The 72,089-nt window shown below is 33.9% G+C and overlaps 1 protein-coding gene and 1 long non-coding RNA gene across 4 annotated transcripts; both read left to right on the top strand.

Annotated features, from left to right (window-relative positions):
• Positions 1 to 24,050: 24,050 nt before the first annotated feature.
• Positions 24,051 to 26,980, top strand: LOC139893491 (uncharacterized). 3 transcript variants are annotated; one of them, XR_011774561.1, is made up of 6 exons: positions 24,051 to 24,222; positions 24,353 to 24,418; positions 25,474 to 25,561; positions 25,696 to 25,749; positions 26,025 to 26,081; positions 26,338 to 26,980. It is a non-coding gene; the product is annotated as an uncharacterized lncRNA (long non-coding RNA). The 3 variants fall into 3 exon arrangements; XR_011774563.1 differs by having other exon boundaries at positions 24,342 to 24,418; XR_011774562.1 differs by having other exon boundaries at positions 24,342 to 25,749.
• Positions 26,981 to 31,127: 4,147 nt separating this feature from the next.
• Positions 31,128 to 60,875, top strand: LOC139890015 (uncharacterized). Its single transcript, XM_071872921.1, has 2 exons — positions 31,128 to 31,916; positions 60,561 to 60,875. The coding sequence occupies exons 1-2, from the start codon at positions 31,128 to 31,130 to the stop codon at positions 60,873 to 60,875; spliced, it is 1,104 nt and encodes a 367-aa protein (XP_071729022.1).
• Positions 60,876 to 72,089: the final 11,214 nt, after the last annotated feature.

The raw sequence follows: 72,089 nt of genomic DNA, 5'->3' as shown, positions 1-72,089 counted from the left end.
TCACCACTATACCCCACAAAAACACCCATCAAACCCTATCACGCCCGTCACCACTAAATAAGGTCTTAGTTTATAGGGTGCGTTGTGTGTGATGATTCATTGAAACAAGGAAAATAGTACGGTATGTGATCCCTCTATTCCACCATTGAAGTTTGTAAGCACAACTACTCCACCAAAGGTACAAGATTCCTCCCAACATGCTTTTTTTTTTTTTTTGAAAGGCAAAATAATTTTATTAATATATAAATATATGTACATTATACATCCCCGAAAAGTAACAAACATCCAACGATTATAACTACTAGACAAATGGAATAAAAAACCGACTATAAGTAAAACCCCCAGGAGAGGGGACTCAACGAATCGAGTAGGGACACGAAGTAGTACACAGTGCTGATCGAGCAGCGACAAAGCATAAACTCCAAGGCCCGTTTAACCCCTGAAGATCTTGCCTTATAGTAGGTTAGCCACGAGAAGCATAGGGGATGCTGTGGGGTATTAGCCAATGCCCACTCTTGATGTAACAACGCAATACGAGCTCGGGTTAATGAGCCATTGTGACCATTGAATTTGAGCTTTCTTTATTCGACCCGAAATCCATTTAAAGGATGAAAGTTGGATATCCGCTAGAATTGAATGTATGTCCCAGATTTGGTTTTGAAAGATTTTTAGGTTGCGATATCTCCAAATAGAATAACCGCAGACCCACTTGGTGGCTTCCCATATTTTTGAACCTATCGATGAGAGACTGGAGCTGCAGCTACTTGAAAATAAATCCGCGACGTTTAGTTCTGCCGGGGGAGAAAAATTCCACCATTTGTAAAAATCCAACCATATAGCTTTAACCTGGGGGCATGTGGCAAGAATATGTTCGGTTGTCTCGGACGAGTCTTGGCAGATATTGCAAAGAACCGAACCGAGGTCTAAACCACGTTTGTCAAGTTCGAGTTTAACTGGAAGTCGATGAAGTTTTGCTCGCCAAACGAAAAGTTCAACTTTTAATGGGACAGATCTGTTGCGTTTTGTAGGTGGTTTTACAGTTGAAGGTTGGAGACGAAGCATGTCTAAGTTTGCCGAAACTTGTTTGGTGAAAGAGTTATCCGAATCTGTTAGGGTGCAAAGCCACGAGTCTTCGGTAACGTTATTAGTATTCTGAAGTGGAGTAAAGTTCTCGATCAAACTTGATAGCTCCTCCATATCGCTAGCGCTTCTGCCCCTTGGAGAATGGAGCCAACTGCCATTGAATGAAAAGGATGACCCAGCTAAGTCCACCCGATCGAAGACGGTGCAACTTTTATCAGTATCAAGTGCAAATAATCGGGGGTATTTTTCTTTCAGAATGAAGCTCCCAAGCCAACGGTCGTGCCAAAAAGCTGTGCGTTTTCCATCTTTTAGAAACCTGCAAAAAATATGCGAAAAATCCCATCCAGCTTTCTCGAAATCCTTAGTGATATTGATGATGTTAAACCAAGTGGCACCGAGTTTCTTAAACCTGCAAAAGTCGTTAGTGACAAGCCCACCGTCCCTACCGTAAATACTAGAAATCACTTTAGTCCAAAGTGAGCAAGGTTCCGATTTGAACCGCCACCACCATTTTCCTAGCAAGGCTAGGTTTTTGGCGGAAAGCGATCCAATGTCTAAACCTCCCGAGTCGTAAGGTAGTAAAGTGTCATCCCATTTAACCCAACATATTTTCTTACCCGACCCGGACCCGCCCCAGAAAAAATTACAACGAAGCGATTCAAGTTGTTTTAAGATAGAGGACGGGGCTTTGAAGAGTGAAAAGTAATAAAGTGGAAGACTAGAGAGAACGGATTTTACCAATGTGAGCCGACCTCCGAAAGATAAAGTTTTTGATTTCCACTCCGCGAGTCGTTTTTTGAATTTGTCCACCACCGGAAGCCAATGAGTGGGTTTGTTCATCTTAACTCCTATGGGTAAACCTAAGTAGGTAAAAGGAAAATCACCCGCTTTACATCCGATTCTTAGAGCTATACTTTCCAAGTCCCCATTCGAAACACCAACACCGAATAGATTGCTTTTATGGAAGTTAACTTTTAGACCCGAGAGATCTTCAAAGCACTTGAGAATTTTCATGGTGTTCAATATGTTGTGACGGGACCACTCACCAAAAAAGATGGTATCGTCGGCGTATTGTAAGTGCGAAATTATGACTTTTTCTTTACCGACTTCTATCCCTTTGAAATGCCCCGACAACATGGCACGCTTTACAAGGAGGTTTAAACCTTCCGCCGCAATTATGAATAAAAAGGGGGAGAGTGGGTCACCTTGCCTAACACCTCGTTCCGGGGTGAATTCACGGGTTGGGGATCCGTTAACGAGAATGGATATTGAGGCGGAGCTAAGGCATGCGAAGATCCATTTTTTCCATCTATTACCGAACCCGATATTCTCCATGGTTTCCATCAAGAAGTCCCATTTTAGGCAATCAAAAGCCTTTTCGAAATCTACCTTGAAAATGAAACCTTTTCTTTTTTGTCGTTTGAGTTCATCGATAGTTTCGTTTGCGATGAGAACCCCATCGAGAATAAATCTTCCTTTCAAGAATCCACTTTGTTCGGAACCTACGAGTTTATGGATAACCTTTTCGAGTCTCTTTGAAAGAACTTTTGCCACAATTTTATAGTAAGACCCGATAAGGCTAATGGGGCGAAAGTCACTGGGGGTTAGCGGGTTATGTTTTTTGGGGATGAGTGTGGTAAAGGAAGCATTACACCCCTTGGAGAATTCCATATTTGACCAAAACCAGTTGAAAGCGTTAACTACATCATTCTTCACTAACCACCAATATTTTTTGTAGAATTTCAAATTGAAACCGTCCGGACCGGGTGCTTTAGAGCTACTACAGCAACGAATTGCCTCCCAAATCTCGGATTCACTAAAGGGGTTTTCGAGCATCTCATTATCATTGTCGTTTAAGATCTTTGATTGAAGGTTGAATGAGCATGAAGAATCATTATTAGCTTTGAAGATGTTCGAGTAATGGTTGAAGATTTCATCTTTAATTGCGTTTGGTTCCTCCGACCAACAACCATTAATTGAAATGCCGAAAATATTATTTTTCGTGTTTCTCCTTTTGACGTAATTGTGGAAGAACTTTGAGTTTTCGTCTCCCTCAAGGGACCATTTGATGCGGGCTTTTTGTTTAAGCATTTTACATTTGATTTTCTCTTTTTCAATCCATGCTTTACGTTCGTTCAACCACGTATCCCTCTCGGTTTGAGATAAAATTCTGATCTGAGCATTCTTTTCCCACTCGCTAACCGAATCTGCTAGTTCTTGGATCTCGATATCGAGTTTACCAAAGTTTGTTTTGCTCCAATCGTTGAGTGCTTTTTTCACGTTTTTTAGCTTATTTCGAAGTATGCAATCACCACGGTTACCACCGACATGTAAATTCCATGCATTTGAAATGACTTCCACCGAACCCTTATCATCGAGCCAAGCGTTGAATACTCTAATTGGCTTTGGGCCAAAGTCGATGATTCGGTCTCGGAGAATTATTGGGCAATGGTCGGAGGTGAATCTATCCAAGGTGTTTGCGAAAAGAGTTGGCCAGATATTATGAAACTTGCTGGAGACAAGGAAACGATCTAACTTACTGAATTTTAAACCGTCTCCGCTGATTCTCGTGAACTTTTGGCCGCCAAGAGGTATTTCAATTAAACAGCACTTATTGATGAAATCGTTGAACATATCCGACCAGGGTTTGTTGAAGTCGCAATTTAATCTTTCGTCTAAACCTCTAACCTCGTTAAAATCCCCGCAAAGTAACCAAGGCATGTCTTTAAAGTTGAGAAGATTTTCTAAACTTTCCCACATTAGTTTCTTCTTGGCGGTGTTATGTGGTCCGTAGACATTGACAAAAGCTATTTCTTCATCGATACCTTTCCAATGTCCTTTGATAGTTAAAAAGAATTCGCCTTCGATCGCTTGATTGACATTAAAAACATCAGTGTTCCAGACTAACAACATCCCACCCGAGAAACCTACTGCATGTTTTTGTATGTACTTGAAGTTTTCAGAACCCCAAAAATTCTCTATTACTTTGTCTTCGATCTCACCACACTTGGTTTCCTGGAGTGCTAGCACCTGTGGTTTTTCTTGTCTACAGAGTTTTTGAATCCAATCCTTTCGATCATCCTGTCCAATACCACGAATGTTAAGAGATAAGATATTCATTATGAAAACAATGACTTACCGAGGGTTGGAGGTAGATCAACAATGTTGATCCGCTTTCCAACGAATGCCGATCTCTTTTCCGAGCTCTTTATGGTTGAGGCTGCCGATGGATCCCGAAGAGTTACCTTTCCTGGAACGAGAGAGACCATTGGAAGAAGCTTCATTGATGTGTTTCGATGATGTGTTTTTATCTTTCAATTTCTTTCGATTGTTGGTAGGGAGTTTCTTGATAGAGTTGAAAGCATCTGAGAGCTTTTGGAGATCAAGGTCAATAATTGGTGATTGGTTTGATGCAGCGTTGGTTGCCAAAACAGTGTCAGTGTTTAAGTTATGCTCGGGGTTGGGATTAGGGATTGTTGGGTTAACTGAGTTTGGATCGGGGATAGGTTCGGCAGTTGAAATGGGATTGTGAATATCATTACTGGGATTAGCTGCGGGTTGATCCGGGATATTAATAATGGGTTGGGTAGACTTTGGTGTAATAATGGGCTCAGGAATTGGGCTAGAGGGTTGATGAGGTGAATTGGGTTTAGGGGGAGTAATGGGCCTGGAGGTATTGATTGGGCTCGTCACCGTGTTAAAAATAGTTGAAGGGTCAGGGGTATTTTGGTTACCGTTATTCTCGACATTAATGAAGGTATCGGGAACATGAGGGGATTTATTGCTCTGTGAAAAAATCTTGTTAGTTTCGAGGCGTTTTGATTCGGAAGACAAACCGTTTGTTCCACCTTTATTGTGCTTTGTTTCGACCGGTGCCGGAGTATGACTGTTGCAATCAGAAAAAGAACCATGACCTTCAATGTTGACGTTATCGGAATCTGGATTTAGGGGCGGAAAGGAATCATTCACCGATTTTATCCCATCATCGTTACTAGACGTGTAACCATCACTTTCACTAGAGTTGGAAGTATCATCCGACGTGTATGAATCCGAATCCGAGACAATTTCCACAATGTCGTTAGTATCTTCGATAACATGGACATAGACGAGTTGAGTGCCTACCAAAAGTCTGACATACCCACTAACAATCATTGGATCCCAAATTTTGATGAGGACTTTACCTTTAACAAGATTCTTAGCTTCTAAAAGGTTGCAGTTTTGTGTGTCGAGGGGTTCTCCCCACCATAAAGCAATTGATTTGAAAGTGTTTTCATTCCAGCATATCGTTGGGACGCCTGTGATCGTGACCCAGGTGAGTCGACCCGGGGGGCTATCCTGGATATTCCAAGGTTTAAGGGAATCCAACCAATCACGAATGGGATGATTTTCATTCTCCAAAATATTGGTAACCACTGCCTTGTTGTTTAAGATTAGTAACACAGAGACTCCACCTAAATACTTAATGTTACAGTCGTGTAAACCCGCTGCAATGCAGACTTCTTCAATGCATTCAAGTGTTTCAATCTTCTTGACCACACCACCGATGGCGTTTTCAAGATATTTGACGTTGGTTTCGCAATCCTTTGCTTGAGTTACTCTTTTTGTTTTTGATTTTATTTCCTGCCCTTGTTGATGGATAGTTGGGTTGTCGATAATTACTTCTTTGAAGAGCCTCTCATCCACGTAAGAGTTGTTCATGAAGATCTTTTTGAAGGGTCTAGGTTTAGTCGGCAGTGGGTTTTGAGTTTGCTGCTTTGAGTTTCTCTCTTTGGCAATAAAAACTTTGAAGTGATTTCCATCGATAATAATGGTGTTTAGTTTTCTTGCCATGAATTCTTTGTCATTGACATCTTCGAATCGAACAAACCCAAATCGTTGGCCACTTTTAAGCTTTTTGAAGGGAACAAAAACTTCCTTAACGATACCGAATGGTCTGAAGATATTCCAAAGTCCAGCGATGTTTAGGTGTTCTGGAAAATTGTGAAACATAAAAGAGGTGAGGTTCGATGGTAGGTTTGAGTTGTGTTGATGTGATTTTGGGGTATTAATCTTAATCGGCGATTGATAGGTTTGATGGCCAGATCCATATTTTTTGATCAGATCCTTCGCCTGGGAGATGGAGGTATTAGGTATGATGTTGGGATCGTGCAAGAAGGGATGGTTAGAGTTGCTCTTGTGTTTTGAGATGGATGTAGATCGTCTTTTTCGGGTGACCTCGACCCATACACCTTCTTCAGCTGCAGTAGTTATTGGAGGGTTATTGTGATTGTTGACGGCGGGTATTGGTGGCGGTGGTGGGAGATGGCTGTCGTTGTTGGAGGTGAAGGGTGGAGGTGGCGGTTTGTGGTGGTGACCGTCGGTGTTCTTTGGTGGCGGTGGGGGATTGGGGGTGAAAGCGGAGGTTGTTGGAGGGTTATTGTGATTGTTGACGGCGGGTATAGGTGGCGGTGGTGGGAGATGGCTGTCGTTGTTGGAGGTGAAGGGTGGAGGTGGCGGTTTGTGGTGGTGACCGTCGGTGTTCTTTGGTGGCGGTGGGGGATTGGGGGTGAAAGGGGAGGTAGGGATTGGGAGCATTGTTGACGGAGTTAAAAAATGGGTGCCTTGTTGATTTCGGAATTTAGGTTTAAAAGTGGGAATCCAGCGAGTCTGTGCCTGACCGGTTGGAGTGAGAGGAGAGCTTGGGAAGGGAAACATTTGAAAGATTTGATTGATTAAAGTAAATACTAGCAGCTTACCAGTGGTTCAGGCAATTCGTCGAACAAGTTACATGCAAAATAAGAGGTCATATTCATAATCATCTGAAGAAGGTCAAACTACGAAAATAATCACAAACCCATGTGAATCTATAAAAGATTCATCCGAAAAATATCATCTTGATCAGATTTATGTGTGCTTTAATATTATTATTTTTATTTTTTGGGGTTTTTTTTCTTTTTTTTTTTTAAGAAAAGGAAGTAGAGTTGAGAATGGGGATACCGAAATCTTAAAGTTAATTATCCGAATCTAAAAATGCAATTATCAAACCCTAATCTGCTAATCTAAACAGCAATTTGATGAAATAAAACCTAAAAACCTAATATTTTTCAAATAACTTAAGAGATTTTTTCGAATTGAAGATTAAAACAGATAGCTGGATCACTTAAAATAGAACAAGATCACCTGAGAAATTAAGAGATACGGAGTAAATGATAATTGATGGAAGGTTTTTCTGAATCGGATCTGACCATGCTTCAGTTTTGGAGAATGCTTCAGCAAACGCCGTTCACATGAATATTAACATGAGAATATGAGATTCCATCCTCCCAACATGCTACATGCTACATGCTACCAGCCTGCCATCTTCTTCCTAAACAAGGAAGATAATATATATTATATTACTCTTTTCAGTTTTTTATGTTACAATTTACGAGACTTAATTTAATAAAGGAACCATAAGAAAAAGAATAGGAAAAAAAAATCATATATCTTTTCAATTTAAAAAGAAAACTAGAAACGAAAATTACAATAAATTATTTAATCCTTATCAACTTACCTTCATTTCTTTTCAATCGTGTGTCTCTATTACATACAGTAGTTTTTTTGTCAACGAATTTCATATTCACATTCCTTCATTAAAATAAATTCCAATCGAGGTTGTCAAATTCGTTATTTGGGAATTAATCTGTCGAAACTTTAGAATGAGTAATTGACAACTCGGGGATTCACCATATTGTACTTTATATATATTTAAATATTAAATTTCAAAAACTATATGTGTAAATATAAAATAAATCATAAACATAAATTTTAACATAATTGTCTAAAGTTGTAAATTTTGTTTAAAAAATCTAAAGTTCTATTTAAATTCATGTTAAAATGTTTTCTAAATTTGACTTTAACCGAATTTGATTATCAAATTCGATATTGACTCATCAATCGATGTTGACCGATTAATTAATCAGAATTTGAAATCGGAACATAATACTTTTAAAAATGAGTAATAGGAATTAATCGGTGAGTAATCGAATTTTTTTTTTAAACATTGGCCTCAATAAAACTAGTTTAATAATGATTTTCAAATTTTTACCACTATCTAATTAATCTTACTACATTATCATCTCGTTTTTTTCTCTTGATCTAATAGAATGGTAAATCAATACTAATGATCTAGTAGCTTAATGGTACTCGTGTCTTTGACACTGGAGACACACCATGTACAAGCTATTTGGAGATTGGCGTAGGTTCGAGCCTTGCTCGAGCCTGTCACATAATTGGTTTCCCAGTGCAGGTAATACCATGGCATTAGCCTTTCGTGGGCGAGTTGGTGAATTTTATAAGGCAACACAAGTTCAGCGTGTCTTTATCGATCTTACACGTTTTGGAAAACGGTAAATCAAGCAACATCACTACATATTGATTTGTGTTGATTAAAATGATTATCTATTGACTTTCGGATTAAATTTAGACAAATTTTAAAGTATAATGGAAATGGGGGAAAATATCAGTCGAAAGAAAATGAACAAATCGAAAGAATAAAGTTCAGAGAAAATCTGCGTTTTTAGGATAATGATGGACAAACAATACATGTCATTAATTTTGCAACGTGCATTTTTAGGAGAATGATGGACAAACAATATTTGTCGTTAATTTTGCAACGTGCACTGATTGATCACAGTAATCAACCATTACGATCAAAATTTAAATCTTGATTCTTTAGATAATTAAAACCATTTTTATCTCAACTTTTAGAATTAAAATAAATTCGACCTTCAACTTATGAAGTTGACATGTCAGGTGTGATTTTTAGGTCGCAACTCGCAACCTAACATTTCGCTAGACTTTTTGAATTCAATTCTCTTAACTATAATCTATCTATCTATTCTATATATAATAACAAAAGCTAAAATAGATCATTTTAGATAGCAAAACTAATCTTAGCCATCCATTAAATTAATTATCAATGATCTAGACCCTTAATTTTCTCCTAATCTTTCTAATGACCTCATAATTCTAGCATTGAATTGTTTGATTACGAAACTACCCTTATACAAAATAAAAGAGGCTACCAAATTTCTAGGGTTTCAATATTAGGGATCCACTTTGTTCTACACAATACACCATCTCTGAAAACCCTAGCTCTATTACAGGCCTTATAACAAAAAATTAAAACCCCATCTACCTCATCTACCAACAAATGAACTACGGCAGCAATGATCAATACAAAATAAACACATGGACACTAACACACGTTGAAACGTTGTTAGTATTCTCCGTAAAACAATCTAGGGTTTCTACAGTCGGACAAATGGAGGTTGATCCTCTGTTAACGGTATGTAATCGGAATAGTGCACCTATTCGAAAGCCTATTGAAATCGTTAAATTATGTCGATCATACTACCGTTGATGCGAAGAACAGGTAAAATAACGACATTATTAGTTTTAATTCTGATTTTGTTTCACATACACTCAATCATTTTTGTGTAAACAATTTTATAAAGTGGTGCGATATTGATTTCCTGTTAAACAACTTTTAGTTATAGATATTTCAACAAACCTTGGATTCAATCAGGTAAAATTATACAAAAGGATCGTGATAACTTTTTTCATTTTCTGGTTTCACATGTTCTGATTCATTGTGTTGAAATTATATATTAGTGTATTTTTATAAATCATAATATTGTGGTGTTTTGAATGCACAGCAGGTGTTTGATGTAATGTGTGACGATCCGTCCAAATCCATTTGGACGAATATATCATTCATCGATTTCACGGTGAGGTACTGACCTCTACATGATACGTTTTGTAAACATTGCATTCTTGTGAAAAAGCACACCATAATTGAATATCAGATTCCAAGGTTTTTGACGTTTGATGATTTCTACATATAGACAATCACCGTAAGTAATAGTTTACAATACTACATCCGTTGATAATGCAGTCAAAATAAGATACATGGTGATGATTTTGTGAATGCAACATTTTCTCGAATAAAGCATGTATGACTCCATGCACATAGCTTGTATCACATATAAGCAAACAGCGGAAGACTTCTAGGAACCTGAGAATAAACATGCTTAAAAGTGTCAATACAAAGGTTGGTGAGTTCATAGTTTTAATGTTGCGCATAATCTGCATATAAAGGTGGATCACAAGATTTCAGTTGTTTCATCCAGAAACGTTTATCAAAATATTCTACAAGATTGAGCACCCTGGTAACTAAACTTTAACGTCTATAATAAGTACCCCTGTTTTAACATACATGCAACCTACATGTACAATACACGCAAACCAACGTGTACTAACCTCAAATAGCATACGTCTGTTTTATAGTTTAGGCTAGGGTTTCTATACCTGGAACAGACGGGGATGTCAAGCCCTATGGATCCATATATAAGTACTCGCGCCCACCAGTTCTTATGACTGGCAGTTACTAGTTACCAAAGCTAAGGGATTTTCGGTTCAAACTCAGTGTAGAATTTAGTATGTACTTGTATCCATTGCGTTTAAAATAAATTTCATGTATTCTCAGCCCAAAAATATAGATTTCAACAGTAATTAAAAAGGGAGCATATGAAACTCACCTTAGCAGGACATAAGGTCATTCACCGAAATGTGACCGAAACTCGGAATGCAAAATAACCGTAGATCTCAACCTAGAGAACATATGTTGGTCAATACATGTCTAACAAGCTAGGTCTGGTCATAGTGTATCACAATCCTAATGCTCGAGACCGTCATACAAAAGTTAACAAAAGTCATCTCAAAAGTCAACCTGATCCAATTTGATCTTTAAATCTATACATGTTTATTATATTAACATGGTATAAGTCTTGATAGTTGAACGAATTATAGTTTATCAAACTCAAAACATTATTTATTTCAGGAGTTATATTATATTTGAATGATCTTGAAGTCGACCAATGAGTTGGTCGCCCGCGTTGTTTTTTTGCTTTGTGGTCGACCATAGCCAATTGACGTGGTAGTCGACCATGTTTACATGGTAGTCGACCATGCTCTTATTGAAGTTTGGTCGACCACCTTGAAAAATAAGGTGGTCGACCAAGGAAAGGTGTGGTCGACCATATTGTTGGTCGACCTAATGGTGTAAAAAGACAATTTTTTTTAAAAAAGTGTATTTTGAATGAATTTTTTTTAAAAAGTATATTTTGACGAATATCCCGATTTTGCTTACGTTCAATCTAATTAATTTTAGTTTTATTGATCTTATATTATATGGTGTGGATCATGATCATGAACATGATTATATTATGTTTTAATCAGTAATAGGTCACAAAATTTTAAAATTTCCAATTTAAAATTTATGACACATAAAACATATGTGCTAATATGCTTATGATGCAATGAGTTTCATAAAACCTGCACCAACTATAATTTATAAAATATATACTGTTATAGATTGTTTATATACCGGCAATTTTGACATGTGGAAATTATTTGTGGCACATTTTTTTTATAATAATAGGATGTAATGTATATATAACCTGAACTCGGAGAATGAAGAGATAGAAGGGTAATGGGGTCAGAAATACAAAAATATTTATTGAAGTTATATTTTTAAGCCTATTTAAAGGCTAGAAAAATAACTCGGTTTATACACACATTCTTAATGTGAAGGTGTTGCATTTGGTGGGTCAGAAATATATCAAAATGGGTTTCGACATAAATGGGTAATATTTTTGCAATCGTCTTCCCTTGTGTAATATTTTTTTTTTTTTTTCGTTGAACAAGTTCGTATATGTATTTATTCCTAATGTTCAAATTCATACTAAAGATTGTTTATTTGTAAATATTAGATGCTTGGATCCAATGTTTTGTAGGGCATTTTTTTGATAAATTGCCAGTGGTGACTATCCTTGATAAGTTGATTTATATTTACATTGTATTTTTTTCTTTAGTTGTGGTGGCTATGATTAACTTCCCATAAAAGGTACATGTAATGTGACTAGAATGAATACGTTCAATTGTTTGACAAAAATTGGGCATATCGTGTTTTTTTGTTTTGAAGGTCGTTTGCGAATTTGTAAAGATGGGTTTAATGGGAAAGCAAACATGAAGCTACAATTTGCGAACATGTCAATGGTAAGTAATGACATTTTTTATACAAACTTATTGTTAGCTTTTATCTAGATTCTTATGTAGATATAAACCATTAATGGGTTGAAATTGCCACCTTAAACATCCATTTCTCTATACTTATTTCTAACTTATTACTCCTAACTTATTAGGCATTTTCAACTCTATATTTTAGGTTTGCTTACCGTTAATGCTAATTTGGGGACACTTTGATTTGTGATAGTTAACAGAACTCTTTTAGGAGTAAGTAGTTGTTTGCAATCAAGATCACTCATGAGTTTGCTACTAAAACAATAGAAATTTTGTGGTCAACCCTTTCAAATAAACGGGTCAAAAATGGCTCACTGCTGTATCATGGGTTTATTACTCTCCGATTTTTTTTTTTCCGGATGTTACTTCTAATTGAATGAATATGTTGTTTTCCCTTGTGTGTTTGATTATTGTTACTTCTAATTGATATTTCCAAACATAAATTTGATAGATTCACCCAGAATTACTAACTTGCCCTTAATGATATGTTATACAAATTTTTTGATACACTTTATTGAAGGACATTATTGGAAAAAAGCAACAAATGTGTTTGGATCTATCAATTTGAAGTTTGGAAATATCGCCTCCCTAATAATATGGTGTTTGATAGTAGTTGTTGTCATTGTTTGTATTGTTTTTTCTGCTGTTTCAGGAAGGTATTTCAAATCATCAAACGTCGCTATCTTTACATCAACACGTCAAGAGATTGGAAGCGTGAAATAATCTATGGGAAACAAGACCTAAGTTTAAGAATTAGACTTGCATTTATGGGTTTATTTGTTATCTTTTGCTCAACAACTATATAGCAATATTCTATGATTGTGTCGTTACTGAAAACTACGCAGATAATATAATGTTTCACATTAAGTATTTTCTAACTAATGCTTGCTTAGTCTCATAAAATAGCCCCGCGAATTCGCGGGCATTAAGCTAATTAAAATATATAACTAAAATATAATTTTCAAAAAGGCAAATATTCATATAGCACAACTTTAACATTAACATATTTTTTTTTTCTCTTCGTATTTGTTTATTTCAAAACTTAACCCTTCAATCTCCTCGTTGAAAGGACACTACAATTATACTAATTCAATCGCTTTTTTGTGGAATTGAGAAATGATTGTTTATATCTCACATTTTTGTACTCCACTTTTGTTAAATTGAGTTTTGTTGTTGTTGTAAAATTCAATCGCTCTTTGAAGAAATTATAGAATGTTACAAACGGTCATACAAGGCAACTACAAAATGATAAGTTCAAAAACCGAACACGCCATTATGAATAATTTTAAGGTTTTGGAGATTAAGACGTAATTAATTGAATATCTCAATCAATAATTGATTGGAAAATGATTGAGCCGCACAATTATTTTAAAAAAAACAAATTAAACTTCAGGGAGATTTAAAACTCATAAAAATTTGATTCTACCATTTTCATGGCGTTTCACACTTTTCTTTATGTTTTTTTAACCTACATATTTGCCGAAGGTTCATCCGGAAATTAACCATGACTTCTCTTTATTCTAGGACAAGAGAGTGATTGTCTATATTTTACATCTTCATACTCCATTTTTGTAGAATTGAGTTTTGTTATGTTTTAATTTTTACAAAACAATTATCCACAAAAGACAATGAAGTGATGATATAAAGAAAGAAAAAACGATAAATAAATTTCACTTGTGATTGGTAATTGGTTAGGTTTATTGACCACCTCATTTTTTAAAATTTATGTTGTGAGGTTTTAGTGACCTTAAAACATTCTTCTAAATAGTACTCGTAGCAATTTGTAAAAAAAAAAAAAAAAAAATCACATTTTATGTTGGTGTATTTTTCATTATTTGTCAACTTCCTTGGAGTTCTGCCTCAAGTCCTCAATACGGATCCATTCTGAATTTTCGACTAGAAACCCAATAGAACCTTCGAAAACAAAACTTTATACTACGGAGTACCAAACAAAAACTAGTCTACATCTAATCTAATTTCAAATATGAAAATACCTAATACTCCGTAAATATTATTAAATATAAATATCACTATATATATATATATATATATATATATATATATATATATTATATCACTATCACTATATACATTAAAAGAGAGTCTCGATTAGCTAATAAATGTTTTCAAAACCCCCTTAATTACCATTAGATTGGAAAATTACATTATAATACCCCTTGATCCAACGGTACTTGATATCCCTAAAAAAAAATTAGCTAATAAATCACATTAGCTAAGTTATTGTGCATAATACCCTTCAAATTAAAATAAACACGGAGCTTCTTTGAAAATTAGGGGTTTCAAACATTGTCAGTTTATTTGACACCCTTCAACCCTAGCTCTCCATACGTAATTCGTTGATACCGTCATCAGTACAGTCGTGGGATTTGGTGGTGAATTAAGGTATAGTTGCATCAGCGATAGATTCATACAGCAAAAAATAATTCCATGTTCATCTACTTCTCTTGCTCGCGCCGAAATTCAACCACAAGTGACAGGTAATTATCTGTTCCAATTCGTCTACTTCATCTCTTGGTTTTGCTGTTTTGCACCATAATTTAGTAACATATTAATCTTTCAATGGACAAAATCACAGGTACCATGTTTATGTTTATATAGGTATGATTATATCCGTTTTTTAGTTCCGGTTTATTTTTTATGAATTCGTTATACTCCGTAATAATTTGTAATCGTATGTTTGGATTTTCATTTTTCTGTTTGTAATTAGTGATTACTTTTATGTTTTGAACTAAGGGTGTTAGTGTTTATATTCTGTTCTATTTGTTCATCAATTGGTGTTTTTTGGTTTAATTTTGAATTTTTATAATAACCTGTTTTATTATCTGATTTTTATCTTCTTTTTTTTTTTAGTTTGGCAGTGGATCAGCAACTTCCGTCTATTTGCAAGTGTTGTTTCCGTCTATTAGCAACTTTGATGTATGGTAGATCATGGTTTTACACGAATCCAGGTTACAAGGTATAATTTCATTAGAATTTAGGGTTTTCCGTTTGTAACTATTAATAATAATCTGCTACTGCTAAAAATTGAATTGTTTATTCATTATGATTTTATAGCTCTCGAACAAGTAAAGAAGAAGGTTATGCGTGTGAAATGGCTAAACGTCAGTTAGCTACCAATGGTCAGAAAGTGCAGCTGTTGACCAATCACTTCAAAGTCAACATCTCAAATGTTGATGGCCACTTCTTTCATTACAGTGTATGTATCATTCTAATCCATTCAATGTTTGTTCAAAATTAATGTGACTCAGAATGCTTCTTTTTTAAACTTTACCTAATTGATATTGAGCTGCTATCCCTGATGATAACAGGTCGAATTTGAACATCTTTTAGGTATCAATCAATTCTTATACCAAGTCAAGTTAATGTATTGGGTGATTCAATTTTATATATCAAAATCGCTAAATTATTAACGGCTTGTGTGTATACAAATAGGTTGTATTACCTCCAGCTGATGATGTATACAAATAGGTTGTATTACCTCCAATTGATGGTGTGTCAAGTTTTTATTTCAGTTTCAGTTCAAATTACCTTTGCTGCTACTTCTTGTGATTACCAGGTTTGTTTTATGTTTAGAAGAAACCAACTTATTGGGTTTGTGTATAATTGTTTAGCACGCTCACATTTCACACCTGGTTAAATGCACATTTATAAATTATTGTATCTGAAATTTCTATGGTTTATCGATCAGTCGATGACAGGGTTTATCAATGACTATGATTTTATAAGAGTAGTTGGTTGTGCAACAAAATTATTTGTTCTTTTTTATTTTTGATAAGAGTAACTATTATAATGATTGCAGGTGATATGTTGGGATGTAATGAAAAATGGGTTCTATGTTATCACAGTTGCGAAGACATCGATGGATCATTATCAGACGGTAAAACCAACTTCTTTTCTAAATTAATTTTGACCCGTATACTCGATCAGGTGGGTTGATTTAGGATTTGTTTGATCTCTTAGCCTTTTATGGGTGGAAAATAAATTGAATTTTTGTTTACCTTTTATGCATGCTATCTACGAATTCATGTTTTATAATCATGCTCAACACATTCGTTGTGTATGAAACTGGTATTGAAAATGTAACATGGGTTAGATTTGTTGTTCATATTTCATGTAATGAAATATGAAATACAACATATAGATAAACCATGTACAAAGGGAGACTATCAACCACATATCACTAAAACCTGATTTGTCAGGTTAGTTTGAACTCAAAGAAACTCTTTCTAGGTTGTGGTTATAAGGAATTGTAACTCAGTGGTGTTTTTTCCTTTTTGTAGCTCAGATTTCAGATGTTTGTAACCCCAATAAATATCCAGGTATTCTGCTCATATTCTTTTCTCTATTCATCTCCATTTTTTCCCTGTAATCTACGATTTTATTGTTATTTTTTTTTTATTAAATTAACTTAACATTGTAAATAATATTTTGGTTCCGTTAATTTAAGATATGTTGTTTGGAGTAGGTCGTTCTTTGTTAACAACAAAGATGGCGAAAACAGAGCTATTAAATAGTTTGATGGATTGAAAAAGTCGTAATGGTTCTCTGAAAGATACAATTCTATTGTGTGTTTCTGCCTGTCCGATGAGTTTTTTAATGCAAAAGATGGGTCATACTTAGGTTAAAGCGATTTCTATTCGCATATCTTATATTTGACTCAAACTATCTGAACATTTGTTTTAACTTAGAATAATCTGAGAGTTTTCTACCTTATATAAAGTACTATTTGGTGAGGAAGACTCATAAAAGTGTGTGATTAGTGATGAAGATAGTTACCATATGACATGAAACTGGAGAACACACTTCTAGATGGCATAATGGACATTTGACCTATGCCTTCTTATCGGAAGTTTTATTATAATCAAATGAGCGTTAGGAATGACTCAAGTCTCATTCATAAGCAAAGATGTCAAGAATTTCACCTTTAGTCTTACACTCCTGGTGTCAAAATACATAGTGTGTAATGTCATGTATGCATACAATATAATATATGCATATGGGCCAATATTTCACCTTCTAAACTGTAATGTTTTTTTGGTATTGTCAAAACATATTAGGTTTTTACTAAACTATCTTAGGTTTTAATTAGGTAAATAGTGTCCCATATGATTATTAAAGTTATCGAGTTCTAATAATAGTCTAACATTCTTTATACTATGGTTTAGGAGGTTTGAAGCATTCAAAATGCGCTATGGAAACTTTAAACCCGTTTGGTCTGTTGAAACATTTGAACCCGTTACATTCTAAACTAAATATTTTTTACTTGCTAATAGATTTGTCGTGTGACATTACGTTATCCTGCAACTGATTCATATGTTCAATTGTCCAACTTTTATTCAAATAAATTTGAGCACGCTGATTAATTAGCATTCTCTCCTGCTTTAGTATAAATCGTAAGTTTGTAACTACGTAATACGGTTTCCTCTTTTGTCACAGCTATTTGATGTGAGAATGAATTGTTGCAATTTTTAGGAGGTATTACATGTGTTCATGGTTGAAACTTGTATAACGAGTAACTGTCTATGTTGTCATGCTACCATGATTACTTTGTAGATTATGTGTTATAACTGAATAGTTGTATAATTGAGCATGCTACCATAAAGTTTTCGTATTTTACAAAAAAAAAAAAAAAAAAAAAAAAAAAAACTGAATAGTTGTATAATTGAGCACGTGTTTTCTATTTAATGGGTAGTTACTTACCCGTGTGTTGAGGTGTGTAGCTACTTGTGTTGTCTGTATCTGTAGATTGTAACACGAACTCAGTAGCTGTTTTGTTTAAAGTAGGGCTGTAATGAAATTGAAAAATATGAATATTAGAGATGGCAAAAAGACCCGTACCCAGTGGGTAAACCCGAAACCCGACACTTTTGGGCCGGGTTCGAGTCCCGGTATTCGTGTGTAGGGCCGGGTATGAGGATGATTTTATATTTTTTTGCGGGTTCGGGTCTTGTTGCTACAATGTTTGTGTCACCGTGCCTTGAGTAGACCACCATAGAGCAGGTAGTTAATAAGGATCACTTTCAGGCTTAAGCACTCAACGTTTAAGAACAATGTGAATTAGTAATATGTTTAGTTTTGTGTGCAGATTTTCGAGATTGTGAATTTTTCAAATGAGCTTCTTCTGCTTTTACCTAATGGAACCATAACACTCCCTAGCAATAGTATTGTATTTGTCAAAGGGTCTCTTCTAAAGAAGGCACCCGGTGAAAGTTGTTGCAAGCAGGAAGAATCTAGCGATGGTGCACATGGGTCTCGGCTCGCGAGCACTAATTGAAAGATCACTCTGAGCTTCTGCATCATAACACCTAGTTTTTTCTCAGGTCATCATCTTCTCATTTGTATCATTTATCTTCTACCATTGTGGTGAAGATTATCGGGCCACATACACAAATATGAGATGCTTCAGTTAGCATATACAAGTATGAGAATCAACCCCATTCGTCGATTTAATTACTTGTGTAACCCGGTGGATATGGAGAGATATGTGAACGGGACCAGATGCTGATTTAGAAGTCGAGCAATGGAATTGTGTGCATACGTTCATATTTTTAATAACAATATACAGGTAACAATATACCTATATTTCTATTAATATTCGATCTACATGTGTTATTTACCTATTCATTTATTTGTATGCAATAGGACATATGCTGATCCATCCATTCGGGGCTCGGATTGCAATTTTAGTCCTTGTAGCGGCTTTAAGTGTTAAAGCTGTTGTTCATAGGCTTGGAGGATTTTGTGGAAAAGGTCCGTATCCAAACAAAAGAATCTTTATAAACAAAAATAATATAATTTTAAATATCTTCTATATGTCGTTTGCCTGATATCTTCACCAGATTCGTTTTTAATCGTTGACACATAAATACAAACACACTTCTCTAAAAACGGACACATCAAAAACTTCAATCCTTTTGTCCCACCACCTTCTAGAAGTTGTGCATGCTGGTTTCGAGATCTAGATAAGATGTTGGAATCGAGGATAGACGGTGAAATCGTTCATAAATGATATTATATCAGAATTTAAGTTGTGCATATGGGATTTTGAGCATGAACTTGTAGCAGGTGCAGGTGATCAGAAACTAATATTACTGGATTTGGACAGTGGGACGACTAACACGATATAAATTTGCATGCCCATCACACCTTCCACCGCCGTTCTCCTCCTGTCTATGCTCGAGCTGTTGTCGTTTGCTCAAATCAATATAGTGTTGGCGGTAACTGCTTAATCATCTCTATATTGATTACTACTATTGTATATATGTGCATTAAACTGTCACTTCTTCTAAGGCCAATATTTGTGTCACTGAAGTTGGTAAAATGGGCGGGTTACTCTTCAAAAGAAGTTTTAACCAATATATATATATATAAATATATGTTTTTAAGTTTTGTTATTCATCATCTATACTATATATATAAATATATGTTTTTATTTTTAAATTCAGGGTTTGATCATATTGGTATATGACCATAAAGATAAAAATTTTATGATTATGCTTTAAGCCTTGAATATAGAACCTACTCTGCTCTATAAAATTTAGGCAAATGGGTCAAACGAGTATTAGTTTGAAATTTAGGTAGTTGGGTTGGTGTTTATATAATAAATTAAGTTTTAATTTGTTTCGGGTTAACGGATTAATTGACACATTACGTCAAAGAAATACACATAACTTTCCTTCACTGACCACACGTATAAGTTGATAATTAGAAGGAAAAAAAACCTAGGTGGGGCAGCCACCCCTCCTGCATTAGAGATGTTTCGCCCCTATACACAAAACTTATTCTTTTTTAAGAATATTATAATCTTATACATCATATGCATTTTTATTTTTTATTTTTATTTTTTATACATCATATGCATTAGACATCAAAAGTTGTATATCTTTTGAAAAAAAGTTTTAATGATTTTTTTTTTCAGAATTCAAAATTCTCATTTCTCGCATCCTCCATACCCTATATTCGTGGGATCGGGTATTGTTGTTTTATTCTAATTTCTCGCATATCATTGTTGCAAGGCCAGTAAGGTGGCGGTTTACTTCATGAATGCCATATAATCATCTAGCAATAAAGCATTGTACGTAAGAAGGTGAAAAGTTGTTGGTGTTAATAACTGTTTTTGGGTCTGATGGATGGTTCGGTGTGTAGACTGGGGTTTGTAACTATATGTAGTGTATAAGCATGGTGTTATGTTGAACAACCTATAATGAGTGTTATTCATAATCCCTATATACTAACTACAATATTTCTAAATTTCTGCCTTATTATTAGCAACTGTTTAACTATTTATCTGACTAAATATTTAATGTAGCTATAATATTGCCATTCTCATGAATGATAAACTATGACTTTGTGTCAGTGGTTTTAAAGGATAGAGCTCGAGAATGGAGATGTACAAGGTTGGTTCTTGAATTAGTAATCTAGAATATTAATAGTACCGGATTGAAGGTAAGTCATCACACATAATATTTGCTTGCAGGTATATACAGATGGAAGACGGAACCAATGTTGGCACGGAAGGTAGACAACCATAAGCAATTGTTAGGGTTTGTGATTATATATCTTACACTCTTATAGCATTTTGACCCATTAAATTTTGTATTTTACTTTCATGAAGTTAATCATCTAAAGTTATATGGTTTTATTAAATCTTTTGTTGTGTATTAATCATTTAAAATGAATTGCCAATATAGTGGTTTGGAATATTATTGATGGAAAAAGACAATTTTGGTATTTTTTTTTTTCTTTGGTTTTGATCAAGAAGGATAAATGTAATGTATATGTGATTCTATAATCTTTGCGAAGTCTACACTATGACTTGGTGGGGCATCAAGTACCTCAATAGGGTTAAAAATTAGCTTAATTTTTGTTTTTTTACTAAAATAACAAATACTATTAAAAATAGAATACCTTCATCTTCTATAAATTGATACACCAATCCAACGATCGTTAATGTTCGAAAAGAGTAAACAACCTATAACTTAGCTAACTCAAAGCGAGCCAAAACGAGAACGGTCATACAATGAGCAACCACAACCAAACTAAGTAAATTAAACAAAATGACGAGTATACCCTAAAATACAACCCAATAAGTGAATCCCAACAAACTAATAACACCAACAAACTAATAACACAAGAGATCAAAAAACTGAAAACAACTACGAGGGGCCTTTACCATTCCTTTTGTCTGGACGTGACGTTATTGTAATACGTTGTACCATTAGTTATTTAAAAATTAAATAAAACATACATATAATTTATTAAAATGTAAAACTCTATTATAGATATTCATTTATTTACATAGTATATCTAATAGTATTAAAATGTATTTTAGTTGATTTCTTATTATTATTGTTAACAACATCATTTTAGGTTTGTATGTATGTTCTGGGTATTGATTGTCTGATGTGTTGGATTTGCAACACCAGTTTGATTATGGGGCAAACATAATCATGCAGTTTGAGACCTCTCCTTCATCAAATGATACATTGAGGTATTAGAGTTTTCTGTAACATGTTTTTTTTTAAAAATTTATATATCAACAAGTTATGTTTGACCTCCTATCCCTGATGTACGAAGGTAACATCAATGCACACTAAATAGGAGACTATTGCTAATTGTACAATACATACACTCAAACGGGTATATATATTCTTCTTATTCATTTTGGTAACAACATAACAACAGGTAAGTGATTTTGAAGGGTCAATATGGGCTTAGCTGATCCCTTGATCCTCCAAAGGAGGATCAGAGGAGGGAATACAAATGTTATACTAGCTGATAGCAGTCATATAGTCATCATGTGATTTTGTTTCTATCCATTCTCTGCATTTAGTATTAGAACTAATAAACATTTTAGGTAATAAATCAAGTTAAAATACACACCTTCTCTAAAATACCCTTCTTAAATAATAAATCCCCTTTCATATTCTTCTCGATTAATACTCCGTATTTGTTATTAGGGTTCTTCAGCTTAACAATTCTACCCTACTCACGAGAATCTTTTTTCTCCCTAAATCTCAATTCTCAACTCAAATCTGATCAACAATCGAAGATTTGGGTCTTAGAGTTTCAATGAAATTTGTGTATCTTCAAAGGATACCCTATGATCTAGCTGCTTCCTGCTATAATCAATTTAAAAAGAGCTGTTTGTCTGTGTAACCTTTACTTTGATAACATAAAATTGTAAAATATAAATAGACATGCTTTTACATGTAGGTATTAATTTGTTTAGGGTTTTGGTTTAGATTTAGGGTTTAGGTTAGGGTTTAGGGTTTAGATTATAGGGTGTAGGGTTTTGGGTTTAGGTTTAGGGTTTAAGTTTAGGTTTAGGGTTTAGATTCTAGGGTTTAGGGTTTATATTTTAGGGTTTAGGTTTAGGGTTTAGATTTAGCGTTTAGGGTTTAGGTTTAGGGTTTAGATTTAGTGTTTAAGGTTTAGGATAGGGTTTAGGGGTTAGATTTAGGGTTTAGGGTTTACATTTTAGGGTTTAGAATTTAGGTTTAGGGTTTGGGGTTTAGATTTAGGGTTTAGGTTAGGGTTTAGGGTTTAGATTATAGGGTGTAGGGTTTTGGGTTTAGGTTTAGGTTTAAGGTTTAGATTCTAGTGTTTAGGGTTTATATTTTAGGGTTTAGATTCTAGGGTCTAGGGTTTATATTTTAGGGCTTAGGGTTTAGGGTTAGGGTTTAGAGTTTTTAGGAGTTAGGTTAGGGTTTAGGGTTTAGATTTAGGGTGTAGGGTTTAGATTTAGCGTTTAAGTTAGGGTTTAGGGTTTGGATTTAGGGTTTAGGGTGTAGGGTTTAGAGTTTAGGTTTAGAGTTTTGGGTTTAGATTTAGGGTTTAGGTTAGGGTTTAGGTTAGGGTTTAGGTTAAGGTTTGGGGTTTAGATTTAGGGTTTAGGGTTTAGTTTAGGTTTAGGGTTTTAAGTTTAGATTTAGGGTTTAGGTTAGGGTTTAGGGTTTAGATTCCAGGGTTTAGATTTTAGAGTTTAGGATTTAGGGTTTAGGGTTTAGGGTTAGAGTTTAGATTTAGTTTTTAAATCAAAGGATTTAGAAGAGTTTAGGGTTTAAGGTGTAGAGTTTAGATTTTAGGGTGTAAGGTTTAGATTTTATGGTTTAGATTATAGTGTTTAGGGTTTAGGTTAGGATTACCTAATATTATCATATGTGATCTGTTTACTTTATGGCAACAATTTATTTTAACCAATCCCGCGAATTCGCGGGTCTTTTCTTAGAGAAATGGATGTTAGCTTTTTTTACAGTGTTAGACTTTCAATTTTATTTTATATGTATTATTTTTGGATTCAAAAAACCTACATTGATTATAAATCAGGTAACACTAATATTACAACTGAATCAATTTATTATTATAAACCTAACAAATATTATACAAGATATAGTGATTCATACAAATCAATGGCGATTCATCCCAAAAAAATCTCCGCAAATTCGTGAGTCTATATAATAGGTCAATTCTTGTGACGTTCATTCTAATGAAATAGTTATATATGTATCTATTTAGTATTTCCATCCATGATAAAGTAAATCCTTAAAAAATTTCAGCTTCGTATGTATTTTTACTCATATTCATTTCTTATTAGAATCATTTGATAGTTACATATGTGCAACGTATTATGGGTCTATTTATGTTATTGAATATATCATACTCCAACCTTTTGTGGTTTATCTAATATTGTTTGCTTTTTAATCAACCTAACAAATATTCTATCAAATTCGATCATTTCAAAAACCCCGCGAAATCGCGGGTCTTTAACTAGTATTCATTAAAAGAGTGGCTAATAAATGTTTTCAAAACTCACTTAATTACCATTAAATTAGAAAATTTGTTTTGATTCTGTAATTGTTAATTTGCATCAGATTAGGGGTGTTGAAATATGTTTCTTTTAATGATAATAACATTAGGGTTCTATAAAATCGCCTCAAAATCAAGAACAAAAGCCTTGTGTTGAATCCAAGCTTCATGATGGATAATACTTAGCTGATATTTCGATTGATTCCAGTATTTTTCAATCTATTTTGAGTTGTACTGATTGTTTATCAATTTTTTTTTCTCGATTTTACCTCAATTGTTGTTAGATGAATTTTTTATTACAGTAAATTCTATTGACTTTTTCTTAGATACTTTGCAGATAATTTTTGACGATTCTATTTCGATTTCAATAGGCAATTACGGTGACGTAGTTCTGCTTCGTATTGTAAGTGTACCTTTTGTACAACGATTTATTAGTTTAGGGTTTTGATGTTGGATGTAGTTTCTTTTGCAATTGTAATACGGAGTCTATTAGAAATAGACGGTGAACCCTAAATCAGCTATCCATTCCAGAAAACCTTTTATTCTATTCCATTAGTTAGCGAAGCTTTCAATTTCGTTTTGCAAAATCAGGGTACATAATCACGACTCTATGAATCTGATTTTCCCAAACGATCTTCAATTCATAATCGTTTTATGAACAATTGATTTAAATAATCGATGGTTCTATTTCAATACGGTACGTGAGATTACTTTGTATATTCTATTTAAATGTGACGATTTATTGATTTATACATAGCAAGTGTTTGTTTAACTTTATTGGGACTGTTTTTTTTATCATTAGTTTCTTTGATTTGTATGCTTCATTAACTTAATCTTGATGTTAACTGTTAAAGCACAGGTACAGAGCCCAGAGGTGGTTTACCTATTTTTACTTATGTCTGATATATAAAGTTTGTGTTTTTATTGTTGATCTAAGGATTATAAGATGTGGGTTTGTTGAAATTATATTTATCTTGTATCTTAATATGTTACATGAAACATTATGATGTTGGCCATTATTTGCATCACTTACCCAACTGTATGATTATATCACGATTCATGATATTTAGTGATGCATCAGTTAAAAATCTACCATGGATTTCAAAAGAAAAAATAGTGTTAAAAATCTTATCTGTTGGTGATTCAATTGGTTAGTTTTCATAATCCTTGTTCAATTTATGAAAGTAAACTCTGTGATTTATATTTGTTATTTAACAGTACTCAATTGTTTCTTAACCTCATAATATAATAGTTTGCTGTATTTGTTAAATTAGGTTACGAGAATGAGAATTTCTGTTACTAACAATGAACTGATTGTCCAGTTTCTTTATTTACTTAATTTTTCCTTGTATGTTTTTCATATTCGGCCTATATTTTGTTATAATCTGATTTGCAAGACACGTGTTGTTTACTCTGATCGAATTTGAATATTACTTAACAAATTTAAATATGATTCAGGTATATATCTTCTACAACGATAGTCATTGCAAGGATCGTTTGAGTCGTATTCGGCGTTCAAATCAATCGTTCATCTTACAGATTCGAGGTAAATTGTTTAGTTTAATCTCTGAAATTGCTTAACCATTAAGTCCCTACTTCAGCTTTACAAAGTAGCTATTCTCAATAAAGATAACATAACTTCATCCGATATCGAGGCTAAATTATGTCATCTTGAAACAGAGAAAAATCAATTATTGGAAAAGGTTGCATCGTTAACTGCCGATTCAAGTTTTGGTAAAGAAAGATATATTCGGTTACAAGCTATATAACAATACTTCATCAACAAATTCTACTTTACTATATCTACTTTACAAGCTATATGGCATTATTCGGTTACTTGTACACTTATATTTGCACACAACTAAGAAGCATGGTTGACATTTTTACCTTTTTAGTGTTTGTTTGAGCAATATGACATTGTAACATTATGAGAATTGATCCATTATGAGGATTGATCCATTCATATGTAAATGAATAATATGTAGCTGTTTGACTTGCATGCTTTGTAGTTATTCAGAGTCTGAAGATGATCCTGATCAATATGTGCATTCTTTGTAATTATCATGGTATATTTGAGTTTTTGTACAACTTCCAGATTTATTGTAGCATTTGAATTTAGCAATCAATTTGAATCCTCAAGATTCGCCATATGTTTATCTGATTGCTGAAAAGAACAACTTTATATTATTGTTTGTTAAAACTCCAATACTACTCTTAGATTTTTTTTTACATTTCAAGCTATATTGATTGTGGGTTTTTGTTTCTACCCTAATACGACTCTTTGATTTTTGTTGCAATCGATAATCAAAAACGCTACTTCAGATGGATAATCATAATCACGAGATCATTGAACCATCAATAATTGCTGAAAAGGAAGGCGAGTCTGCTGCTGATGTTTTTAATCACGTTTCGAGTAAGTATTTCGTTTATTGTCTCCAATTCATAAGTGTGTTTTGTTGTTTTTTGTGTGCTTGAAGTTTTGCATTTATGATGTATTATAGTGTTCAGAATACTCCCCCAAATTGGAAGATAATTGCATTTTTCTTCTAAAACTGGGAGTAGGCTAAAACGCATTAAAAAAGTATGTACTGCAATTAAAAAATGGAATGAGCTATAACCACTTGATGACACTTTACGTGTTTACATTTTTTGTTGCTGCCTGGCATGGTGCATATATTTGATTGTTTATTACTTGGATATTTGATTGAAATAAGCAACAATATGTAATAAAACTATTTGGAGTGTTGTTAGAAGATTGGTGTTTGCTGTTGTTGTTTATACATTATGGAAGGAAATGAATGCTAGAATATTTTAAGATAATTCCAGAAGTCATAATGTGGTAAGTCGGTCATTTTGTGAAGTGGTTCGAATGAGACTATGTGAAGTCATACAGTTTAACAATCATGATGTGTCTGGCTTTTCATTTTAAATGTTGAATTTACAAGTGTGTTTTTTATGCAGCTTGTCTGACGTAGAAGGTTATTAGTCAAATTACTTGAAATTGTTATTTCGGGCTACGGTTTATTTCAAACCTGTTGGAAAGTAAAAATAAAGAATTAAGGGTTGTTGGAAATGGTCAAATGGATGAGAACATATGTTTATGTACATGAGCAAAACCTTCTGAAAAACTGATTCGTTAATATGTGCATGCTTCGTTAATGCAGATTCACTACCACGAAGGATTAATTTTTATTTGGCTCAGTATTATGGTCTTTTTTATTACCAACATTAGACATATGCCAATGTATTCAAGCTTTATATGACACCAAATCTTAACACATGGTGTAGTAATTTTTTATTAGCAACATCATATCAGTTGTTGTTGGTTTGTGTGTGTGATTGCAGATGGCAAATACATCCCTTCATGTTGTTGCCGGTCATAAGTGTGCTGAGGTGGTCAAGTATCTCTTGAAATTGAATGTGCCTGAAAACTTTGAGTTAGAAGCCAAAAACATAGACGTAAAATCTTAATTTACTCTCAAATGTTAAATTTTTCATTGGATTAAGGTGTGGGTTGAAGATTGTTGTGTATTAAATACCGATATCCCAATGCATAGTGTACGTTAATGTTTGTGATATTCAGTCTCGTGTTTATATTCGTGTATAATCCTCTTTTGAGCAATATTCGTCAAGAAAATGTTGATGTATACCTATATAATATTTACTACCCGTTAGCTAAATCTTGGATATATAAGTTGAAGGCCAGGTACAGTGAGAATGATCTTCACTCTCAAAGACATGTAAGCTGTTGAGATATGTATGTTGTTGGCATATGTAAGCTATTGGCATATTGTTCAAAAAAGTTTTATTTATCATACCTACAGTGACGGAACTTGAATCCGGATACAGATGGGGCGAGTGTAAAAATTCAATAAATACTAGTGAAATGACCTGTGGAATCACGGGTTTGTTTAAACGAAACAATTTAATGTCATGTTTTAAGTATTAACTAATGTAAATGCTAAAGTCATTTATTTTAATGACCTGTTCGACTAAAAAATTTGTCGTTGTTTTTACAAATATATAAAAATATGTATTTTCACATACATATGTAACGTAATTAATTTCGTAAAGAGAATCCATATGTGAATATTAATAATATAATAATTATAATTATAATTATTATAATAAAAATAAATAATAATAAAGTTTGCTCAAAGTTGAGTATTTATTTTTTTATTAATAATTATAATTATTAGTAATAATATTAAGTGCCTTTGAAATTTTTTTAGAAAAATTAAATTACAAAAATTATATAAAGGTTGTACAATGTAAATGTGAGATTAGTAATTACTTTTATAAAAAATTTCTTTAATTATTTAATTTTAAATTAATTAAGAATTATGACATCATGTACCAATTGTCTCTAAATTTATCTTTTTTCTTTTTATTTTTTTAATAAAGAAAAAACATATTTATGATGTCATCATTTTAGGAATTTAATAGAACTTATAGATTTCAAAGTCAGCAGAGGTAAACACTAAAAAAACTTTATTTTTTGATAATTTTTTTTTAGTGTAAACCTTTTTTTCCCGTTAATCCAGGTGAGGCGGATACCCCTTTTGGGATACACTAAGTTCCGCCCCAGCAAACCTATTCAGTTGAAACACGACATGAAAATGAAGTTGCTAGAAGGTAGAATGATACCGAGCCATCATCTCAAGTATCCGTATGCATTATTAAGACCTTCAAAGGTATAAACTTCAAATTACATTTGATTTTTTTTTAACCAGTATTGCCTACCTAATTCTTTTTGTATTTTAACAATCTCGACAGATAATTTCCAGTTGTTGTGACATTCTAATAACTTACATTGATGGTGAACAATGTTAGAAATTAACCACTGTTTGGCGATGCTTACACTGGAATGATCAAGCATAGGCCGCAAAACCACGATTTTCGGCAAGCGTAAGCAAAATCTCATGAAAAATGGTGCAGAGTTTACATTTAGGGTTTAAGGTTTAGGTTAGGGTTTAGGGTTTAGATTCTAGGGTGTAGGGTTTTGGGTTTAGATTTAGGGTTTAAGTTTAGGGTTTAGATTCTAGGGTTTAGGGTTTATATTTTAGGGCTTAGGGTTTAGGTTTGGGTTTAGGGTTTAGATTTAGGGTGCAGGGTTTAGAGGGTAGGGTTAGGGTTTTGGGTTTAGATTTGGGGTTTAGGGTTAGGGTTAGGGTTTTGGGTTTAGATTTGGGTTTAGGTTAGGGTTTAGGATTTAGATTTTAGGGTTTAGGTTTTGGGTTTAGATTTAGGGTTTAAGGTTTAGGTTAGGGTTTAGATTCTAGGGTGTAGGGTTTTGGGTTTAGATTTAGGGTTTATGGTTTACATTCTAGGGTTTATATTTTAGGGCTTAGGGTTTAGGCTTAGGGTTTAGAGTTTTTAGGGTTTAGGTTAGGGTGTAAGATTCAGAGTTTGGGTTTAGATTTAGGGTTTAGGGTTTAGATTTAGGGTTTAGGGTTTAGTTTAGGGTTTAGAGTTTAGGTTTAGGGTTTAGATTCTCGCGGGTGTAGGATTTTGGGTTTACATTTAGGGTTATTGTAGGGTGTAGGGTTTAGGTTTAGGGTTTAGATTCTAGGGTATAAGGTTTATATCTTAGGGCTTAGGGTTTAGAGTTTGGGTTTAGGGTTAGAGTTTTGAGTTTTGAGGGTTTGGGGTTTAGATTTAGGGTGTAGGGTTTAGGTTTAGGGTTTTGAGTTTAGATTTAGAGTTTAGGTTAGGGTTTAAGGTTTTGATTTAGGGTTTAGGGTTTTGAGTTTAGGTTTAGGGTTTAGGTTAGAGTTTAGGGTTTAGATTTTAGGGTGTAGGGTTTTGGATTTAGATTTAGGGTTTAGGTTTTAGGTTTAGAGTTTAGATTCTACGGCTTAGAGTTTATATTTTAGGGCTTAGGGTTTAGTGTTTTTAGGGTTTATATTAGGGTTTAGGGTTTAGATTTAGGGTGCAGGGTTTAGAGTTTAGGTTTAGAGTTTTGGATTTAGATTTAGGGTTTAGGGTTTGAATTTTAGGGTTTAGAGTTTAGGTTTAGGTTTTTGGTTTTAGATTTAGGGTTTAAGATTAGATTCTAGGATTTAGATTTTAGGGCTTAGGGTTTATAGTTAGAGTTTAGATTTAGTTTTTAATTCAAAGAATTTATAAGAGGTTATGGTTGAAGGTGTAGGGTTTAAATTTTAGGGTGTAAGGTCTTGATTTTATGGTTTAAATTATAGAGATTAAGGTTTAGATTAGAGTTACCTAATATTATCATATGAGATTAAGGTTTAGATTAGGTTTACATTGGTTTTACTAATTAAATTTATAATATGTATAAAATGATGTATTTTTACTATCATTTTAAGGTATGATTTAACTAATCTTAAATCATGTTGAATATTTAATGGATTTTTTAAAAGTAATGTAACCAGTACATGTAAAATATAGTTTGTGTTTGGTTCTACCTTCTACTAGCTTTTGCACAATAACTTTATCATCTGAACATTACCGCGAACAATCAACTTAATAGTCACGATGGCGCGTTGAATGTGACTAATATATGATTCGCGTTAATTGTTTTCAATATGAGCTATTGGGTTTTGTCGACGCTTATCGTCGTGTAAAAAATTAAACAGTAATTCATAACATAGCTTTGTCTCTACACCTATATCATTTCAAACATCACAAATTATTTGATGCATATAATTGAATTTAGTTACTTGTATTGAAAGAAGCAATGGGTTGGTGAATTGATACATGACATGAGTTTTGAATGAAACGAATTCATTAACCAATTTTAGGATCCGCTTCCGATCCAAGAATTTGTTCAAGTTTGATGTTAAAGGAAGCATGTATAAACTCAACACCTTCCAAATACAATATAATATGATATTAATAAATGATTTCAACTTTCAAAAATCCCGCAAAATCGCGGGTCTTTAACTAGTAAATATATAATTGGTAATTGATTAGTAACTTAAATAAAAAAACAAAAGGTCTCAAAAAAAAAAGTTAAAACGTCATTAGTCGATCACCATCAACAATTAATTACTACTTAATTCATCACTTGTATTTAACCAAAAAACACAACACTATACACATACAACTTAACAACAATTTCAACAATCATTATCATTCAAATTCTCTTCATGACTTCATCAACTCAAAATCACCACGACCACCATGCCACGTCAGCTCCACCACCAACACCTTCTTCCACCACCATCGCTGCCACGTCACCGTCCACCGATCTCCTTTCCCGCCTTCTCCACCGTCTTCCACCAAACCTCTCCACCACTCCCACCCTTCTCCGCCGACGCTCTTCCCTCACAAACACCGCCACCACCATATCACCACCACTTGTTCCCTTCACCGACCTCAACTCCACCCTACCCGCCACCCTCTCTTCAATCTCAAAACTCGGTTACTTTCAAATCACTAACCATCCCATACCCAGCCAACTCGCTCACTCAGCCGAGTCAGACTCACTCTTCATATTCCAACTTAATCATCACAAAATACACCAACACTTTCCCAAAAACTGGCCACTTGGATTTGATGACGATGATGATGACGACAACGACACGTTGTTTCTTGATTCGTGCTGTTCGACTGAGTCTACAGAATTGTCATTGACCAATTTACGCGAGTTTACGCGGGAAATGGAGAAGATTGGTTTAACTGTTGTGGAAGCGCTATTGTGCGCCATGGGGTTACAGAACCCGTTTGTTGATGATGTGACTAGTGTTTGTTCGTTGATGTTGTTATCTGAAGGTTCTGGGGAGAAAATGGTTGGGTCGGGTAAGCTTTACCCGTATGTGGTCGGGTTGCATTATCAGATTCGGAAGGGAAGATGGTCTTTGTTGTCGGATTCGGGTCCCGTTTATGTGGAACCCCAAATTGATTCGATCTTGGTTACGCTTGGAGACATTGCTCAGGTAATTTTAAATTAATCATTTTGGGATATATTTTACTTCGTATATAAGTTGAACGTAATCTGTTGCGTGTACATTTTTAATCCTTTAACAGTAATTAATGTTTTAGAAGCCTCTGATTATATTCTTTTAATTTAATTATCCGCATCTTTTTGGTTTTTGTACGGTGAATTTGTATCATTTACCTTATTTGTTGCATATATATATATATTTTTATAAGGAAAATGATACGCTTTATTTTGTTGTAGATATTGATAACCGCTATTAAAAAAGTATTCAGTAACCACCTTGTACAACATTATATAACATCTTAACGATAACCCTTAAAGCCGTCGTTAGCATTTTCATAAAACATATAATAGAAGTATACAACCAATCAAAAGTTTTATTCAACATATATACCCTTTTTTTTTTTTTTTTTGAAAATTATATATTGTTTTGAGACAGAAAATCAGCGTTTTTGGGCTTTGTTAACTACAATGGCCGCCAAATGGACCCAACGTACCAACAGCTTGATTTGATATATTAAACAATGATATGATTATTTTAAACAAAGTATTTTGCTTGACATTAATAAGTCTCACAACTAAAAAACAAACCTAAAACCAACCTAACAAAAAAAAGAATTTTTTGCCAAAACCGTATCTATCCCAACTCTCTTTATTGTACCCGTATGGTCAATTTTTTTTTATATGAAAAACGTATACTCGCATGTGGGAGTTGCGGGATGGTAAAAAAAATGGGGGTACCACATTTGGGGGATGAGGGATGCTGTGAATTCTGCAACAACCTGCAGTCTGTCAGGAGAGAGAAATTTATTTGGGGGGTTCCGCATGTCCCAAGTGCGGGATGGTCCCACCAAACCCTAACTTTAATTACGTGTCACAATAATAAGGGGTACCGCATGTCCCAATTGCGGAACCCTTAACCTGAACCCTAGCTTCCAGTCCCTTTTTAATATGAGTTCATTAAAGCTGAAAAAAGCTGCTAGATTCGTTTTTTTTCAGTCTTTTCAGAATTATTTATCTAACCCAATTCTACCAAATTCGGAACCCATAATTTAGTGTCTTATTTAAACCGGTAATATTTAGAACATTTAACAAACACTTCAATTCACATAAATGTAAATATTTTCCTAATCTTATTCTAAAATAATGGTTCTATCTCGTCCAATTTTTATTCATCTTTTTTGGGGTGATGACGTTACTTTTCAAGATGGATGCCTTATTAGTGAAGATAATTCGGCAAAAAATGATTTTCTACTCTGTAACAAGGTTGATTTCTCTTGGTTTGTTGATATGGTCTACCGACATGTTCGAGTTGCAAAAGAGGTATGGGCATTGGAACTCATACTTTGGTATGAGTTTAATGGTTCAGTATACAACAATCAAATATTTGACAACAATGGTTTCGAGACAATATATTTTTTGGGTGAGCGAAATTCAGAATATCAAGCTCAATTCGAAGTTAGGTTGGCGAGCATCATTCCCACACAAGAATCTCGTATTGTGAGTCGGATGCATAGTGTTATGCAATCCTCACAAAACATTCATTATGAACACGGAGGTCCATCCACATCTCACAACCATGAAGATGAAGCCATGGAGGAAGAGGAAGGTGACGATGCCGATGATGCAATGTCACAAGAAAGTAATGACACTGTAGAGAGATTTAACATCCAAGAAGAAGTTTCAGATGACTCTGAAAATGAAGAGGATGAGGAAAATGAAGTGAATGAGGAGGAGACAATCATAGGAACTAAACAAACGAGAAGAATAATATCACGGTTTGGGTTCCTTAATTCGCAAGTTGATGATGAAGGTCGATTTCCATTCGATGAAGATGACGAACCAAATTTTACTTTTTGGTCTAATGAGACCTCTGAATTAGTCTTTGAAGGAATGACTTTTCAAAGTAAAGCCGAATTTATGTTCGCTATTCGGAAGTGGAACATAAAGAATAGTAGAGAGATTATTATTACTGATACAAGGCCAGACTATACCCAAATAAAATGTTTCACAAGAGGAAAAAAGTACAAGGGTCCCCAAGAAGCTTTTCCATGTATGTGGAGTGTTACTGGTTCAAGTAAGAACAAGTACCATATATGGCATATTTCAAAGTGGGTCGATAGCCAAAATTGTTACGGGTATGTTCGGGGTAACAATAATCGTTGTTTAACATCAAGCTTGATTGCTACTAATATTGCATGTCAAGTCAATGCAAACATGGCTTATCCCGTTAAGCACATCCAAGCACACATAAAAGATACTTGGAATGTGGACGTCAGTTATGCTAAGGCATGGAATGCAAGGCGGATTGCTATCGAACGAATTTTTGGAACATGGGAGAGTAACTTTGCTAAGTTGCCTAGGTATATAGATGAATTAGAGCATACTAACCCAGAGACCATTGTAAGGTTTGAGCATGGCCCACAAAGTACGAGCTAGGCGTTTACATTCAAGTTTGTATTTTGGGCATTTGGCCCGTCAATTAGAGCATTTAATATGTGCATCCCTATGATTTGTGTCGATGGCACACATTTGAAAGGCAGCTACAAGGGTAAGTTGCTTACGGCGGTTACAAAAAATGCTAACGGGCATATACTGCTTGTTGCATTTGCAATGGTTGATAAAGAAAGTAACGAAAGTTGGTCATGGTTTTTGCATCTATTCAGAATTCATGTTGCCTCACGTAATCTGATGTGCGAAATCGTGTCTATAATTTATCTTAAGGAAAATACCGGTTTTAAAGATTGCTACACACTAACGGGCAGTGTACCCGATCGTGTAGTAGTATAGATAATGGTAAAATCCGTGTATCGTTCCAAGGACAGTATATCAGTCAAACTAGAATTAGAAACTATATTATGATTAACTAAGTTAATTAAAGTAAAAGTACAAGTTTTATGTTTTGTGGCTGTTTTAACGATTTAGCCAAATCAAAGAAGGTTAAATGTAAAAACAATATTTTTAGTCTTTTGGTTTATAAAATGCAAATAAATGCAAATAAAGCAAGTAAGATAGGTTTTGAATTAAATCAAAGAGAGGAAATGTTCATCTAGATATTTTACCCTCGGTATTGGATGTAAATTAGATATTAAGCCCTGATTGAATGATTATGTGTGTAGTTATCTAATAGGTTTTACTAAGAGTTCTCTCGAATAAACACGCAAATACAATAACAAGCTCAAGGGTTCCCTTTTCACTATAGTTCTTGTATTTGTAATCAAATAACTATAAGCATGCTAATCACCTAAATCGACTCGCCAAGAGTTCTCTTTAGCAAATATTCAAACTAGAATTACTAAGCGAGGGTTCCCTATAACTTAGACCTTTTCGTTTGTGACTAGTTGATCAACAAGATTAAAGACTTGAATAACAATTGCCTTTGCGTTCGCTCTACACAATTCATTCCTATTTTGTCTAACCGTTTTAATCTAGTTTACCCCCTTGGTCCGGTTTAGCAAACAATCAATCTAAGACAAGTTGATTGTAAATCAATATGATACATCAACAAGAGTTCTCTTTATCAACAACATATCAATTAACTAGATACAAATGGTTTTAACAACAATAAGCATGGTTCTCTATTCAAGCTTCAATCTAACACACATAATACATTCAATCAACAAGATTACATCCAATACCTTGGTTATTAATCTAGACAAACATTAATGAAACTAGCCAATAATCATTGTAACAGACAACAATTCACTCAAATTATAAACTGAAATCATTTCTGAGAACAAGTATATAACCTACAAGAACAAGAGTTCTTGGATGAAGAAGATGTTGATGGATGATGCTTTGATCTTTGGCCTCTTCAAAGAGGATGGAATTCTCCAAGATGCTCCTGAAAATCGTCTCTAAACTTCTCTGTACGTAACTCTATGAAAACAGTCCCCAAAACTGACATTTTAAGGTGGAGAAATTAGGTAAAAAGCAGAAAGTTCGGTCACACCTACTTTGGGACGTCGTCCTAAAAGGCAGGACGGCGTCCCGGTTAAATGAACAAGACGGCGTCCCGAAATTCAAAACGGCGTCCCAGTTAGCAAGCCAGGACGGCGTCCCTGGACCCTAGACGGCGTCCTGGTAGGCTTTTAGGCACTGTTTCGTTTCTTTTTAATATTAGCTCATTTGGACGAACTTTTATATAACGGAAGCCTTGTTTTATCATTTTAGAGTGCTATCTTGATACTAACTCGTATCGGGATCAACCGATGTCATAAATCATCGAAATTCTTTGCAAACTACTCTTCCGATACAAATTCGCGCATCTTGACATATCCCTTGTAGATCATCTTCATTATCTTCGAATATAGAGCATTTTTAGTGATATTGCGATAGATATATATGATGTAATTGAGCAATATCAAAACACCCCACACTTAAACCTTGCTTGTCCTCAAGCAATTCTTTCGTTACAAAGTAGAACACAATCATAATCACACAATATAGATTACATACATTACATGAATCACTCGGAGCACACGAAACACACACGTAGATATGAAACACAACTCACACTATATGAAACACACGCTTTAAGTAACACACTCACGCTATATACACTATGGAAACACATGCTTTAAGTATAGTATACTTTTATTGAAATCACACGCACGCTTTATGCACAATGGAAACACACACACACATTTTTGGGAGATTTGAGCCAAGTATCCGAAAAATTTGATCCTAGGGAAATCAGGACCTTGATGAAAACGTTTTAAGGTTTTGAAAATATCATGCTAGTTTTTAAATACTAGACACGTTTTCCGATTTTGTCGGATTTTCTTAATTTTGAAAAATGAGTGCGGGTTTCCCGCTATTGGTCAAGCCAATCCCTCCCACGGTACCTAACATTACAAGATGTTGGTAGAAAATAATGTGCTTAGGAGGATACACATTACGTCCGGATATCATTGACAATTATGAGGTAATCGTCTAATCCGTTAAGTCAATCATAAAGATTGAAGTTTATCAGGCTTAAAAGCTGATATATTACCTTTCCGGAGGTTATCCACTGGGAATCTGATCAATCACTGACAATTTGTGTATCATGGTGCGCTTCCCATTTGGCTAGCAAATCTCCCTCATTGAGATAAGCTTTGACTACCAGTTTCCCTGTTTGATGTTGAGGCCTGGTAGATTTCCAGTCGATTTTAGCAATGACTTTTCAAGACTTTTCGTCACCCTACAACTGGTCTGGACTACAACTTCTGAAATAAATCAGCAAGTGTGTCGTTCGGGAGACTTGACTCCCTTTAGGATGGAATAGATACATCCTATTGGTCATAAGAGGTGGTCGGACGCAACATTGTCCTTGTTAGGAGAAACAATGAGGATCGTCCTTAAGGTTTTCGATCTGGCGCGAGATCCGGTTTCCGACCACGCTATACAATCACCGCTCTCTCACGGTTTACACTCGTTTTGGTACAAGTGACCTACTCGTTAGCTTACTAAACTAGTAGGATTTTCATTCAAATAATTGAATGATGGAGCAACTTCAAAGACTATTAATAATTTAAAATGCAAAACAACATTTGTTTTCTAAATTTTAAGACCATAATGTGTATAAAATGTTTTTCGGGCTTTTAATCGTTTTTAAGGCTGCTTGAAAATTTTAAAAAATTTTTATATAAGCTTATAATCAATTAAATTTATAAAATATCTTTAAAAATTTATATTTATGATGGAAATTCGGTTGTTAAACCTGATCTTAATCCGTCTATAAATTTTAAAATCAATTTTATAAGTTATTTTGCCTTTAACGCCTTATTTTTAGTAAAACGAGTTCCCAATAAATTTCTACTCCCCACCCCACACTTGAGATCATGCAAGGCCCTCATTGCATGAAATCAGAAAAAGGTTTAAATTTAGAGGGCAAAGTGATAGGGTGATTGTAGAAATTTCCAATTTTTAACCTGTAAATCGTGGAACAAGTAGACGGATGCCGCTGAACTTACTGCCAGCATAAGAACATCGTCTAGTCCGCGATTATCATCATACACACATCATAATATCAAATGTCGCTGAACTTAATGCCAGTCTTGGAAGTTCAATCATGCTGCACAAATAAACAAACCACACAAAGCATATAAAAATAACGGTGTTTTTACAACCACATCCGTTTATCAAACCACACATTAGTATATTATTACAAACCGAAATTGTATCAAAATACATCACACAAATAAAATAGTCTCAAACCAAAGTACAAAATGATCAAATAGGCACGCAGGCCTAGTTATCAAACGGCCAAAAATAATTACCCGAACCATCTCTGTACGGGCGTCCCTGTGGATATTGCTGCTCAAATCTGTTCCGAGCATCCTGCAACGCAGCGGTATTATCATAAATCGGGTGAGGCGGAGGTGGGTTTTGAGGATCCGTGTAATATTGGGGTGTCAGACGTGTCGTCCCATAGTACTGCTCGGGGTTGGAATAAAACAACTCTGAGTTATGGTTATTCCAATCAATACCATAACTCATCCATCCCTGATCGTGCACTTGAGCAATCTGTCGTTGCTCCATTCGCTGCTGACTATCCCACATTCGATCGTTGTGCATCCTTTGTTCGTTCGGGCTCAACCTCATATTATTAACACTACCAACCAAACTGTCCCAACTTGATTGGGACGGATGCCACGGAACCTGTTCATCAACATTGGTCTGTGCCTCCATTTCTGCCTCCTCTTGCTGCTGCTGTTCCTGTTGAACACCACTGCTACTCGCGCCACCTGCACCTGCTGCCACAAAGGGGACCAAATGCCCATTTCTGTCTTTCATAATGATTTCGGCATTAATATAAAAAACCTTTTTCAAAGGTTTCATTATACTCGGTAATTCCTGTAATCTGTCGAAATCAATGTTAAAGTGTCGAGCAAATCGGGTTATGTAGTGCCCCCCCAAAAGTGGCTTCCGTACCCGCGTCTCGGTAGCAATGGAAAGAAAATAGTTACCGATTAACCCAGGAATATCGGTATAGGCCCCCCGCTTGATCTGATCCATAATCCACAAATCTAAGGTTTTCACCTTCTCATTACCCTCTATCCTTGCATTAAAAGTACATGCAATGAGTCGGTGAAGCAGCTTATCATCTCGGGCTGCGATTTCATTGTACCGATGTTTGCTTGATCGAAAATGAGCCGGCGCAATATTTAGCTTACAGATTCGGCGCCAATAAGAGGTATCATCAAACTGATGTCGGCCAACGTAATCCGAAGCCCTCAAGTACTCACCTAACTGTGTGTCGGTGAGTTCCTCAAAAATACCCAAAATTCTACACACTTGAAAACTGCTCAAACCCCTGTCTTGGCCTCCAAGACGAAACCGTAGAAACTCAGCGGATAAATAATCGGCTACATTGCTAAACCGCATTGTAGAGTAGAATTCTTTAAGAAGCACCGGGTAGATTGGTTCATTAATGCTAAAAAGATGTTCCCAGGCGTGGGCTACTACTCTATTGTATGGAATGGCGAGTAGATTAGTAACATGTCGGCGCATGCCCGCCTCCTCCAATGGCCCCCAAATGAAATACCAAGTAGCATTAATGGGCCTGCGGTTTATTCTTTCAAAGGTTTCGGTGTAGTCATCGTCATTCTGTACCTGATTTAACCAAACCCTAGGATCATTGAGATCCTCCCCTTCTTCTTCTCCCGAAGAAGATGATGAATGAGGTTGTTCTTGTGGTGGTGGTGGTTGTCTTGGTGGAGCTAAACCTGATGGTCTTCCCCTTTTAGGCGCCGGTCCTCCCCTGCTTGTTTGTCCCTGCAAAACATTAAACACAAAACCAAAAGAACATAGAAACCGTTGTGTTAATGTTAGCCAAAATATAACCGAATAGCAGGAGAGATTAATCACTCAATTCCTAGTTCAAAAGTAGTATGATTCATTTACACAAAAGTGCACGTTCACAAGTTTATACCAGAGTCAACCAAAGTCAACTTGAATTCATTAATACACTTTCAAAAATGAAAATCATAACATCACAATGTAACACAAACATAGGACTTAAAAGATTCAAGTATGTTGTGTCATAGGTCATAGCATTTAACTTTGCATTCTAAACATATTCAACACTAATCATAATACAATTTTTCACAATTTTTAGCTCAAATGACCTTATAACAACATACATTATGGCATTCCATTCTATTAAATTGATTCAACAGGCCCATACATGTGAAAAACAAGCATACATACTTCAAAATTTCATTACAATTCACAATATGCTTAGCAATTCACTAACTTTCAAAAACGACCCGGCCAAATTGACATCAACATCATCAACACAATCAATTACTTCACAAGAATCATAATCATTAACCCAACATCATGAATTAGACACTCAAAATTCGGATTTAAATTTTACAAACCCTAGCATCATGAACAAACCCTAAAGAACATGTAATCTTTGCAAAATAAACACATTAGGGCAATTAAAACAATCTAAGGCATGTTAATCTTCACAATAATCAAGCAAATCAAACACCCCACACTAATCTTTAACCAATTGATATATATAAACATACAATGTAAGTAATTGATAAAGAAAAGTGAAGAAATGTAGAATCCATACCCAGAAGTTCATGATTAGAGGCTTGAAATTGAAGAGGAAATCACGAATTTGATGTAGAAATTTAGGGTTCTTGAGAGTGGTTCGGTTTTTGGGCAGAGAGAAATAGATAGAATGTGTTTTGGGGATAGGAAATAAGTGGTAAGGGTATAAAAACACGTATTTTTTTTTCTGAAACAGGGGTCCGGGACGGCGTCTTTAAATGAGGGACGGCGTCTTGATACGATATCCGGGACGGCGTTTAGCAAACTAGACGGCGTCTTGATCTGAAAACCGGGACGGCGTCTTTGGCATTTGGGACGGCGTCCCGTATAACTAAAACCCACTGATCTGCAATTTTGAGTCGTTTGCGTTTCGAGGTCATCCGGTAATCGTTTTGTACCAAACAAAAATTTATAATACACACAAAACAAACCTAATTACAATGGTGAACCTTTTTTACGAGTCGTTCACCCAACTCGTCCCCGTTTTGATTTAAGCGTTTTTGTTGAAGTTGAGGCTAACCTCATCCTCAATTTCCAGGGGACCATCAACGTAGTTTTTGACCCGGTGGCCATTCACTTTAAAAGTATCGCCTTTCCAGTTCACTATTTCAATTGTACCATAAGGGTACACTCTTTTAACCACATATGGTCCCGTCCATCGGGACTTTAGCTTTCCTGGCGATAACTTAAAACGAGAGTTATAAACAAGGACACGGTCTCCTTCCATGAATTCTTTCGGGTGTTTCAACCGTTTGTCGTGCCATTGTTTCGTCTTTTCCTTGTAAATTAGAGAGTTGTCATAGGCTTCAAGCCTCAACTCGTCTAATTCATTCAATTGGGTCAAACGTAACCGACCCGCTTCTTTGTAATCCAAGTTGCATGCCCTTAATGCCCAATGAGCTTTATGTTCAATCTCCAACGGGAGATGGCATGCTTTTCCGTATACCATACGGAAAGGAGTAGTTCCAATCGGTGTTTTGTAGGCCGTGCGAAATGCCCACAATGCATCATATAACTTGTTGGACCACTCTTTTGGATTAGCACCAACGGTCTTCTCTAATATGCGTTTTAATGACCGGTTGGTGTTTTCTACTTGCCCACTCGTCTGAGGATGATAGGATGTTGAAATTTTATGGATTACTCCATATCTTTTCAACACCTTTTCCATTTGCTTATTGCAAAAGTGGGTGCCCCGGTCACTTATTAGAGCTTTAGGCGTGCCAAATCTAGAGAAAAGCTCCATCAAAAAATTTACTACTACTCGGCCATCATTTGTTGGTAGAGGCTTTGCCTCCGCCCATTTAGACACATAATCTATGGCGACAAGTATGTAGAGATAAGAGTGAGATTTTGGAAAGGGGCCCATAAAGTCAATTCCCCAAACATCGAACACCTCGCATACTTGGATGCTTTGTTGAGGCATTTCATCCCGTTTAGTTATTTGACCCGCCCGTTGGCACGCGTCACAAGCCTTGCAAACAGCGTAGGCATCTTTGAATATTGTAGGCCAATAGAAACCGGCCTCGTAAACTTTCTTCCCCGTAATTTGGGGACCAAAGTGCCCACCTGTTGGACCACGGTGACAGTCAAGCAGAATTTCGGTGCATTCCTTCCCCGAAACACACCTGCGAATAATTCCATCCGCACATCGCCTGAATAAATAAGGGTCTTCCCAAAAATAGTATTTTAGGTCACTAAAGAATTTCTTTCTTTTCTGATGTGACCAACCAGTTTCTAGGTACCCTCCAACAATATAATTGGCGAAGTCAACAAACCACGGATCCTCCACCTTCTCTACTCTCATTAGGAATTCTCCGGGAAAATCATCTTTAATACTCGATTCATGGAGTACTTCAAGATTGGGATTTTCGAGTCTAGAAAGATGGTCCGCTGCAAGATTTTCTGCACCTTTCTTGTCCTTAATCTCGATATCAAATTCTTGCAAAAGCAAGACCCACCTTAACAATCGAGGTTTTGCATCCGGCTTAGAGAAAAGATATTTTAATGCAGAATGATCAGTGAAGACAACAGTCTTTGATAGGACAAGATAAGATCGGAATTTGTCAAAGGAAAAGACGATCGCAAGGAGCTCTTTTTCTGTTGTTGTGTAATTTAATTGGGCTCCTTGTAAAGTCTTGCTTGCATAATAAATGGGTTGAAAACGTTTCTCAACCCGTTGGCCCAAAACTGAACCAACCGCAAAATCCGATGCATCACACATTAGCTCGAATGGTAATGACCAATTTGGAGCTATGATGATTGGTGCGTTGACAAGTTTCTCTTTTAAAATTTTGAATGCCTTAGTGCATTCACTTGTGAAAACAAAGGGTGCATCTTTTTCAAGAAGTTTATTTAATGGCGTTGCAATTTTTGAAAAATCCTTAACAAATCGCCGGTAGAACCCGGCATGCCCAAGAAAGCTTCTCACACCCTTTACGTTTGAAGGAGGTGGAAGGTTGGCGATGACGTCAACCTTTGCTGGATCCACCTGAATACCAACACTTGAGATTTTGTGCCCTAAGACAATGCCTTCTTTAACCATAAAGTGGCATTTCTCCCAATTTAGCACTAAGTTCGACTTCTCACACCTGATTAGCATTTTCTCCAAATTTAGAAGGCATGAATCAAAAGTGTCACCGAAGACTGAAAAGTCGTCCATGAACACTTCCATGCAATCCTCAATCATATCGTGGAAAATGGCCATCATACACCTTTGGAATGTCGCAGGAGCATTACATAAACCAAAGGGCATTCGGCGATATGAGAAGGTGCCATAGGGACACGTGAAGGTAGTCTTTTCTTGATCTTCGGGGGAGATGGGAATTTGAAAGTACCCCGAAAAACCATCTAGGAAACAATAAAAGCTATTTCCTGCAAGTCTCTCTAACATTTGATCAATAAATGGTAGAGGAAAATGGTCTTTTCTTGTGGCTTCGTTTAACTTTCGATAATCTATACAAACCCGCCACCCCGTAACAGTTCGTGTTGTGATAAGCTCGTCCTTATCATTGGTGGTAACAGTTATACCACCCTTTTTAGGAACACAATGAATCGGGCTTATCCACGGACTGTCTGAAATCGGGTAGATTAGACCCGCATCTAGCAATTTAATGATTTCCTTCTTTACAACATCTTGCATATGAGGATTTAGTCTCCTTTGACGTTGCACCACTGGTTTGGAATTCTCTTCCATTAAGATCTTGTGCGTGCAATAAGAAGGACTAATTCCTTTTATATCATGGATTTTCCATGCAATGGCCGGTTTGTGGGCCTGTAGCAAGGAAACAAGACGTTCTTTCTCATTTTGAGAGAGAAGTGAGGAAATAATTACCGGAAGCTTTGAATCTTCCTGAAGGAAAGCGTACTCAAGATGATCAGGGAGCGGTTTAAGCTCCAAAATGGGAGGTTCCTCAATTGAGGATCGACTCCGGTACTCGCTATCCTTACTCAGGGTTTCTATTTCCTCTTCAGTTGGTTCACACTCATTGGCCATCAAAAATGTGGCCATCACATCCATTTCTTCTTCGGTGAATTCATCATCTCCATTTGCCAAATCGTATACACCTGTTTCATCCGATTCGGGAGATTCCTGCAAGAACTCATAATGCGAATCTATGCCTTGCATAAAATAACAAGTATCATCCGAAGATTCGGGATATTTCAATGACTTGTCAATTGCAAAAGTCGCACTAGCTTCACCAATTCTAAGGGTCAACTGCTGGTCATAAACATCAATGACACATCGAGCAGTATTTAAAAATGGCCTACCCAAAATAATTGGTATTCTCTCATCAACTTCCATGTCTAAAACCACAAAGTCAGCCGGGAAAATCAGATTCCCGGTCTTAACTAACAAATTCTCTATTATTCCTCGAGGGAATTTTATAGAGCGATCGGCTAGTTGAATAGCCATTCGTGTGGTTTTGAGTTCTCCAGGGTTTAATTTAAGGTAAATTGAATAGGGCATTAAATTGATACTAGCCCCCAAATCGGCTAATGCCCTCATGCAATCAAGGTCACCCATTAGACATGGAATAGTAAAACTACCCGGATCTTGAAGCTTTTCAGGAAGTGTGTTAGACACAAGCGCGGAACATCTAGCATTTAAGGTTACTGATGAAACGCTTTCCATCTTCTTTCGGTTAGTAAGTAAGTCTTTTAGAAACTTAGCATACTTTGGCATTCCGGAGATAACATCAATAAAAGGCATGTTTATGTTTATCTGTTTGAACATATCTAGAAATTTTAGTCTTTCGGCTTCCAGCCTTTCTTGTTGTTGTTTTCTTGGGAATGGGAGCGGTGGTTGATATGGTTTCACTACAGGTTTTTCCCGTTCTTCCTTTTCAACCACTTTTTCCGGCTCCTTAACCGGTTCATCGTTTTGGTTCAATGGAACCCTGAAATCAGAATTTTCGGGCATTTTTGGAGCATCATACGCCAAACCACTCCGTGTGGTGATAACATTGGCGTGCTCATTTCTGGGGTTCTTGCTGGTATCGCCCGGTAAACTACCGGGTTTTCTCTCACTCAGTAAATTGGCTAAACCACTCATTTGTTTTTCCAAATTTTGGATTGATGCTTGTTGGTTACGAAACTGATGTTCGTTTTTCTCGTTGGTTTGATTAATGTTGGTGACAAGCTGAGTTTGTGATGCTATTAACTTTTCCAACATACTCTCTAAATTTGACTTTTTCTCCTCCTGTTGGGGTTTTTGATAATAACCCGGAGTTTGTTGTTGGAACCCACTACTTGACCCTTGTTGAAAATTAGAATTTTGACTTTGAGGGTTGTAGGGGTTGTTAAAGTTACGGTTAAATTGGGCTCTACCCTGAAACTGGTTATTATTTCTTTGGCTTACAAAAGCCACTTCTTCTTTTTGAGCCATGGTTAACCCGGCATCACAATCTTTACCTAAGTGTAGACCACCACAGTATTCACAACCTACTTTCATACTATGGATTTCTTTTGTGATTTTGTCCATGTTTCGGACAACACCGTCTATTTTTACACCTAGGGAGCTGAAGTCATCATAAGCACCGGCGCTTTGGACTTGAGCATTTCGAGTAATTGGGCGTTCTTGATGCCACTCATGAGAATAATCGGCTAATTTCTCGATTATCTCATAAGCCTCTTGCTCGGTTTTGTCCATAATTGAACCTCCGGATGCTTGATCAATGGAAATTCGGGTTGCAACTTCGCAACCCTTATAGAAGATTTGAACCTGTTGAAAGGTATCCAAACCATGGTTTGGACAACCTCTAAGCATTTTGGAAAATCTATTCCATGCTTCGTACAAGGTTTCCATAGGCTTTTGACAGAACTGGGTAATCTCCTGTTGGAGTCTCGCTGACTTAGATGCTGGAAAATATTTCTTAAGAAATTTTTCCATCATACTATCCCATGTTCTTATCGTAGCCTCGACTAATGAATCTAACCAACTTCTTGCTTCCCCGTGGAGTGTCCACGGGAAAAGTCTTAGAAATATAGCCTGGTCAGTTTCTGGTTTTAATTTGAAAAGAAGACATATCTCTTCAAAGAGACGAATATGTTCGTTTGCGTCTTCATTAGGACCGCCACTAAATTGACACCTATTATTAATCATTTGAAGAATAGGTCCTTTAATTTCAAAATTTACCTCACCCGTGAGCGGAGTAATAGCACTACCTTGTCCGGTTCGCGTCGCTTTCATCCTTTCTGCCATTGATTGTCTTTGTACCAACGGTCTTTCTCCTTCCATTTCAAAATTTGGTGGTTGAACTGGTTTACCAAAGTCTGAATATCTAGGCTTGGTGGTACTTGATTCTGAATCAAAAGTTTCCTGCTTTGATGAAGATTCAAAAATATCAAGCACTTCTTTTGGAATTCTACCAAGCTTTCTATCCGGTTCTGTCAATGGTGTAAATAATGGAGATTCTGAACTTCGGGTATGTGGCATATGCAACCTATAATCTGCCAATCACACAACTAACAAAAACTATCACACATACCGATTCTACAAAATTAAAAATCAAAAACTATTAATAATTTAAAATAATTAAGAAACTACTTAATCACAAATTAGTTAATAATCCTATTTTGACACAAAACTGTCCCCGGCAGCGGCGCCAAAAACTTGATGTGCGAAATCGTGTCTATAATTTATCTTAAGGAAAATACCGGTTTTAAAGATTGCTACACACTAACGGGCAGTGTACCCGATCGTGTAGTAGTATAGATAATGGTAAAATCCGTGTATCGTTCCAAGGACAGTATATCAGTCAAACTAGAATTAGAAACTATATTATGATTAACTAAGTTAATTAAAGTAAAAGTACAAGTTTTATGTTTTGTGGCTGTTTTAGCGATTTAGCCAAATCAAAGAAGGTTAAATGTAAAAACAATATTTTTAGTCTTTTGGTTTATAAAATGCAAATAAATGCAAATAAAGCAAGTAAGATAGGTTTTGAATTAAATCAAAGAGAGGAAATGTTCATCTAGATATTTTACCCTCGGTATTGGATGTAAATTAGATATTAAGCCCTGATTGAATGATTATGTGTGTAGTTATCTAATAGGTTTTACTAAGAGTTCTCTCGAATAAACACGCAAATACAATAACAAGCTCAAGGGTTCCCTTTTCACTATAGTTCTTGTATTTGTAATCAAATAACTATAAGCATGCTAATCACCTAAATCGACTCGCCAAGAGTTCTCTTTAGCAAATATTCAAACTAGAATTACTAAGCGAGGGTTCCCTATAACTTAGACCTTTTCGTTTGTGACTAGTTGATCAACAAGATTAAAGACTTGAATAACAATTGCCTTTGCGTTCGCTCTACACAATTCATTCCTATTTTGTCTAACCGTTTTAATCTAGTTTACCCCCTTGGTCCGGTTTAGCAAACAATCAATCTAAGACAAGTTGATTGTAAATCAATATGATACATCAACAAGAGTTCTCTTTATCAACAACATATCAATTAACTAGATACAAATGGTTTTAACAACAATAAGCATGGTTCTCTATTCAAGCTTCAATCTAACACACATAATACATTCAATCAACAAGATTACATCCAATACCTTGGTTATTAATCTAGACAAACATTAATGAAACTAGCCAATAATCATTGTAACAGACAACAATTCACTCAAATTATAAACTGAAATCATTTCTGAGAACAAGTATATAACCTACAAGAACAAGAGTTCTTGGATGAAGAAGATGTTGATGGATGATGCTTTGATCTTTGGCCTCTTCAAAGAGGATGGAATTCTCCAAGATGCTCCTGAAAATCGTCTCTAAACTTCTCTGTACGTAACTCTATGAAAACAGTCCCCAAAACTGACATTTTAAGGTGGAGAAATTAGGTAAAAAGCAGAAAGTTCGGTCACACCTACTTTGGGACGTCGTCCTAAAAGGCAGGACGGCGTCCCGGTTAAATGAACAAGACGGCGTCCCGAAATTCAAAACGGCGTCCCAGTTAGCAAGCCAGGACGGCGTCCCTGGACCCTAGACGGCGTCCTGGTAGGCTTTTAGGCACTGTTTCGTTTCTTTTTAATATTAGCTCATTTGGACGAACTTTTATATAACGGAAGCCTTGTTTTATCATTTTAGAGTGCTATCTTGATACTAACTCGTATCGGGATCAACCGATGTCATAAATCATCGAAATTCTTTGCAAACTACTCTTCCGATACAAATTCGCGCATCTTGACATATCCCTTGTAGATCATCTTCATTATCTTCGAATATAGAGCATTTTTAGTGATATTGCGATAGATATATATGATGTAATTGAGCAATATCATAATCCAAGGGAGTTGTGTGTTATTTCAGACCGCCATCAAGGAATTCTTAATGCCGTAAGCCAAATTCCTGGTTGGCATCATCGTTACTGTTTACGAAATATTCGTATCAACTTCAACAGCCGATTCAAGGACCATCAGTTGAAGAGATTATGTTGGACAGTCGGGTCCACTACTCAAAGCACCATTTATCGTTGGACAGTTAGAAAGATTAAAGGTATTAAAACAGAAGCTTGGCAGCATTTAAAGGACATCGATCCAAAAACGTGGTCCCTATTTAGAGATAAAGATCATCGTCGTTGGGGTAACCTTACGACAAACATAGCCGAGTCACTTAATAACGTATTGCGTTATGCTCGGTTGATGCCAATCAAAGCATGTATCGAATAAACTTTTGATTACACTAGAAAACACTTCATCGAGCAATATGATTATGCGAGGGAATGGAATGCACCATTGGCTAGAAAATATTGGAAACTATATCAATTCCGTGAAACAAGGGCAGCGAACCATACTGTAACAGTCTACAATGTCGAAGAAGGTGTGTATAATGTTCATACAATTGGAGAAAGAATAGGAGATGGAGGAAATGAATTCATTGTGCAAATCAAAGCAGGAAAGTGTTCATGTGGAAGATGGCAGAATCAAAGAATTCCTTGCTCTCACATCATTGCTGCTTGTGGACATCGAGATGAAGATCCAAAGACTCTTGTGAGCAGTATGTTCTGAACAAAAAGGTGGGCAAATTAGTATAAGGGTAAATTTGCTCCACTACGAGATGTTATTTATTGGGGACACTCAAGCACTGTTATTAGGGCAGATCCAGTCAAATTGATAACATATAAGGGTAGGAGACGATCGCGACGGTATAGAAATGAGATGGATGAACCTGGAAACAGAATAAGGAAACGTCCAACCTATCGAGTTTGTGGTGGAGAAGGACATAACAGAAATTCATGTCCAAATAGAGGATAAATGTATGCTTTTGTATTTGTATTTGTGTACTAATAATTCATTGTTCGTGTACTATATCTTTTAACAAACGTGATGTTATCATAAAGACAAGAAAATTACTTTCATTATTTGTTCCGACAAACATTTATAACATAGATAATACATAAGATAATACATCTAAAACATAGATAATACAATACATATAGAAACTTAAAAAACACAAACATAAACTAAAATATAAGTTAACACAAACATAAACTAGGAGACTAGACGAGTCCTCTCGAGAATACGATACGAACCCGATGTTGAGATGCCAAGATTTCGGAATAACTTTGTGATCATCATACCAAAAGGTAAAGGAGAATTTGAGCTTTCCCTAGCTTCTTGCATCCAATTAACCATGATGTATCAGACATCAAAAGGTATACCATTCGTGATCCAGTGTATCATAAGAGCTTCAATTAGAAGCACCTTGTTTGAGTAATCGTTGATCGCACATGGTGGACGTCCAGTTATGTTGCTATGGATTATAGTATATATTTTCATTTTATTTTCTCTAAGAAAACCAAAAAACATCTTTTTAGTATTAAGACAAAGGTTTAGACGTTCATCTTCAACACATGTGTTGACAACATGTTCAATAGAAGTATCACCAACAACACGTGTCTCAAGAAGATCACCATCAATTTGAGTGGTAGAATTGTAAATTTGAAAACCTCCCGTTGGAAGGCCCAAAGCATTGTTGAATGTCGCCATGTCCATGCAATATGGTTGACTATTCAACATGAACCTAACATTTTTGTCTTCTCTTGAAAAAGAAAAATTATGATAGAACTCGCGTACACTATCAGGTTAAATAAGGAATAAGTCCCTTATTACACATAATAATGATAATTCTTCAAACTGTTCGTACGTTATTTCATGATGTTCTCTGGGCTCAGTCCCTCTTAAAAAACAACCCCCATCGAGGATTGTCCTATGAGAAATTGGAATTTGACCATGAGTAGGCATAGTAGTGTGAAGAGTAAATTGTGTGTTATCTTGTAATTTTTGACCAATAAGTGTTGGTATATAAAGAAGAAAACCAAAAGAGATGGTCTCGAAAGTGGGAGATTCAGTTTATGTATAACGATTAAACTTTTTCAGCTTTTGACATACTTTTGACAGTTAAATAATGTCTTAATATACCATCCCGAAAGTGGGAGATCTGGGTTAGGTACAATAATGTAGTAAATGTTAAATTTTCTCAGCTTTTTGACAGAATATTGACATCCCGAAAGTGGGAGACCCGGGTTAGGTAAAATAACGCACAATGACAGCTTTGTGGCAGACTTTTGTCAGTCACTTTCGACAGTTTTGTAGTTTCTTATTATACCATCCCGAAAATGGGAGATTCGGGTTAAGTAAACCATACTTTTCCATATAAGCACACGTCCAATTCTTGTTTTGAAGCAACTCACTCATATTTTCTTCACACACAAAAACACACACGTACCATGGATCCAAAGTATGTTTCAATTGATGTATATCATGGCTGTGATTTTGTATGGAATGATAATACAAAATTAACAGGAGGGGAGAAAATGACGTTTGATAATGTAGAAGTTTGCGGCTTTACTATGGAGAAGTTGATAGAGTTTCTTCGAGAAAAGTTGCCGGAGAATCCAGTTTCAATGGACATATACTATTATAAACAAGGAGTTGCTGAAACAATGTGTTTTGATGAAGAATGGTATACATTAGTAGGGAAAGCGTGTGTGCTTTCAGAAAAAATTGAGTTGTATGTTTTATTTGGAGTTTTTGAAGACGCACTTGAATTCGATACGATGTATGATAGTAATGGTGAATACTATTACGCACCTAGACCCTTTATAAATTAAAGTTACTTGGTATAGCTTAGTAGTGGTTGTGTTTTAATTATCTGTCACCTACCTGGTTACACTTAAATATAGCAAAAATGACTAAACTGCCAACTTTAACATTTTTTAGAAAAATCATTGAGAGTCTGTTTGACAAATAGTCAATGCCATTTTAATTTTTTTCACACAACGCTTTTATTAATAAACACCAAGACGATTACATATTTTTAGAGTACTACATAATTAACCTGAAACACAATATTAATCTAAACATTAAAAACAACGACAACTTTCCTAGATTCTTAGTCAGAATCTGAATAAAACATGCCATCAGTGTCGTAAAATGGCCCAGTTGGTACATCCTCCTCATCAGTCGAAACAACATATGCGCTATCATCTCTAAATTCGATATAGACCTTAATTTTTTCATTACGTGTCATGGCTTGATCTACCATAGCATTCTAATCTTCTTCATCTTTAAGAACTGTGGCGAGAACGTTGTCTTCTTTGAAGTACCATACCTGTTTGTGCTATACAGGTATGTCTTCCTTAAGAAATGCAAGCAAAGTCGATAACTCATAGTTGCGCACGTTAACACAATACTCTCTTTGGCAACCTTCGAAATAAGTCTTCACTTCACGGTCAAATTCACCACCGTAATTAACCTCTAATAAAACAGATAACTGACTCATATTTAACTGGAGAAGTTGGTGTTTAGGAAAAATATAAGTTGTACAGATGTAGATGAGGTGTAATCTGTTAATAAATGAGTGTAGTATATATAGTGGCAAAACTATATAGTTGTTTGGGGTATAATGCACTTAGTGTTAAACTATGACAGCTTTTTCACAGACTTTTGACAATAAAATAATGTCTTAAAATGCCATCCCGGAAGTGGGACTTGCGGATTAGGTAAAATAATGCTTTTGATAGCTTTTTCACAGACTTTTGACAGTAAAATAATGTCTTAATATGCCATCCCGAAAGTGGGACTTGCGGGTTAGGTAATATAATGCTCTAAGTGTTAAACTTTGACAGCTTTTTCACAGACTTTTGACAGTAAAATAATGTCTTTAAATCCCATCCCGTAAGTGGGACTTGCGGGTTAGGTAATATAATGCTCTAAGTCTTAAACTTTGACAGCTTTTCACAGACTTTTGGCAGTAACATAATGTCTTAATATTACATCCCGGAAGTGGGAGATCCGGGTACAATAATATAATTTGGGTTAGGTACGTACAGTTTGGGAGTTTTATCTATATAAACCGCACTCATACACCATATCATACTCATACTATGACAACCCGGAAATTTTTGAGTTAATTTAAACAAAATCTTTACATGATTTTAATTAACCTTCGACTAATTCCGACGATTCGCGAACAGCAATATATGATTATATGTGTGTGTACATATATAATAACTAGAAAAACATTAACAAAATGTTAAATGTTATACTCTGAATTTATAATTAATATATTTATCTACGTAACAAGACTTGATAATTAAAAATAGCTATATATATATATATATATATATATATATATATATATATATATATATGAATTCTATACATAATTATTATTATACAAATTATTTGTATATTGTAAAGTACATATATAAAAGGTTAAAATATTAAATACTCAATATATGTTATTATATAATACATAAATATTTCCTAATTAATAATATGTAATATATTATATTAAATTAAATTACAAGTTAACATATAATTGTTATATTAATATTATTATTAATATCATTAACATAAATTATATTATTATCATTATGTTTAGTATTTAAGATTTATTAGTATTAGTAATATCATATTATTCTTATCTATTATCATTATTATTATTATTATAATTATAATTATTATTAAAATTATTATTATCTTTATTATTATTGTTACTAATGTTATTATAATTATTGTTATTATAATTACTATTACTAGTATTAAAAGTATTATTATTACTAGTATTATTATTATAATTATTAATATCAAATAAATTAAAAGTCAAACTATTTGTACCAAATCTCTTATCTTCTCCAACTGCTTTTAATTTTTAATCGTGTGCAATATTTATTTTTTATTTTTTCTCACCTGCTTTCCATTTTTTTTTTGTATTTAATCTGCTTTATATATTTTTTTTATTTATCTACTGGTCACGATTTTGTCTGCAACTTGCATCTGTCCACTTACATTTACTACATATCAATCAATATTCTCAGCTTGTAATCGAATTAAACAGAATCCTTTTATTTATTTATTTAATTTTTTTTCCTCAAACAGTTTCGTAACCCCTGTTCTTGGTTCTTTATGTCAAAAACTCGAAACGAAATCCATTTCAAAATCCATAAATGCAGTGATGTTAGGAATCACGTATTTAATCTTTCTGCAAGTTTTCAAATTCCAATTCATTGTATCGAATCTTAATTTTCGAGCCAAAGTTTCTGTTTTCAAAAGTCAAAGGTTGTTCTTCGATCAAATTCGTAATCGTTTTTATGTTTTAACATAAATTGAGAATTCAGAAAGTTTACATGGATGATTTGTGACCTATTCCATGTTTTAATCATAAGCCAAAACAGCCTAAATCTCAAAATCACGATTTTGTTTTTTTTTCTTTTTCGCGAACTGAAGTAGAAGCAGTTTTTTTTTTAAACACTCAATTAATATTGATTTTAATTCATTTTGAAAGTCCTAAAACAAACAATCAAATGATTGGTTAGTGTAAGGATAACTCTGGTCGACTAGATTAAACTGATGAAGAAGAAAGCAGTTAAAACAGAAATATATTAAATAAATTAGGATACATATTAAATCAGAAAAGAAGTAGCAGAGCAGATGGTTTGAGGTGTCTGCGGGTTAGCGAGAGGTCACGGGTTCGAATCCCGTCTTGGGCAATTTTTTTTAGAAAAAGCTTGGAAGGTAGTCTTCATTTTATTATTATTATTATTATTATTATTATTATTATTATTATTATTATTATTATTATTATTATTATTATTATTATTATTATTATTATTATTATTAATAATTATTATTATTACTATTATATTTATTAATGTTATTATTAAATATTAGTATTATTTTTGTTAGTATTCTTATAATTAAGTATTATTATCATTTAGTATTATTATCATCACTAATATAATTAATATTGTTATCATTACTAGTATTATCACTAGTATTATCATTTAGGTTATATTAGTAATACCATTATGATTAAAACTATTACTTTAGTATTATTATCATTATTATTAAGATTATTATTATCATAATTATTATAGATATATTATTATTACTAGTATCAATTATTATTATCAAAAATTATTATTTTCATTATCATATTATTGTAAAATAAGTATTTTTTTTATTAAGAACTATTGTTATTATCATTTTTATAAAAATTATCGTTTATGCTATTATTAAAACTATTATCTTTACTTTATAATTATTAGTAAAACTATCATTTGTATTAAAATTACTATTATTACCATTATTATTATAATTATTAGTAAATCATTATTATCGAAACTATTATTTTTACAAATAAATATTTTGTACATTGAATACACCTATTTCATATACTACAATTATATTTCATATAATTATATATCAAACATATTAACATTTTTATATAAATATTCATATATAACAAATTAGGTATTTTTAATATAATACCAATCAAACATATATATATATATATATATATATATATATATATATATATATATATATATATATATATATATATATATATAACTACAGAAATATATAACAATTGAAATAACATATATAAACTTATTCGATTACGAGTATATGTGTTAATATATATACTTGATATAGGTTCGTGAATCTGAGGACAACTCTGCACTTGTTCAGTGCCATCCTATGCATATTTACTACAAACTATCGTATCGTATCGTGAGTTTTCATAGTTCCCTTTTTATATATATTTTTGGGTTGAGAATACATGCAATGTTTTATATCTGTTTTACAAAATCGATACAAGTATTAAACTTAATTCTACGTGGGTTAGAATCACAAATATTCCCCTAGCTTGTTAACGTAATCTATTGGTCTCTGTACCGTAGGCCCAAATCCTATTGATAGATCTATCGGGATTACAACCCCATCCGGGCTAGTCGCGCTAGCAGTCAATAGATGATTAGTACTTTGAGGGTATTTTTCGCACTTGATTCGGTGCTCTATAGACATCAGGGGTATTCATTATTATATTATTATCGTTAAGGCTGTTACCAGGTGCCCATGGTTGTAGAATCTTTTTATTACACTGCGGTGTAAGGATATTTATGGAAACTGAAATCTTTTGATCTATTACTATTATCAAAATCATTAATTATGACAAACCTATGAGCTCACTCAACCTCGTGTTGACTTTTTAAGCATGTTTATTCTCAGGTACTTTTTGCTTCCGCTGTATAACTTTGCTGTTACATAGAAGTCAAGCCAAGCACTGGGACCAGAGTTAACATCACCGTTAATGGATTTTGATGGGGTGTTACACATACAGTCACGTAGATTAATAAACACAACAAATATATTTTAACTTTGGTAAGAAAATTCATACCCATCAATGGATGATGATTATGATTTTCTTTCAAATTTAACCGAAGACAAAATCTCCACACTATTTCCAGTTCTCGACAACCCAACACAATATGAACCTCAAATCATAACACCACCACCACCACAACCACCACCACAACCACCACCACAACTACCAGTTCACAAATGTCATCATGAATACATTGAACTTGGATACAATATTCCAGGTGAGGTGGGTATTATCCAGTCCGCTCTACGACGTAGGCATGAAGGTGAATTTGAAGAGGGTGATCATCCAAGGTCTACCCAAGATTTTATAAGGGAAGTTATCGAAGAGGCTGAATATGATGATAGCTTTCAACAAATCTTGTGGCTTTTGGCAACAAGTTGGGCGTATCCCGAGGGCGGTAATAATAAATTGATCGTTTTATTTCCCAACTATTCGTTCATACGATAATGATTTATATATATAGTTTGTCACTATTTATGCTTTTGAATTATAGGGGATTCAAATATAGGTGGTATACTAGCTGGTGGTGGTAGAAAATACAAAATAAATGAAAAGGTTGTAGGTGTTATCAAGTATTGTGTTCCCAATATGGTGGGTGATCTTAAAGTAGTGCTGAAAGTAAGATCCTTGATATGATATGATATGATTTGAATCTTTGAACGCATTATTTGTAAATGGTTACTGATTAGTTAACTTTCATATTTAGGATACAACGGGTTCTATTCCCGGTGCTATACATTACAAAATACTTGAAGAGGTAAAGGGTATAAGTGTTGGATGTGTTCTTGTAATCCAAAATTGTTCGGTATTTCAACCTGGAAATAGATCAACTCGTTGTCTTAACATTGTTAAAAAGAACTTGGTAAAGATGTACTACAAAGATGGTTCTGAACTTACATTGAAGTTTAAATTTCTTTCGAGTATTTTCTCTATAGATGGTGCATCAACTTCGTAGATGGATATTGTAGTAGTGTGGAATCCAAATTTAATGTTTGTTATTTATTTAATGTTTGTTGTTTATTTAAGTCTTTAGTTTGTTAAAGTCTATTTAATGTTTGTTGTTTGTTCTTACACCCAAACAATTCAAATATATTAATAACATAAACAATTCATATCATTACACATATATTAATGATATGGTGGACAACAAACAAACATATTACATATTAATTAATAATGACTACCCGTTCCACAACCTCGTCCGTAACACTTGTCATTGCTCATTGCCCCGTAACACTTCATCATCATCATCATCATCATCATCATCATCAACATCATCATCATCATCATCATCATCATAAAGATGAACATCTCGATAATTTTGATTAATCGATAGTGGAGTTTGTTGTGAACTACTATCCATATTTGGCATTTGGATGGGACTATTGTAAAGCCTAAAACCCGAACCCGAAGCTTCATGATGTGAACTACTTCCAAGCGTTTGCATATGGATGGGAGTGTAAGTATTCTGGTTAGTATGATAGGAATGTTGTGGTGTTGGGGTTGGATTGGGCCGGAAAGTATTTTGGTTGGTTTGGTAGTAATGTTGTTGTGCTGGGGTTGGAGTGGGCCGGTAAGTAGTCTAGTTGGTTTGGTAGATATGTTGTGGTGGTGGGGTTGGAGTTGGCCGGTAAGTACTTTGGTTGGTTTGGTAGAAATTTTGTGGTGGTGGTGTTGGAGTGGCTCGATAAGTAGTTGGGAACTGAAAACCTTGTGAACTATAGTACACATGATTTTGGTTGTTGTGGCCAAAATCCAACATCTGTTGTGTAAGGTTTTGAAAGTCATACATAGCTGGTTGACTTTCTGGGTAACTTTGACCAAACGTTGAAGCCCTATCATGAATTTTGCGAATACCTTCTCGCTGAGAATTAGTTACAAGATAAACATTAGTACTTATATAAAAAATGTTATTTACATATACAATATATACAAATGTTACATACATAAAAATATTGGTGGGCTCCCCATTCAGGATATTGACTGGTAGGTGTTCGACGTCTTGGATTGTAGACGCTGAAAACTGTACGTGCAATGTACCATTCCTTATAATATTGACTAGTAGTGTTACTACCTCGTTGCCCTTCATATAAACAACTCTCTCTGTTGTTCCATTAATCAATATATTATCGATGTTTGTCAACCCAATCAATGTCGGCTTTACCCTTAAGTGTCATGTCATGTAGTTCTCGGTATTGATTCGGTGTAAGCAGAAAAAAAGTAGTCGGAATTTGCTGAATTAAACCAAACTGCCTACATACTCTTTGTGGGACGTGGGGTTCAACGGTAGAATAAAAAAACATCCAGCCAATATAGACCCACAAATTCCTATCATGTGTATATTCGGCAGGGAGTGTACTCAAAATATCTGATGTATAAGGCTCCCAAATAAACTGTAAAGAAAATACAACATAATTTTATATATAGTAGACAACGGTATATAAATTAATAATATTTAACGGTGTCTTAAAATGCCACAATCGACTATATTTAATATAAGCAAATGTTACAAAATCAACATTTATATATATATATATATATATATATATATATATATATAAGTATTTAATTATACGTAGTTATACCTGATCATCAGCTAATGTAGTGAAAGCTGAGCGGGTTGTTGTAATACAGTGAGCTGGAGTATTCTTATTGCTAAAGGTTGCATTCCACCTAATATACGCATGTTTAAAAAAGCGTATGATAAATATACATTTAAATAGATTTACGTATATAAGCATTAATAAATAAAGTTATATAAATATAGTTGAATAATACCTAGTTGCATACGGGTGTGTCAGGTTGTAGCGGCATTCAATACGAGCTGGGGCAATGATCGGCATTCTTTCATATGCCCAAATCTGTAACAACCACAAAACTCCTTGTATACCTTTCTTTCGTGAATTTTCAGTAGCTTTACACAAATTTCTATACAAATAAGCTAAGACTGCAGTCCCCCAACTTCTACGGGCCTCAACACTAAAATCTTCAAATTTGGCCACATAGTTCAACGGGACCTCATGAGAGCTAGAATCCGAAAATAAATGCCCAGCAAGCATAATTAAAATGTACAATCTAGCTCTCTGTTTATAACCTTCTTCAGTTTCGACTACCGGATACTTCAAAAATTCAACCAACGTGCCAATTACTATTTTTCCAGTAGAGACTTCTTCTTCTTCTACCTCAATACCTAGCATTAACTCACAGTATTCGACCCAACATTCCTTATCACAACACAACCACACTCCAGATATAGGTTGTCCATTTATGGGCAGACCCCATAAAACTTGAATATCTTGTAAAGTAACGGTTGCTTCACCGACTAGAAAGTGAAAGGTGTGTGTCTCCGGACGCCACCTTTCAACCAATGCAGTAATTAGTGCATGATCTAACTTATGAAAACCGGTAGAGAAAACACCGGCTAACCCCGCTTGACGAATATAATCAAAGACTCTTGGATGTATTTGTTTTCTTGAGAGTGTCTTAATGTGATCCCAAAGAGATTTATTAGCTCTTCGCGCGTTCAACTGATTCCCAGCATTCGCACCCGAAAATATTTTAAATGATCGATGTTATCGTGTCGCTTGTAACCACAACAATTCGTTGTTTGGTGGTTGATCGTTTACTTGTATTCCCGCCATTGCTTGATAATTTTATAGTGTAAATGTATGCTTGATAATTTTATAGTGTGAATATATATATGTATGCTTGATAATTTTATAGTGTAAATGAGAATCTGTAAATGGTTGATGGTTCTGTGAGTTTAAGTAGGATAGAAAATATTCATTTTTTTGGTCACATGCAAGCAAACATAAATATAGAGCAAACAGAAATAATTTACGTAGAGTATAGTGTAGCTGACATGTGGGTCCCGTTTGTGGTGAATGTGGTACGTCCACAAGGGGGTTCCGGGTTTCCCAGATGCGGTTCCCCCTCCTTTACTCCATTCCGTGACTTTATACATGCGGTACCCCTTCACATCATGTCCCACGCAGCTTTTCAAGCTTTTTGCAGGTTTTTTCAGCATCCCCCATCTCCCAAATGCGGTACCCCCATTTTTTTTTTACCATCCCGCATCTCCCACATGCGGCTATACGTGTTTCATAAAAAAATAGTTTGACCATACGGGTACAATAAAGAGATTTGGGATAGATACGGTTTTGGCAAAAAAATCCAAAAAAAACTACTAGTATATAAAAGCGAAGTCACACCCAACAACATCGGGGTTGTTTCTCTTGCTTTTGCTTTTTTGATAAGTTATTTCATCTTTAGTAGTGAAAGTTTTTGGTTCTCTGTAAGTTTTTATTCTTTAGAAATAAAAAGATATTTGTAATTTAATAAAAATAGATAGCAGTTTGTGTGTTGATATTAATTCTCATTAATACGCTTCTAAAGGCATCATTTATTGTTGTTTTAACACGAAATGTATTATAGATTTGTAATTTAATAAAAATAGATAGCAGTTTGTGTGTCGAAATTAGTTTAATTTTATTAATAGTACATTTCAAAGTGATCATCATCTAACTATTCTAGATTTGCTATCAAACTGAATTTGATTTCTTCATTTGTCATTTTAACATTATTTTGGTTCATTGATGATTAATTTTTATTTTAATAAACCTTTAATAGCTAAATAGTGGTGGAGACAATAGGGTAGCTAGAGCCTAGAAGTGCTTTGGCCCAACTGTAATGGGTTTTTACTTCTTAGTAAGCTCATGTTGAAATCTCAATTATGGAATCTTAATCTATATAAAACCTGTTAGGCTACATGATTTTTTTATTTTAGTTAGCGTCTAAGACCTTCCTTTTAGTTAGTGTCTAAGCCTCACCTAACATCAAATTGAGTCACCGTCCCTGATATTTTTTTTTTAATTTATGTAGTGTATGACTTTCTTGATATAGGTATGGAGTAACGGAAAATTGAACAAAGTTAGAGGAAAACCGACCCAAAATATGGAAGAAGATAACAACACATCAAACATATTGATGTCCCTTTTGGTGACACTACCATTAGAAAGTACTGTTTCTACTCTTCAACTGAGATCGGTGACTGGCAAAGAAGGTGACAAAAACCATGAAAACAGAAATGATGATGATGATGAATTGAAAGAAGATAGTTTGTTCAATTCGTTTTCATTTGAAGATTATGCGTGGAGAGTGTACCATGAAAGGGTTCCTCGTAAAGACCCTTTGAATAGATATCATACCTTAAATTAAATTAATATGTGACTATCAAATGTGTACCTTAAATTAATTTTGATGGACTCTTTCATTTTTAATGAGAAGGTTTTTAATGTTATGGTTATTTAAAAAAATTAGTAGTTGAAGTAGGGATGGCAAAAAAGCCCGAACCCGACGGGAAAAACCGAAACCCGACATAATTGGGCCGGATCTGATCCGGGTCTACGGGTCTCATGCCGGGTATGGGATTGATTTTCAAAAAATATTCGGGTCCGGGTCTGGGTTTAAATAAAGACTCGTTTACCTGGCCCGTATACCCGCATAATAATAATAATAACAATAATAATTAAAAATGAATAATAACAAAAATTAAATTAAAAAAAATGTTGATTACAAGGTCAATATGATTTATATATTTATTTATCATCTATCAACTTCACATTTTTATCTGCATTCAAATCAACAATCTGATTTATAAAAATATTTAAAAATTGATAGTGATAATAATTGGAAATTGAGAAATAATATATACTGTACAAATATACACATAAATAAAGCATATAATTTACAGAGTTATAGATTGTATATGCTTTTGGTAATGTATTTATTTGCTAATAAAAAAAAGTAAACGGGTACCCGTTTACCCGCGGGTAAACCTGTTTACCCGCTAGTTAGTATACACGTTTACCCGTCGGGTATTTGGTCCGGGTTTGGGACTAGTTTTCCTTATCGGGTCCAGGTCCGGGATTACTCAAACCCGACTCAAACCTGGCCCGATGCCATCCCTAAGTTGAAGTGGTAGTTTTTATAATTAATTTCAAGTTTAAGATACATTTTGTTTCTTGTTTAATCGTAAAACTATAAATCTGTCCGATGTAATGTGTTTGGCATATATAGTTCAAGTAAGCATACAGTCACAGTTTAGGTTTGTAATGTGCCCTACGGTCGGACACACTAATGTAGCCTAGTCCTCTGTAACATGCTAGCTCTGATACCAACTATAACACCCTATCAAATTTTCATTTGGTGGTGCGTTAATAATCGGGTCCCACGGTAATAATTACGTCCTCTAAATTAGACGTTTTCAAAAAATATCGCATTTATTGATAAAAATTTTGACGTAAAACATAAGTCTCCACCAGTAAAAAAAATATCGAAAGTATCATAGAAAATAAGTAACAATGTTTAATAAAATAAACAGTTTCAAATGCGAATAATAATAGTAGTCTTTAAATAAACATGAAGAACTCCAAACATATGCCATGCACCTCTAGTTACAGCGGAAGCTAGTCGTCTATGGACCTGATATAAAACATGCAAAACGGGTCAACAAATAATGTTGAGTGAATCTACAAGTTTAAGTATTTAACAGTAAAGTATTAGACCACGAGATTTAGTACAAAACATTTGCAAAAGTATGTACAATCTAATGAGCACTTGAATATAAAGCTTTAATACCACGAATAATCTAAGACTACACAATTTTCTTTACCCTATCAAAATATACACTTGATCATGTGTACATATGTACGAAGTAATAAGCACCACTGTATGTAGTGAAATGTCCCGTTCTTATTGATTAAAAACGTTCCATATTAATTGATTTCGTTGCGAGGTTTTGACCTCTATATGAGACGTTTTTCAAAGACTGCATTCATTTTTAAAACAAACCATAACCTTTATTTCATAAATAAAGGTTTAAAAAGCTTTACGTAGATTATCAAATAATGATAATCTAAAATATCCTGTTTACACACGACCATTACATAATGGTTTACAATACAAATATGTTACATCGAAATCAGTTTCTTGAATGCAGTTTTTACACAATATCATACAAACATGGACTCCAAATCTTGTCCTTATTTTAGTATGCAACAGCGGAAGCTCTTAATATTCACCTGAGAATAAACATGCTTTAAACGTCAACAAAAATGTTGGTGAGTTATAGGTTTAACCTATATATATCAAATCGTAACAATAGACCACAAGATTTCATATTTCAATACACATCCCATACATAGAGATAAAAATCATTCATATGGTGAACACCTGGTAACCGACATTAACAAGATGCATATATAAGAATATCCCCATCATTCCGGAACACCCTTCGGATATGATATAAATTTCGAAGTACTAAAGCATCCGGTACTTTGGATGGGGTTTGTTAGGCCCAATAGATCTATCTTTAGGATTCGCGTCAATTAGGGTGTCTGTTCTGTGAAGACCCGTCCTAATCCATCCGGACGAAGTCCATATCGATTATAAACGATTCACAACAGTTGATTACATCGCGAGATACTTGACCTCTATATGATACATTTTACAAACATTGCATTCGTTTTTGAAAAGACAAACTTTCATTACATCGAAAGTTGACAGGCATGCATACCATTTCATAATATATCCGACTATAATTGACTTGATAATAATCTTGATGAACTCGACGACTCGAATGCAACGTCTTTTGAAATATGCCATGAATGACTCCAAGTAATATCTATAAAATGAGCAAATACACAGCGGAAGATTTCTTTCGTACCTGAGAATAAACATGCTTTAAAGTGTCAACCAAAAGGTTGGTGAGTTCATTAGTTTAACTTAAACAATCGTTTCCATCATTTTAATAGACCACAAGATTTCAGATTTCCATTTCTCATAAACATACGTCCCATGCATAGAGACAAAAATATCATTCATATGGATTGAACACCTGGTAACCGACATTAACAATATTCATATATAAGAATATCCCCATCATTCCGGGATCCTCCTTCGGACATGATATAAATTTCGAAGTACTAAAACATCCGGTACTTTGGATGGGGCTTGTTGGGCCCGATAGATCTATCTTTAGGATTCGCGTCAATTAGGGTGTCTGTTCCCTAATTCTTAGATTACCAGACTTAATAAAAAGGGGCATATTCGACTTCGATAATCCAACCATAGAATGTAGTTTCACGTACTTGTGTCAATTTCGTAAAACAGTTATAAAAGTTGCGCATGTATTCTCAGCCCAAAAATATAAAGGGTAAAAAGGCAAATGAAACTCACGATACTGTATTTTGCAGTAAAAATACATATGACGTCATTGAACAATGCAGGGTTGGCCTCGGATTCACGAACCTATATCAATTGTGTATATATTAATACGTATAATGTAAGTTACAAAATTTCATTTATTAATATGTATTATTTATATATTATAGTTTTGTAGAATTTATTCTAACCTTTATTTTAAAACGTATACTTATATTATATTTTAAGTTATATTTTATATATATATATCGATTTTATGTATATATATCTATAATGATTTACGTTTATATAAATAGTGACATTAATATATTTATATACATATATTTGTGGTTAGTATTGTATTTATGAAATTTTATTAGTTTGTTATGTGAATTATTAATACAATCCTAGTATATACCATAAGTATATATATAGTGTACAAAAGATTTATTTGTTAAAATAATAATTTAGATAATAATGATTTACTAATAATAATAATAATTTTATTAATAATGATAATACTAATAGCAAAAAAAATGAAAATGATAACTGTTAATGATACTAATAATAATAACTCTAAAATAATATTAATACTAATACCATACTTATGTTAATAATAAGGGTTCTAATATTTATAAAATGATAAATGATAATCATAATAATACTAGTAAATATTAATGATGATACTGATAAATATGATATTATTAATTGTAAATGTACTGATGATACTATTATTTATAAACCGGTACAAATTCTAATATTGATGATAATAATATATTTTTATTTCCTTCATAATAATAATAATAATGATAATGATAATCATAATCCTAATGATGATAAAATACTAAAATGATAAGTTTATTACTAATAATAATATTATTAATACCTATCATAATAATAATAGTAATGTCTATAATACTTTCAAATATGATAACAAGTATGATACTAATAATAACAATAACAATAACAATCAAAACAATCACAATAATAATAATAATACTAATAATAATTAATATATAATAACAATAATAAAATTAGAAAAGAAAACTACCTCACATGAAAAGAGTTTCAAAAAAAAAAAAAAGAAACTACCGTCCTCTGGACTCGATCTCGTGACCACATGCTCACACGCAAACACTCTCGACCATCCCACCAATTCTGATTCTCTGTACTAATATCGAATTTAAATTTTATATATAAACTGTTTTTCTTCTATTCCTCTTCTTCTCCACAAGTCTCATGGATTCAACAAAACATCAATAACCAAAAAAAAAAAAAAAAAAAAAAAAATCAGGGTTCCTTTTAAAGCTTCAAAACATTACAGAAAAAATAATAATTTGGGTTCTAAAATAAAAAAAAAAACACTAAAGGCCTACTGCAGCGTCGGTTCTTGGAACAAAACAAAAAAAAATTGATTTCGTAATAGATAACATTATAGATAATGTTTATAACACGAAATAGTTTTCTAAACATGTATAAAAACTACTGGAATCGTCAATTTGATCAGAAACATATACACGAACGCGAATTTGTCTCAAGAACAATTGTTGACTTTTTTTAAACTAAACTTTGACTTCAAAATTCAAGATCGATATAAAGATTTGAGAGTTGAGATTTTGCAGATAGATTCAAAGAAAGATTTCTAACCTTTCTGCATTTTTAGATTTTGAAACTTTATTCGAAATTGAATTAAGAGAAAAAAAAATTGGAGCGTGCAGAGAAGAAGAAAAAAAAAATATCGCTGTGCTCTTTAATCCCATTGGATTTCCTTTTTATTTGATTTGCAATTATACATAATCATTTTGTAATAATAGAGATCGGTTGATAAAAAATGGAGAAAATGTCAACACAGGTTCACGAGTTTGGAGCAGGAAAGAAACAAAAAAAATAATAATAATAGAGATAAAGGATACAGAGGTCAAACGTATAATATAGATCCCTACTGTTTTTTTTAATTAATAATAATAATATATAATAACAATACTATTAATATCTAATAATATTAATAAAATTAATAATAATGATAAATATAATATTAATGATAATAATAATTGTAAAAATGATAATAATAATAATAATAATAATAATAATAATAATAATAATAATAATAATAATAATAATAATAATAATACCATACTAATTATGATAATATTAATATTTTATCGATAATAATAACATTAGTAATAATAATCTAATTTATACATCCAATTTCATCTTTATATGATATAAAGTGATATTATGAATACAAATATTGATATTTGACGATACAAATAACATTACTACAACAACTATATTTGTATTTAAATTTAATTTATTAATATCATCTATTATTATGTAATATTTAATAATTATGTAATATGTATTGTAACATATACTGAATATTATATATTTATGCATTTTAATATAAATATATTATAATATTTATTTACATACTAATTATATTATACTTATGTATGTAATTATGAAAAATATAAATGTTTTATATATGTAAGTATTATATATATTTATTAAAATAGTACATTATTTCATCATAGATATATTATAAATTTCTACATATACATAATATAATAATTATGTATAAAATCATATATATATAGTTATATTTATGTATATATGTATACTACCATATATATAAAATCATGTTTTAAATGTTGAGTAGATGATTAATTATGTATATTAAACAATTAACTACAAAGTATAACATTGTACATTTAATATTTTGATAACGTTGGTAAAATATGTTTGAATCATTTATATACAATATACTATATATATTCAAAATGAAAATCTTTAGTTATTAAATGTTATCTTTTATAATAACAAAATTACTTAATAGTTCATTAATACTAATATAATTAGTTTTATATATAATTATTTATATTTACATTCTTAGTTACAATTAAAGGTTCGTGAATCGTCGGAAATAGTTAAAGGTCAAATGTTATCATGAAATAGTTCAAACATAATGAGACTCGGTTTAATAGACTTTGCTTATCGAGTCGAATCATATAAGATTATGTTTAAATTTGGTCGGAAATTCCCGGGTCATCACAGTACCTACCCGTTAAAGAAATTTCGTCCCAAAATTTGAGTGAGGTCGTCATAGCTAACAATAAATATGTTTTCCTGACGAATATGAGTTGATAACTTGAGTTTTATCATCATTGAGTAATATGGATAAAAATAATTCAATTATTCGAAGAGTGCGAATGAAGCTATTCACAAAAGGATGAAATGAGAAACAAAGATTTGTTTTTAACTTTTGACGTAGTCAGGTTTGAATTTAGAAAATAAGGCGCGTCTTAACTTTTGACATTGCCTTGGTTGAATTCCGGAATTTAAGGGATTTAAAGAAAATCTTGAAGATCTATAAAATCTGATTCTTCGGGATTTATGGAAATTAAGATCTCTTTAATTAAATACGGTGATCTGCCCCGATTACTACGTCTGATATTTCCAGTATAAATTAAGCTCTTCCTTTCCATTATTCTCACCATTCTTATACTTTCTTTCTTAGTTCATACATCCAAAAGATTCTGAAAATGATTAATCCAGTTCTGATCCTTGTCCTCATCCTTACTATCGCAACAATCATTCTCCTTTTCCAACTTCCACCAGAGGAATCTGCTTTCTTCTACTTCGCCCTCGGGATTATAATGTTTTTAATTCTCCCGTGTCTTTATGTTGCGATAAACATTGATATACACGGTTTGTAATTTATGTGTTGTTATCGGACTTTATATTCTCCCTTATATTTCAAAGCTCTATGCTTTTGTTTTCTCTTCCCGACTTCAAGTCAAGCGAATAATGGTCCAGAATTTATAGATATAGAGTTTCGAATGATTATAATGTTCTAAGCATGAAGGAACGTGATAGCACGATTTGATTTTCAAATTTATCAACATCACGGAAGATAGAACCATCAAGAATACATTTTCTTGATTTGTTACGGAGTTAAGTAGGATGAAAGAGTTATGTAACATGGCACATGATGACGTTATGATCTGTGAATCATCACGTTTCATTTAGAAACTCAGCATGACTTACTGTAATATAATCACGTTGATCAAGTGTCATTATATTATACTAACTCATGCATCAGTTCCCATCATTACTACAATAACATTCATATTTTAAGCTTGAAAATTTACAGAATATAGAAACTAACAGTTTCTATATGATGTAATACTGATAGCACGAAAAGATTAATGATTTCAGATAAGAATAGTTATAAAAATATCTCCAGAAATATGGAGGATATTTATAATGAAAGGTACGATAATATCTCAGAATATCTAAGATCAGAGGATGATAGAAACTATTGTCTGCAAGGGTTTAGAGTAAGGATCAAGTTATTCACTATAGACTTTAGCAGACATTGAATTATTTGGATTCTTTGAAGTCAAACTTATTCTTTGTGATTTATCCACGGCTTTCTTCATAGTTTCGCATAATCTGCTTTTCGGTACTATATTTTCTATTGAATGTTTCCAATATATTGATACACAGGAAGCACGAAGAGGTATATAATTTCGGACGAGAATATTTATGAAAATATCCTCAGAAATATCAAAGATATTGATGATGATATTTTGGAATTTCTAAGTTCGACGGTTGATGGAGAAAGATTTTCCGCAAGATTTTAACATGACTTCGGAGCAAGATATTCTCTAAAGATTTCAACGGATCCAGAATTACCTGAATCCTTTGAATATAGGATTTGGTCCTTGTATTTGTCCTTGGTCTCCTTCATGGGTAACTCAATCTGTTTTTCAATACCCAATTTTCTATCGAGCGTTCCTAACACTCCTTTCTTTATCATCAAACTTTTGTCCGTTTAGACCATCTACCATTTTTCTGTTTCCTCTGCATTTAATGCTATGATATCTGAATCATCGGTTATTAATCCGAGGTGGTTTCAGGAGAATTGTGTTTTTAGATGATTAAACGCTGATGGTAATATGATGGAATATGAAAGGTTACCTGGTAACAATAAAAGAGCACGCGTATATATAAACGTTATAATAAGGTTGTTTCGTACGAAAAGTCGAAGTTGACTTGTTGGAGTTGTGACAAAATTGGCTAATTTTGAAAAGGGATCGCAAAGTTGTTTTTGTTAATAAATGCCAAAGGATCTGACGCGGCTACGTGTTGAACTTTTACTCAATTGCCGAGAGTTTCTCAGGTGCATAACTATATGCATAAATCTTTCCTTCCGTAGATGAAGTGCGGTTGATTCATCCTATCGATTGAGGTGTTTTCAAGAATCATGAAAGGTTTGAACGCAGAATGTAATCGTGAAGATACAAATGAGGTTTAAGACGAAATCAAGTGGCAAACTTGAAGAATTGTTTAGTTTCATATGTTATATTCAATATTTTAATTCATTTTAATTGTCCAATGTTATTAGTCCACAGTCGATAGTCCACAGTTGACAGTGCAATCATTCATATATAGTTTAATATATAATATTTGAATTAATTAATACGTATCGTGACCCGTGTACATGTCTCAGACTCGATCACAACTCAAAGTATATATATTATTATAGAATCAACCTCAACCCTGTATAGAGAACTCGATCATTACTGCATATAGAGTGTCTATGGTGATTCCAAATAATATATATAGATGTGTCGATATGATATGTCAAAACCTTGTATACGTGTCCCGATATTTAAAGTGCGTAAAATAAATAACAGAAATTAAATGACGATAAATAAAGTGCGTAAAGTAAATAACAGAAATTAAATGACAATAAATAAAATTGCGAGAATATAAATTGCGATAAAATAAATTGCGATAAATAAATTGCGATAAATAAAATGTAATACGGAATTAACAGTTAGCTAGGATTTTGTTAGCGTGGTTTCTTAATAAAATTTAATATTGTTAATTAGTCTGTTTCTAATCAATTTTTATTGTGTCCATTATTTCTTCATTATGCCACTTGTTGGATTCTGATAGGTCAAAATTCAAATATGAAATTGAATTTGAATGAAAATAGTTATTCTTTGGTGAACGGATAAGTATCCCGGTGGTTGTAAATAGGATAGTGAATAACTGTTGAATCAGATTCGAAGAATATACAGTGTAACTTATTAATGTGAAATTTAAATATTCCTCGGGTATTACCTACCCGTTAAAATATTTTTATTATTAACAGTTTGTACAAAAGAATTTTTAATTACAATCTTTATGAAAACATATATACATATATATTTTCTTCAGATGTAATCATGAATTTAATGAGTTAACATGATATTAAACTCATTTAGTTTTCAGTTGGAACTAGAATAAATAATCTCTAAAACATTAGAGATTACATAATCACCATGTCGAACGAAGATAACTGATGTAGAATGTCATGTAGAATGATGATTATACTCGAGGTATAGATTGAGATGTTGAGGCATGTGATATTGAAATTTGGGTTGTTGGTTGTACCGTTGGTGCCGGTGATTTGGATGAAGCTGGTACGTTTTGCACCATATTTTCCAAGACTACAACTTATGCGCGAAGTTCGTTAACTTCTTCTATTACACCGGGATAATTGTCGGTTCGGACGAGCGGATGAATGAGGTTTAGAATCTGAGATAGTATATGATCGTGATGAGATACTTTGGAAATGAGAGAGAAAATGGTGTCTCGAACAGGTTCGCCGGTAAACGTTTTAGGTCCATTGTCAAGAGGTGAATTTGGTTAGTGGAAATGATCGCCTTCTTCGCGTTTCCATTGATTAAGTCGACTACGAACCCATCTCCAATTCATTCAGAATAGATGATGGCTAATTGATCGATTCATTCCGGTTACTCTGCTTTCGGAGCTCGAGTGGAAATCCATATCGAAATAGCTGTCGGAATAACTATCGAAATAGCTATCGAAATCAGATGGACTCGAACTGGTTGAGGGATTCATCTCGTACGATCAGATGAAGGATTTTCGATAAGAAATAGATTATAGGATGTAGATTAGTACCCTGCAATACATAATTTACATATGCATATATAATACTAAAATCCCATAAGCTACGGAGGAATCTACGGAAGCTGTCAGGCAAAGGTAACAATAACAGATACGCTAAGATATGAATTTAACTATACACTGTCTATGCAATAAAGGCAGTAAGACGTGTCTTAGACTTTAAGGATGATAAGCAAATAATTTTTCGACACTAAATGATAAGCAAAACTTTTGACATGCAAACACGGTCGAAGTCCAGACTCATTAATGCATTCTAACGACTATCAGTTAGACTCACTAATGCAAGACCTGGTTCGCTAAGACCACCGCTCTGATACCAACTGTGAAGACCCGTCCTAATCCATCCGGACGAAGTCCATATCGATTATAAACGATTCACAACAGTTGATTACATCGCGAGATACTTGACCTCTATATGATACATTTTACAAACATTGCATTCGTTTTTGAAAAGACAAACTTTCATTACATCGAAAGTTGACAGGCATGCATACCATTTCATAATATATCCGACTATAATTGACTTGATAATAATCTTGATGAACTCGATGACTCGAATACAACGTCTTTTGAAATATGCCATGAATGACTCCAAGTAATATCTATAAAATGAGCAAATACACAGCGGAAGATTTCTTTCGTACCTGAGAATAAACATGCTTTAAAGTGTCAACCAAAAGGTTGGTGAGTTCATTAGTTTAACTTAAACAATCGTTTCCATCATTTTAATAGACCACAAGATTTCAGATTTCCATTTCTCATAAACATACGTCCCATGCATAGAGACAAAAATATCATTCATATGGATTGAACACCTGGTAACCGACATTAACAATATTCATATATAAGAATATCCCCATCATTCCGGGATCCTCCTTCGGACATGATATAAATTTCGAAGTACTAAAACATCCGGTACTTTGGATGAGGCTTGTTGGGCCCGATAGATCTATCTTTAGGATTCGCGTCAATTAGGGTGTCTGTTCCCTAATTCTTAGATTACCAGACTTAATAAAAAGGGGCATATTCGACTTCGATAATCCAACCATAGAATGTAGTTTCACGTACTTGTGTCAATTTCGTAAAACAGTTATAAAAGTTGCGCATGTATTCTCAGCCCAAAAATATAAAGGGTAAAAAGGCAAATGAAACTCACGATACTGTATTTTGTAGTAAAAATACATATGACGTCATTGAACAATGCAGGGTTGGCCTCGGATTCACGAACCTATATCAATTGTGTAT

The sequence above is a fragment of the Rutidosis leptorrhynchoides genome, chromosome 2 (assembly GCF_046630445.1).
Source record: "Rutidosis leptorrhynchoides isolate AG116_Rl617_1_P2 chromosome 2, CSIRO_AGI_Rlap_v1, whole genome shotgun sequence".
Lineage (NCBI taxonomy): Eukaryota > Viridiplantae > Streptophyta > Magnoliopsida > Asterales > Asteraceae > Rutidosis > Rutidosis leptorrhynchoides.
Note: the sequence above shows the minus strand (reverse complement) of the source record. Positions and strands in the feature narration are given on the sequence as shown.

Bases quoted from the DNA above. Each gene is read 5' to 3' on its own strand.
- LOC139890015 (XM_071872921.1), top strand. From the start codon at position 31,128: ATGACTTCATCAACTCAAAATCACCACGACCACCATGCCACGTCAGCT. The intron at 31,917-60,560 runs GTAATTTTAAAT...TTCTTGATATAG, and splicing joins CGCTTGGAGACATTGCTCAG to GTATGGAGTAACGGAAAATT.